This window comes from Oncorhynchus keta, chromosome 28, assembly GCF_023373465.1.
Source record: "Oncorhynchus keta strain PuntledgeMale-10-30-2019 chromosome 28, Oket_V2, whole genome shotgun sequence".
Classification (NCBI taxonomy): Eukaryota; Metazoa; Chordata; class Actinopteri; order Salmoniformes; family Salmonidae; genus Oncorhynchus; species Oncorhynchus keta.
The window spans coordinates 40,837,292-40,905,084 of NC_068448.1; the positions used below are offsets into that span (position 1 = coordinate 40,837,292).

Here is a 67,793-nt window from a genome sequence, read left to right on the forward strand (position 1 = left end):
GAATGGTAAGATAACACCAGCCTCTATCAGCTCACGAAGCCACTAACAACAGACTACTCAGAGATGCTGGCGGAACACCGCCCAAAATAGAGGCCTGAAGAAGTTTGTTTAAGCATTTCAATACACGGAGAGTATGATGAACGTATTACTTACTCATTCAATGAACATTTGATGAGGGTGGATGTTGCTTTGCTTTTTTCTGATACGACTAAACTTGATCTTCTGTCTGAAATATTTGTGTTGTTCAACAGAGAACGAACATTGGGAAAATGTTCTCTACCATTTGGGCATTGTACGGTAGGGCCACATTTTGTTGACTTTTTTAAAGCAGACTTTGGTGGTGTTTCTAATGCAGGTGTTGTTCATCAGATTGTCTTGTGTTCTGTCCCCAGGTTCAGTTTGGTGGATGCAGGGAACACTTTGCGTCTCTTAGCCCCTGATCTGGGGCTCTTCCTGTCTGGGCTCTTCATACTCTGCCTGGTCAGGAGGCTGCTGTGCCCCGCGCCACAACTTAATGTCCACGAGAACTGCATCAAACCTTCTGACCCTGAGGTATCCACATGGCCAATTTCATCTGCCACTTTTGTTCAATTCACAGCATAGTTTTACCATTATTGTTTTACCTGAGAGCTTTAGAAAAGTACATCATACATGGTGATATGTTGTAAAGGATTTCAAGAATGTGAAGGTAGGGTGCCTCACCTTCTCACGCAGTATGTCAGCACCTCTACTCTAGTGGTTTGAGCATGGTCCTCCTTCAGCTTGAATCTGTTAGAAAGTCAAATCGTGTTATGAAACAACACCAACTTCCTGTCCACCAAACTTTCTTTGACAAAGCAGGATGTGGAGATGTCCGACTCAGAGTCTGAAGTCGAAAGTGATGTCACAGATGGCTCGTCCTGTGACAGCTCAGATGAAATCACAGCGGCGCCGGTAACCCCTCCTCAGTTTGTCCAGAAGTTCATTGCATTTGCCCTTGGACTACGCCTCTTGCTGTCCGCCATCATGAACACAGCAGGGAAAGTAGTGGTCACCATACTACTGGGGCTGGCAGGTACATCTCAAATGGCTGCCACTTTGGACTCTTATGTATTTGTCTTGCATGCCAGACTTAAAGTCTTGCATTGGCTCAGCATTCTCTGCTGTCCAGCTCAGACAAAATAAGACACATTTACTATCTGCTCCCACACGGTACTATAATCTTCTCTTTTCTCTCCTTGACTGGTCCTCTTCCCCCTGTACCAGGCATCGCCCTACCCTCCCTGACTTCGGCAGTGTATTTCGGGACATTCCTGGGCCTGGTGTGGTGGTGGGTGTTTCTACGCTCCCTCAGCCTGCTGTTTTTCAGTACCCTCTGCGTGATGATGGCTATATTCAGCGCTGGTCATCTGCTGTGCCTCTACCTGTACCAGCTTCCCCTGGCCCAACATATCGTACCCCCGCAGGACATTTACGCCAGGTAGGGTCACGGGACCAGAATGTAGCAACGCTGGACACTGGCAGGATGCTGACTGTGCAGATACACACTGTCCTTTTAACCATATTGGTTTGCTGGCTGAAAAACAGATTGTATTTATTCCCACTTGTCGAAATACCAAATAATTACACACTCTATTACACTGGACACAGGCATATACAAATCATTGTTAATTAAATGTCATAAACTAATACATGCCCATCTTCCAATTTCAGTATATACTTGATCTATCTACTGTGAATGTTGTTTGTATACCAATCTGGTCTATCCAGAACTAAAGTCTTGCGTAATTAGTCAGATGCTCGATTAAGTTCTGAGTCTATATGTCGTAAGAGAAGAGATCGGAACCGGAACAAAGAGCAAACGAGTCTATGGGCCAAATGTCCCCTCCCCTTCCAAAATTTGAAAGATGCTAACGCCTGGGAAATCGTGATTTGTCCGATGCACCGGAACTAATACTGCTCGTTATCTCACGCATTCCGTTGTATCGTGAGAAATCTACGGTCCCATTTTTGTTTACGTGGTCTGTCCCAAGAGATTAATCGCCCTCTGGTTTTGTTCAGGCTGTTTGGTATGACAGCGTTCATCCGGACCAATGAGACTGAGCCATACAGTCTGGGTCTGCAGGCAGATGTCAGCTGGCCTGTCTTCATCAACCCCATGGTGCTGCTCCTCCTCTATTACACAATGGTGGCTTTGCTGCACAAGTGGGTCTACATCCCTGAAGAAGAGGTACTTTACCTAGACTGAGACTCTAATGCAACTAAGACCCTCATAGTGAATAGCTGCATCTGAAATTGAACCCTGTACCCTATATAGTGCACTACTGTAAATGGGGGCAGGGCTCTATATAGTGAATAGGGTGCCATGTCAGACGCTGTCAATGTCTTGTGGATTAAACAAAACTTTGCTGGTTTATCCTTTGTTGGAAGTGTTAAGTGTGTCAGCCATTTCATGGTGCTGCCTGTGTATTTCTGCTAGGATACTCTGGTGAAGTCTGAGAGTCCAGTAGAAATCCCTGAGGATCCCCCCAGCTTCTCCAAGATCTTATTCATCTCAGGAGACAGATTGGAGGTCTTGAAATCTACTACAGTTCTATTTTTCTTCTACATTCTCCTGTAGTTTTACCATCATGATTTTCTACAGATTTCTGGAACAATTGTATTTTTTATTTTGCAGCTACTGACCAGTACGGATGAGGAAACTTACATGCCAGATGAGGAGGTGCAGGAGGTACATTCTGCTCTCCCAATGTGTTGTCATAACTACCTTAACGGGACGTTACATGTCTGGTTAGACACCGTACATTCGGTGCGCGTCACTTTTCTTCAAAGCCAAAATTCCTAAGCACACTGTTTTTCCTCTGCAGCCAATGGTCTTACTGATGAGCAGCTCATGTCATGATCTGAGAGGTCAGGAGATGGGGTTACTGCTGGGAGGGCCAGGGGCAGGGTATGCAAACTGCCACCCTCCACCACAATATGAAGGAATAGACTTGTCACCCTCACAAGGTATGTACCTGCCAGCCAACCTTGCCAATGTCCAAGTCAAATCTACTCCAGGGTCCATTATTTGGTAGAATTACCACAATGTTCGGTTATAGACGAAAGGTTTGACTTATGGGAAGTCTTTTTTTTAATCCACCTGGATATTTTGATGTTACCCAGTCATGAATATATATTAGGTATGAATTGAATATTGAATACATTTTCTTCACTAGTGTAGAAACTGATACAACATATCCTTAAAATATGACAATTATATGGTATAACAACTTTCTTAAACTCCATCTTCTGCTGTTTTCCTCTCTCAGAGTCGGAGGAGGTTGAAGAGAAGGAGAGGAGGAGTGAGGTGTCTATGAGGGAGGGATGGAGTGAGGTGTCTATGAGGGAGGAGAGGAGTGAGGTGTCTATGAGGGAGGGGAGGAGTGAGGTGTCTATGAGGGAGGGACGGAGTGAGGTGTCTATGAGGGAGGAGAGGAGTGAGGTGTCTATGAGGGAGGGGAGGAGTGAGGTGTCTATGAGGGAGGGACGGAGTGAGGTGTCTATGAGGGAGGGGAGGAGTGAGGTGTCTATGAGGGAGGGGAGGAGTGAGGTGTCTATGAGGGAGGGGAGGAGTGAGGTGTCTATGAGGGAGGTGAAGAGTGAGGTGTCTATGAGGGAGGGGATGAGTGAGGTGTCTATGAGGGAGGCGATGAGTGAGGTGTCTATGAGGGAGGGGATGAGTGAGGTGTCTATGAGCGAGGAAGAGAATGGCCCCAGTGGACTGGCTGTGTTTGGCCTGTTCATCATGAAGCACAGCTACATCAGCGCACTCATCATCATGATGGTAAACCACTTCCTTTCCACAACGCTATTAAAGTTTTGGTGTAGACATTAGTCATTCAACAATTAACTCTGAAAACAATTCCTTCAAAAGTCTAACTGAATAGAGCTACGTTACCTTCACATTACCTTGCAATCTTTAAACATGAACATGGGTATGACTATAAGATGTGTGGCATGCCTCCTGTGTTCCTTCAACCACTCAGGTGTGGAGCATCACCTATAACAGCTGGCTGACGTTCGTCCTGCTGGTGTGGTCGTGTGTGATCTGGATGATGCGTGACCGCCGGCGCTACGCCATGATGAGCGCTCCCTTCCTGGCGGTGTACGGCACCTTGCTGTTGCTGCTCGCCTTCCTGAGCGGCCTGAGGCTGCGGCGGGATGAGCTGTACCCTGGCCTGCCACATGCCATGCTGGTGGACTTTGACATGGCTATCTACCCAGCACCCTGCATCCACCTGGGAGGCAAAGTGTTGTACACCTTCAGCTTTTGGCTGCTGTTCCGGCAACAACAGAAGGAGAAACAGGAAGAGCAGGATCTCAAGGAGTCTGACGAGTCTCTGGAAGAAGTGAAAGTACTCCCACGTATGGACTCCTCTCTTTATATGCACCCTTTATGGCTTTACATTGATAACGTCACGTTCTCGAATTCAGTTACGATGCATTAGAAATGGATGTGATATTATTCCTAGGTGTTTATAACAAGCTTCACTTAACAGTGCTCTCTAACTCATAGGTGTTTGAACCTTGGCCCAGGTACGGTGACATGTTCTACATTGTGCTCCTCCTCTCCCTCAGCGGATGAAGGTGAAACCTCTCCCATAATGGAGATGCTGGGTTCAGCGGTCAAAGGAAACCTGGTGAAGTACTGGATCCTGTTCTGCTGCTCCATGTTCTTTGTGGTCAGCTTCTCCGGGAAGGTGATGGTCTACAAGATCCTCTACATCGTGCTGTTCCTCTTCTGTGTCGTCCTCTACCAGGTGGGCCTCATATATATGACTCCTAGAGAGCGTTGTGGTGTATGTCAGTGGTGATGTGTATGCTGCACATGATATACAATGTACAGTACAACTTTACTGTCCATGTTCCAGGGAACAACGGATATTACTGAACTCCTCCAGATTGCACACATCTCAGGGTGGCCGGTAGGCTAGCAGTTAAGAGCGTTGGGCCCGTAACCGAAAGGTCGAATCCCCGAGCCGACAGGTGATACATCCGTCGTTGTGCCCTTGAGCAAGGAACTTAACCCCAGTTGCTCCTGTATGTCGCTCTGGATAAAAGTGTGCGCGGTAAATCACATGGTAAATCACATGGTAAATCACATGGTAAATCACACATACGAGACGCTATAAACAGTCGGATGTTTTTCAGAAGGGAAGGGAGCGAGAAACAAATGTACTCTGTGAAAGATACGATTGTGTCAAACAAACAATCATAGTGGCTGTGGAATAGTTTCGTTCGATAGCTATATTAGTGGGTTTACCCCGAAAGATTAATCCGACTCTGACTATGCAACTATCTTATCACTGACCTCACTATCGGTATGACACATTTACCGCCCGGCCTTACGGCCAAGACCTCAACAACAGCCAAAGGCTCTAAACTCTTATCAATAGAGCTTCCGTTATGAATATTGATCCGACCTCGTGAACACAGACACAAAACATTTCCGCGGCCATTTTCCTGGTTTCCCTCCCCGTCTGGTATTTCCGCTGACCTTTCAGCGCTGACCACTTACCTAATGGCCGAGCTACGACCTCACAGCACGCACACTGTCAGAAAGCCAATATGAACCTGACGTTTATCAGTGCCAGCAGCACCGCTGTTTCACACACTGTCTGACTGAGGGGAAATAAACAGCAATTGAGTAAAAGACGTAGGTGTTCTTACGTAAACAAATGTTGAATTTGAAATGAACATTTCAAGACACTGATGATAGATGGGCTCCCGAGTGGCGCAGCGGTCTAAGGCACTGCATCTCAGTGCTTGAGGCGTCACCACAGAGACCCTGGTTCGAATCCAGGCTGTGTCACGACCGGCTGTGGTTGGGCGGCGCACAATTGTGTCCGGGTTCGGCCGGTGTAGGCTGTCATTGTAAATCAGAATTGGTTCTTAACTGACCTAAATAAAGGTTAAATAAAAATAGATGGTTGTGAAAAGGCAACTTGTTTTGTGGTCGCCTGTTGTCATATGAAATTTGTAACATATTTTACTGTTAATATTGCTCGCTATGGCCACCTTTGATTACAAAACATCCTGGGGAGCAATATTAACAGTAAAATAAGTTATTTTATAAAGATCAATCTAACCCTGTGATTTCCCTCGGTAACTAGACAAATTTCATAGTGATTTGACCTGATTAGCATCATGGGATCTATGTTACCATTCCTCAGATCCGTTGTGACGTGTGGAGGCGAGTGCTGAAGTACTTCTGGGCGGTGGTGGTGGGCTACTCTATGGTGGTCCTGATTGCCATCTACATGTACCAGTTCAAGACTGTCTCTGGCCTGTTCAGACAGATCATGGGCATGTCTGAGGAAGGGTGAGTGGGCATAGTGGCACTGTGGCAACCCTGTACATTCACAACACTGCTTATACCTCCATATTGTTGTAGTCATCCCAAGACTTTGATGTACTACATTGTTAATTGATTGATTGATTCATTCATTGGCGCAGAATTACTCATATATTGTACCCTATGTCTAGAATTCTCCCTGATGGTCCATGGCTAAGGAACATTTGCGATTCACAGTGTCTTTGCATTCTGTGACTGAGTTATTTTTATACAGATGTAGTAGGATCTTAATTTTATCACTATTTTGTTGCTGCGATTTTTCCTGCACGGCAGGAAATGCAAACTTGTGGTGTATTTCAGTTTTAAAAAGGATTCTTTTAAGTTTGTCAGACTTGACTTTGAAGAAAAATGTATCAACCCCTACCAAAAAGTGTCCACATAATCCACATAATAATTCATATTTGCTGCTGTAGCAAACTGGCTCAAAATGAAGATCCTACATCTGTTCGCTCAGTGCTGTCCCTGTCCCGCTCTGTCCTCTAGTCTGCGTGATCTCGGGTTGGAGCAATATGATACTGTGGAGCTGTCTGCTCGGATCCTCCTCCCTGCAGCCTTCCTATTGGCCTGCATCCTGCAGCTACACTACTTCAACCAGGACTTCCTGGATCTCACCAACCTGGACAACGTACCTGTCCACCACGGACCAACCAGGTGGGACAGCTTACCTGATCGCAACCACTGGGATAATGTGCTTTATATCAGGGAGGAGGGAAATATTAGTCAATTGAAGTGTTTCTCTTGTGTCAACTGGTATTTTTAGAGACATACATTTTCTTAATAAAAAAAAATATGTACAATGGAGGTGGAGGCTGCTGAGGGGAGGACTGCTCATAGTAATGTCTGGAACGGTATCAAACCGCTCCAGCCATTAACACGAGCCCGTCCTCCCCAATTAAGTCGCCACCAACCTCCTGTGCTGCAGAGAGATATTGAACATATTGATCTGATTGGTCCCAAAAAAATGGTGTAATACTTGCTGGGGTGTTCTTTCCTTTTTGGGGGGGGGGAAACAAGCTGTCTGTCATTCTCCACCCATCTCCTCTATGTTGTTGTGTCTCATCTGTTCTGTCCATCTCTTCACCCAGAGAGGAGGAGCTGAGGAACTCCGTCAATGTGATAGCTGACATGTAAGAGCTGTATTTTTGTCTCTGTGGGCGGCATGCTTCACACAGTGGATTGCTCAGAGTTTGAGTCATCTTTTAAACAACCGTAGTTAGGCAAAAGCAAGGAGTGTAAAAATAGGTTCCTCTCATGGTATGATAGATAACACGTCGGCGCCGTTATACGGCGAAAGCGGCACCCTTTGAGCGTGCACATATATCATTTCATTCCATCCGTCCGTCATGAATTCGGAGTCATTTAAAATACGTCTTTTTCAGATCATTTCATGGAATGGATTTCTACCACTGTAAGTGCAGTGTTTAATTGGTGTTTGTTTTTCCTCAGAATGAAAGAAAACGTTGAAAAGTTACAGAAACGGTACGTTCTTCAAACACTTTCTTCCTCTACGTGGATGAAAACAGACCATGTATTGCATCACATATATATATCATGTTGTCATACCGTATAATGTATTAAAATGATTACATCCACGATGGACTTGCCTACCCTCTCTCTGCTAGGATGGCGAAGGAGCAGAGCGAGCAGACGAGTGGGGAGTCGGAACGTGTGGGGAGTCAGGACACGTTGGAGAATGATGGACTGTCTGCCTCATCAGAGAAACCCGAGGAGGAGCAGGGGGGAACAGGTGTGTGCCAAATAGACGCTGAGATTCCGATTCTAATTTACTGTACGAACAGTACATTTTAACAGCACAACGACAGTACAAGCAAACACGCCACATAAACAAAAGTCTGGGAAATCTAGCACAGCATTTCAGATCTCATATCTGACCTTATATCTGACCTTGAGTCTGATGTCCTTTTTGTGTCTGTCAGTTCCCCCAGAGGAGCGTCTGACCCAGTGGGGGTTGATCGTGGACCGGGCCAGCCTACTGCTGTTCCAGGCTCTGGCTCTCTTCCAGCGGGCTCAGGAGATGGGCTGGAGGCTGCTGGAGGTTCACAGCCTCAAGATTGTTTCCACTGGCATCATCTGGGTGTCCCTACAAGAGGTCAGATGTCTTTATGTGACCCTTGAACTCCACATTCTCATTGTACCGTGACCCCATTTATAGTACCTTCTATATTGTATTTACTGCATTTACACTGCCCTGATTTTCACCACCTAATATGTTATGCAGTGTAGGGCGTCTGCACAAAACATTTGTTTTCTTTCTTTTTTCTTTGTGCCCAAGGTGTCCCTGATGAACTTCATGTTCCTGGTTCTGTGGACCTTCGCCCTGCCCTTCCCCCGGCTCCGCCCCATCGCCTCCAGTGTGTCCTCGGTCTGGGCCTGTGTCATGGTGGTGTGTAAGATGCTGTACCAGCTCAAGGTCATCAAACCTCTGGAGTACTCCTCCAACTGCACCGCTGTGAGTTCACTTACCACTAGCATGCGAAACACTGACCAAATATTCACTAATTATTCCACAGGCACAGCAATATATACTCAGTCATGGTTGGCTCCCAAGGGGATTATGTCGTCGTGTAGATACAATGGACTGTGTGTGCGTGTGCAATGCTTGCGTACGTGTGACTATCTACGTTTACAGTAGTATGTGTCTCTGTGTGTCAGAGCCTGGTGTCAGCTAACGGGACAGGGCTGGAGGGGAACATGGCAGAGCTGCTGAGGAGGTCTGTGCTGTATGTGAAGCCTGTTGACCCAGCCATATGGTGTGGAGCCCTGCGCAAGTGTGAAGACAGGATCCTGCCCTGTCTCAGCGTAAGACCAGCTTCTTACTCTGTGTCCGTGGTTATTCAGTAATATCGACGTAATTTGTCAATCCTGCCATGCACTGTATAACCATGAAATGAATTGAAAGAGAGATTTTGAGATATATGCATATTAATAACAGATTAATGCATATCGGTAAATACGGCACATGTAAATGAATATCCTCTCTATTATTAGCAAGGTAGCTTCATTGATCTGTGGTTCTATAGTTCTGTGGTCTGAGTGTTCTTCGGTTGTGTTTTTCTTTGATGTCAGAACCACCTGACGGTGCTGGGGCTGCTGGTGTTTGAGGTGACGGTCTCTCGACACCAGCTCTACTACCGCCTTCACAACAACCTCAAGGTCCCCACCTTCAGCATTATCTTCCAGGGCATCACACGCCAGCACCTGGACCATGGCATCCTGCCCTGCATCAAGTACTTTGTCAACTACTTCTTCTACAAGTTTGGCCTGGAGGTAGAGTAGCTCCAACCGATTCTTGGGGCCTCAATAGCCTCTTTTAAGGTTGACTTCCATTTGAGATTTGTATGACCTTTGCAGTGTTTTAATTTGAAATGCGGCTTCTGAAGTTATCTATAGTCGTCTTTGCTGTTAATCTATATGTTTTAATTTTTGTAGTGTCATCACGGTGGTTGTATAGCTCTTTGAGATGGTCCTCCTGTCCCCCAGGTGTGCTTTGTGGTGGCGGTGAATGTGATTGGCCAGCGGATGGATTTCTACTCGCTGCTGCACGCCTGTGCCCTGATGGCCGTTCTGTCACGACGACGCAGGAAGGCCATGGGGGAGGTGTGGCCTAAGTACTGCTGCTTCACTGCAGGACTCATGGTGCTGCAGTACCTGCTCTGTATCGGCATCCCTCCCGCTCTCTGTGTCGGTAAGGAGAGACATGCTAAATGACGCTGGCAAAATGACGCTGACATCACATGCATTTCAGATGTTGAAGGAAGGTTAGAACATGTATTTTTCCGGACGTTGAAAATATGTACATCGAAAATACGTATTTTCAGGACATCGAAAATAAGTATTTTACGGATGTCAAAGAGACATCTAATGGGGACGTTGAAAATATAAATTACAGACGTTGAAAATATAAATTACAGACGTTGAAAATCTGTATTTCCGGTCATTGATTCTATGGACAAATTTCAACTGCACATACATTCTCAAAGACGTACGCATTATATCACAATTACAGTGGGGCAAAAAAGTATTTAGTCAGCCACCAATTCTGCATGTTCACCCACTTAAAAAGATGAGAGAGGCCTGTAATTTTCATCATAGGTACACTTCAACTATGACAGACAAAATGAGAAAAAAAATCCAGAAAATCACATTGTAGGATTTTTAATGAATTTATTTGAAAATTATGGTGACAAAATAAGTATTTGGTCAATAACAAAAGTTGATCTCAATACTTTGTTATATACCCTGTTGGCAATGACAGAGGTCAAACGTTTTCTGTAAGTCTTCACAAGGTTTTCACACACTATACTTTACTGTGCTATACTGTATTGTACTCTACTTTTCTTTACTGGGCTGTGTACTGTAATGTACTCTGCTGTGCTCTACCATACTGTCCTGTCCTAACTTCTGAAACATAGATGTCTGTGATTGGTTCAGATTTGGTCTGGTCCAGACGTATGCGGACGTTGAAATCAAGGCCGGTCCAGACCGGACCAAATCTGAACCAAACCTAGACGTCTATATTTGTGCCAAATAAAGGTCAGTCCAGACATGACCAAAAAGAAAGACGTTAGACGTTAGTAATTAGCGTTGGTAATTGCTTAATGGAAAGTGTAGGCCTATACCCGTTCACTACAGTACTTAATAGCAAGATCAATGGAATTCTGGCCTAGTTGAAGGAGATTCCACTATAATGCTTAGGCTACCAGGCATGATGTTTCACGGTCATGGCTGCCATCCCATTTCTGACACCAATGTAGCGAATAACAAACCCTGGTCATGGAGTAAAGAGCACGCACCCTAGTGGATCAATCAAAAATGTCTATATTTGGGCCAAATCAAGGCCAGTCTGGACCAAATCGGTACCAAATATAGACATTCATGATTGGTTCAGATTTGATCCGGTCCGGACTGGACCAAAAATCAACGTCAGTAGACGTTTAAATCAAGGCCGGTCCAGGCCGCACCAAAAAAATACCTAAAAAAGACCAACTGGTCCAAATAGGAGCAAAAAAAGACATCCAAATGACATCACCTGACGGTAAACGCTTAGTGGGAACCATCTTCTTCACCATAGTTAAAGTGTGATTAGGATTTGAGTGACACGTGTGGTGGAATTATTGTAATCAAAAGGAGAGACTTTTAGATTTTTTTTCCAAAACAATCTTACTTTATTATTTAATTACTGCAGTAATGGAGCTGGTTGGTAATCACCCCTGGAGGTGATCACTGAGAACTCAACGAGCGGATTTGAGCCACAGCATTTTATAGCAAAGTCCATCCTCCTGGATGTTCATGACAAACAACAGATGTATGGAATGTGTCACAGGGTTAAGATTTGTGTGAAAGATACTAATCATTCACAGCAGACAGTATCTCATTGTGTAGAGGCCAAGGTCTGGCCCAGGGGTCATCTCTCCCTGGTACCATATAGAACAGAAACATTAACTCATGCTCTGGAATGCGGTATCCCCAAATACATCGTAAATCTCCTGTCAGTGTTATCTCACGGAGGTCCACTTTCAGTTCACACAGTCACAATAGAGTAATAAGAACCCTCTATTCTGTTGCATAAAACAACCATTTGATGCAATAAAGTATTATAACATAATCTTGCAATTTTTCTCTCACACATGATTGCATATTACATAGGCCTTAAACCAGAGTAACTTTTGTGGCCAGTATCTACAAAGTGACTTAGGGTAGGAGTGTTGATCTAGGATCTGTGCATACAATATTATTAATTATGATCTAAAATACTAAACTTATCCTAGATCAGCATTCCTACTCTGAAACTCCTAATGGAACATAAATATTAACGCAAAATGCAACAATTTCAAAGATTTTAATAAGTTATAGTTCATATAACGAAATTAGTCAATTTAAATAAATTCATTAGGCCCTAATCTATGGATTTCACATGACTGGCAATACATACATGCATCTGTCGGTCACAGATACCTTCAAAAAAAGGTAGGGGTGTGAATCAGAAAACCAGTCAGTATCTGGTGTGACCACCATTTGCCTCATCTCCTTCACATTGAGTTGATCAGGCTGTTGACTGTGGCCTGTGGAATGTTGTACCACTCTTCTTCCATGGCTGTGCGAAGTTGCTGGATATTGGCTTGAACTGAAACATGCTGTTGTACACATCGATCCAGAGCATCCCAAACATGATCAATGGGTGACATGTCAGGTGAGTATGCAGGCCATGATAGAACTGGGACATTTTCAGCTTCCAGGAATTGTGTATAGGTCACATGGGGCCATAAATTATTATGTTGAAACACGAGGTGATGGCGGTGGATGAATGGCCCAACAATGAGCCTCAGGAACTCGTCACCATGGGGCATTCAAATTGCCATCGATAAAATGCAATTGTGTTTGTTGTCCGAAGTTTATGCCTGCCCGTATCATAATCCCACAGTCACCATGGGGCACTCTGTTCACAAAGTTGACATCAGCAAACTGCTTGCCCACACAATGCCATACACGACGCTGTCTGTGGTTGTGAGGCCGACTACCAAATTCTGTAAAACGACATTGGAGGCGGCTAATTATCTGTCAACAGCTCTGGTGGACATTCCTGCAGTCAGCATGCCAATTGCCCGCACCCTCAAAGCTTGAGACATTTGTGGCATTGTGTCGTATGACAAAACTGCACATTTTAGTGGCCTTTTATTTTCCCAAGTACAAAGTGAACCTGTGTAATGATCCTGCCGTTTAATCAGCATCTTGATATGCCACATCTGTCAGGTGGATGGATTATCTTGGCAAAAGAGAAATGCTCACTAACAGGGATGCAAATAAATGTGTGCCCAACATTTTAGAGAAATAAGCTTTTTGTGCTTATGGAACATTTCTGTGATCTTTTATTTCATCTCATGAAACATTGGACCAACACTTTACATGTTGCGTTTATATTTTTGTCCAGCGTAACTTCTCAATCTTCTCTTCTCTCTGTCAGATTATCCATGGAGGACCTCCAGTCAGGCTTTGACCTCCAACCTCATCAAGTGGCTTTACCTGCCTGACTTTGCCATGCGTCCCTCCCCTTCCTTCATCCTCTGTGAGTCTCTTGATGTTCATCCCAGCCATTTCCAAATTCACAAATTGTGGGGAAATCTCACATTGGCATTCATTCTTGACTTACGTGGAAGTATGAGTTACATGCATATCTCAAGGATTCAGGCCATTGTCTACTATATATAGTGTATACTGTAAATCCCTTCATACACCATCAATCTGTATCTCCTGCATAAGTGAACAAGGCAGCCATTTTGTTTTGCTGTGTGTCCAGACGACCACCTCCTGCTGCTGTGCTCCACGCTGCAGTGGCAGGTGTTTGAGGAGGAGAACCGGGCTGCTGTGCGCCTCATGGCAGGGGAGAACGTGGAGATCAGCCGCAGCCTGGACCCGCGTTCCTTCAACCAGTACATTCCCGTCAACAACTTCCTCCAATGCAGGTCAGAGGGATCTCTTCGCTAGCGTGCGCTTTAGACAACTGCTTTGTCGTTTTCGTGAAACGTGGCCTGATTAGGAAAACTTTGAATTTTCAACTAGGGTTTTTTTCCCATGGTCTGGAAAAAAAATCTTGGACCTACTCATATGGTTATATGGATATGTATGTGTCTCTCCTTACCTCAGGTCCTACCTGGACATCGCCAAAGTGTTTGTGTTCAGCTACTTCTTCTGGCTAGTGCTGTGCCTCATCTTCATCACGGGCACCACCCGCATCAACATCTTCTGCCTAGGCTACCTGGTAGCCTGCTTCTACTTCATGCTGTTTGGAGGAAGCCTGCTAATGAAGCCCGTACGATACATCCTCAGGCTCTGGGACTGCCTCATCGGATACACTTGCTTCGTCATTGGCATGAAGAACCTGCTATCGGTACGTTAGCTAACTAATTATTAATTGCCTAGGATAGCCTATGCTAATAACCCAGTCGATTTTAATCACTCGTCAGTGCTAACTGCCTGTTCTGTGTTAGTGCTTCACAAACTTCACAAACTCACTGTCTCAAGTCCAGTCTTCTCTCTCCTCTGTGCTATCTGTCTTGCTGTATGTGTGTCCACAGCTTGGCTCGTGTGCTTATCTGGACAGCCTGTTGAAGAATGGCTGCTGGCTCATTCAGGCCTTCAGCATGGTCTGTACAGTCAAAGGCTATGATGTCTGTAAGTGTGACTGATAATACCGATCAACACACTCTGTGTGTGTGTGTGTGTGTGTGTGTGTGTGTGTGTGTGTGTGTGTGTGTGTGTGTGTGCGTGCGTGCGCGTGCGCGCGCATCTTCTCAGTTGTGTATATATATGTGTGTGTGTTCCCAGCTGCTCCTGATGATGAGTGTGAGCTGCCGGAGGGGGAGGCGGGCATTGTGTGGGATGCAATCTGCTTCACCGTGCTCTTGGCTCAGAGAAGGGTTTTCCTCAGCTACTATTTCCTGTATGTGGTGTCTGACCTCAGGGCATCCAAGATACTGGCCTCCAGGTTAATAATAACAATCATCATCATTTAGTTACTGACCACTTCCCGATCAATGATTTTAGATGTTTTTAGAATACTTTGGTACTATTGGAAATAGTCATGTTTATCTATGGAATGGTACCAACTGAAAGTAGGACTTCATAGGTTGTTTGTCTCTCATATTTCAAGGGGTGCTGAGCTCTTTGAAGCCAAGGTGAAGAAACTGGTTGCTGCCAGATTGGAGATGGAGAGGAAGTCTGTGGCGACGCTGAAGAAGCAGTAAGACTTATTCCACAGCAGTTTGTTTGTTCTCATTTAGTTTTCAGTCTAATGGGTTTGCTATTGTTGCATTGTTTGAATTCACTGTGTTGATTCCTTCCTCTAGGATGGAGAAGATCAAATCCAAACATAAGAGTAAGCCTAACCAGGGAGACGCAGCAACGCCCCCTGCTGATATAGTGCCAAAGGGTGAGCCTCATGGGGCTAGCTAGTGGAAGTTGTCCTTAACCACTGACGGAGGGTCAGTTCTTAAACATATACTCTTTGACCGGATCTTTGTATTTCCCCCTACTAGAGTTGGTGCTTTACATCCATTTTAAGGTGGTGGGAGACTCAACTCGTCATGATCATTATTCTTGTCATTCTCACTGAACGAATGGATACATTTATGATGTCAGGATGAATGGGTGAACATGTTTTCCAGGTGAGAGTGAGAAGGCTGGGAACGATCAGGGGAAATGGTGGAAACCATGGGTCTCTCGGCCTGGCGGTAAGTGTTCCATAAATCGAACTAACATGAATCCGATTTTGTCAGTTGCAGAAAAAAACCTTGAATGGGGAAATGGGATGGATATGGCTTGAAAAGATAAACAACGTGCTTGATTCCACCTTATTAGATCGGGTGCTGAATCCTCGTGTGTGTATATAATGGGATATGGTTTCATTTCATCTCATTATAAATACTCACTTTTTGATTCAAGTAAATCAAAACCATTTATATACTGCAACAGTATAAAGTAGGATGTATATGTAGGAGTTTGTCTTTGTCGTCTGCCACTTCTGTCGTTTCCCCTCAGTTGAGAACAACTGTGGCTACCATCTTTTTGAGAGTGACAGTGAAGAGGAAGAGGAGGAAGTCCAGGAAAAGAAAGAGGAAGAGGCTCCACTAAAGAAGAAATCTTCTTTTCAGGCGAGGGCCATAAAAGACAAACTATAAAGACTAGTAAAAATAGTATGTGTGGATGTTTTTGAATGTGATGTCAAACTGTGTGCCTCCTTTCTCCACAGATAGCCTATGAGGCATGGGCCACAAGCTCCAAAGCAGCCCTGGATTTGCACAAAAAAGAAGAAAACAAGATGAAAAATGAGGAGAAGAGGAGGGCAAAGAGAGAGCTGCAAAGACAGCAAGGTAAAGAGGGGCTCGTTTGCATGGGGCTGTTTGCATAATGTTGTCATAGAGACAAAATAATAGTGTATTATTTTGTGTCGTTGTCTGATCCAAGGCATTGAGAGAGCCGAGTCTCACGAGTTGGACGAGTTGGAGGTGGAAGAGAGCGATGAAGAGGAGGAGAAAGGTAAACATTCCACCTCCAGACCCTTCATGGATATACAGTAGACTAACTAAGTCCTTGCAATGCTTCTAACTTGATAGGTTTCTAACGACTCCCTCCTCTCTCACAGATAACCTATTTCAGAGGATCATCTACTCACTCAAGTTTCTATGGGTGTTTATCCTGTCCCTTTTGGATGACGTCACTGAGGGCCTTAACTCTTTCTGCAAAGATAACCAGGACATCACCAAAGTGCTACGCTTTGAGAGGGCTCTTCTCGGCCAGCAACAGAAAAAGGTGTGTGAAACATTCATCCACTCTAACTCTCCAAGATGCTTTTTGTGTATTGCAGGGGATACTTCCATTTGACTTCACTCAATTGAACTCTGTTTTAATGATGTCCTGCCTGCAGTGATGATAGTCTTTTACTTGTATCTTTTCCCCCTGTGCCTTCGACAGGGGAAAGAAGTGTCACAGGAGAGCGTGACGCGCTTCTATGAGAACTGGATTTCTAGGCAGAGCACTCTGGCCTCGCTGGAAGACCAAGATGACATAGTTCTCCCCATCTCCTCCCCACCACCTGTACCCTCATCACCGCGAGGTTACTCAAAGCTGAAACACACCCATTCCAAAATCTCCTGGGGTAGCAGCTTGTCCAGGTCTGCATTGATGTAACACCTATCGTCATGATTAGTGAATTCATTTCTATTCCGTACGTAGACGTCATGTGTTATACAGAACGGATTACTTTTGAATGAATGATGGAGTAGTATTTTCTATTACTATGTTATTCTGCATTATAACCTCCTATATGGAGGATTTATAAATGGCCTCGTAAGACCAGGGTGGTCACCATGTTTCCCTGTCGTCATGTCTTAGCTGCGTGACGGACGAGACCCTGCTGGGGTCTCGACAGCCCACTCTGGATGAGCTGGATAACCCTCCTCTACTCCAGCCAACCGCCGAGCAACTCAGACGGAAACTACTGAAAACTGCCAACCTGGACCTTGGCTCATTTGACAGCGAAGTCCCTCCACCAAGGTGATGTTTTTGTTGTTGTTTTATTTATTAAGATCCCCATTAGCCGGCGCCAATGGTCGACGGCTAGTCTTACTGTGGTCCGACACATAACGGAAAAAATCATTACAGACTAAATCATTTACAATTGATCTACATTTAAAAGCATTAACATGTCGTGTGTGTGTGTGTGTGTGTGTGTGTGTGTGTGTGTGTGTGTGTGTGTGTGTGTGTGTGTGTGTGTGTGTGTGTGTGTGTGTGTGTGTGTGTGTGTGTGTGTGTGTGTGTGCATCTATCAGTTACACATACATGTCAGTACATACACACAACAAGTAGGTCACATGGGGGAGAGGCGATGTGCCGTGAGGTGTTGTTTTATTTGTTAAAAAAAAAAAACAGGTTTGCTGTTCACTTGCGCTATATTAGATGGAAGGGAGTTACATGCACTCATGGCTCTGTATAATACTGTATGTTTCCTTGAATTTGTTCTGGACCCGGGGGACTGTGAAAAGACCCCTGGTGGCATGTCTGGTGGGGTAAGTGTATGTGTCAGTGCTGTGTGTAAGTTAACTATGCAAACAACTAGCAATTTCCAACACATGAATGTTTCTTATAAAAACAAGAAGTGACATAGTTAGTTTTACTCAACTCTTAGCCAAGAGAGACTGGCATGCATAGTTTTAATACAATGAAGAGAGCCAGGAGAGACTGGCATGCATAGTTTTAATACAATGAAGAGAGCCAAGAGAGACTGGCATGCATAGTTTTAATACAATGAAGAGAGCCAAGAGAGACTAGCATGCATAGTTGTAATACAATGAAGAGAGCCAAGAGAGACTGGCATGCATAGTTTTAATACAATGAAGAGAGACTGGCATGCATAGTTTTAATACAATGAAGAGAGACTGGCATGCATAGTTTTAATACAATGAAGAGAGCCAAGAGAGACTGGCATGCATAGTTTTAATACAATGAAGAGAGCCAAGAGAGAATGGCATGCATAGTTTTAATACAATGAAGAGAGCCAAGAGAGACTGGCATGCATAGTTTTAATACAATGAAGAGAGCCAAGAGAGACTGGCGTGCATAGTTTTAATACAATGAAGAGAGCCAAGAGAGACTGGCATGCATAGTTTTAATACAATGAAGAGAGCCAAGAGAGACTGGCGTGCATAGTTTTAATACAATGAAGAGAGCCAAGAGAGACTGGCATGCATAGTTTTAATACAATGAAGAGAGCCAAGAGAGACTGGCATGCATAGTTGTAATACAATGAAGAGAGCCAAGAGAGACTGGCATGCATAGTTTTAATACAATGAAGAGAGCCAAGAGAGACTGGCATGCATAGTTTTAATACAATGAAGAGAGCCAAGAGAGAATGGCATGCATAGTTTTAATACAATGAAGAGAGCCAAGAGAGACTGGCATGCATAGTTTTAATACAATGAAGAGAGCCAAGAGAGACTGGCATGCATAGTTTTAATACAATGAAGAGAGCCAAGAGAGACTGGCATGCATAGTTTTAATACAATGAAGAGAGCCAAGAGAGACTAGCATGCATAGTTTTAATACAATGAAGAGAGCCAAGAGAGACTGGCATGCATAGTTTTAATACAATGAAGAGAGCCAAGAGAGACTAGCATGCATAGTTTTAATACAATGAAGAGAGCCAAGAGAGAATGGCATGCATAGTTTTAATACAATGAAGAGAGCCAAGAGAGACTGGCATGCATAGTTTTAATACAATGAAGAGTAAAAGGTGCCACTCTGTTCTGGGCCAACTGCAGCTTTTCTAGATCTTTCTTTACAGCACTTGACCATATGACTGGACAATAATCAAGATAAGATACAACTAGAGCCTGCAGGACTTGATTTGTGGAGTGGGGTGCCAAAAGAGCAGAGCATCTCTTTATTACAGACAGACCTCCCCATCTTTACAACCATCTCTTTATTATGGACAGACCTCCCCATCTTTACAACCATCTCTTTATTACAGACAGACCTCCCCATCTTTACAACCATCTCTTTATTACAGACAGACCTCCCCATCTTTACAACCATCTCTTTATTACAGACAGACCTCCCCATCTTTACAACCATCTCTTTATTACGGACAGACCTCCCCATCTTTACAACCATCTCTTTATTATGGACAGACCTCCCCATCTTTACAACCATCTCTTTATTACAGACAGACCTCCCCATCTTTACAACCATCTCTTTATTATGGACAGACCTCCCCGTCTTTACAACCATCTCTTTATTATGGACAGACCTCCCCATCTTTACAACCATCTCTTTATTACAGACAGACCTCCCCGTCTTTACAACCATCTCTTTATTATGGACAGACCTCCCCATCTTTACAACCATCTCTTTATTAGACAGACCTCCCCATCTTTACAACCATCTCTTTATTACAGACAGACCTCCCCATCTTTACAACCATCTCTTTATTATGGACAGACCTCCCCATCTTTACAACAATCTCTTTATTACAGACAGACCTCCCCATCTTTACAACCATCTCTTTATTACAGACAGACCTCCCCATCTTTACAACCATCTCTTTATTACAGACAGACCTACCCATCTTTACAACCATCTCTTTATTATGGACAGACCTCCCCATCTTTACAACCATCTCTTTATTACAGACAGACCTCCCCATCTTTACAACCATCTCTTTATTACAGACAGACCTCCCCATCTTTACAACCATCTCTTTATTACAGACAGACCTCCCCATCTTTACAACCATCTCTTTATTACAGACAGACCTCCCCATCTTTACAACCATCTCTTTATTACAGACAGACCTCCCCATCTTTACAACCATCTCTTTATTACAGACAGACCTCCCCATCTTTACAACCATCTCTTTATTACAGACAGACCTCCCCATCTTTACAACCATCTCTTTATTACAGACAGACCTCCCCATCTTTACAACCATCTCTTTATTACAGACAGACCTCCCCATCTTTACAACCATCTCTTTATTATGGACAGACCTCCCCGTCTTTACAACCATTGAATCTATATGTTTTGACCATGACAGTTTACAATCTAAGGTAACACCATGTCATTTCGTCTCAACTTATTCAACAGCCACACCATTCATTACCAGATTCAGCTGAGGTCTAGAACTTAGGGAATGATTTGTACCAAATACAATGCTGTAAGTTTTAGAGATGTTCTGGACCAGTTTATTACTGGCCACACATTTCAAAACAGACTGCAATTCTTTAAGGGTTTCAGGGACTTCATTAGTGTCATGTCTACTCCTGCTCCTCCTCTCTGGCGCTTTGTCGCCAGTTGTCTAATCATTACGCACACCTGCCACCATCGTCCTTCGCGGCGTAGTGTGTTACCAATTGTTTTCTTGGTGACTACGGTCCCAGCTGCCTTGAGATCATTGACAAGATCCTCCCGTGTAGTTCTGGGCTGATTCCTCACCGTTCTCATGATCATTGCAACTCCACGAGGTGAGATCTTGCATGGAGCCCCAGGCCGAGGGAGATTGACAGTTCTTTTGTGTTTCTTCCATTTGCGAATAATTGCACCAACTGTTATCACCTTCTCACCAAGCTGCTTGGCAATGGTCTTGTAGCCCATTCCAGCCCTATGGGACTCCCAATCACGGTCGGTTGTGATACAGCCTGGAATCGAACCAGGGTCTGTAGTGGCACCTCTAGCACTGAGATGCAGTGCCTTAGACCGCTGTGCCTCTTGGGTGCCAGTTAAATAATCATTCAAATAATTGGCAACATCAAATGGTTTTGTGACGAATAAGCCATCTTTCTGCCCATAATTTCAGTTAAAGTACTCCAGTTTGTTCCCCCATCATTATTTAGCATTGATCTTGGCTTCATAATACAGTTTCTTCTTCTTTTTTTGTTGAGTTTAGTCACATAATTACTCAACTTGCTGTAAGTCAGCCAGTCAGATGTGCTGCCAGACTTATTAGCCACTCCTTTTGCCCCATCTCTTTCAACCATACAGTTGTTTAATTCCTCATCAACCCATGGAGCCTTAACAGTTCTAACAGGATTTAGCCACTATATTGTGATCACTGCATCCAATGAGTACGGATACAGCTTCAGAACAAAGTTCTACAGTATTAGCAAAACTGGGATCAATACATGTGGATGATCCTGTTCCTGTAGTGTTTGTAAACACTGATTAATAACCTAAACCAGATTACAGGCACTGGTTACAGTGATAAGCTTCCTCTTGAGCAGACAGCTGGATGAAAACCAGTCAATATTCAGGTTCCCAAGAAAGTAGACCTCTCTGTTTACATCACATACACTATGAAGCATTTCACACATATTATTTCAATACTGATTGTTAGCACTTGGTGGCCTATAGCAACACCCCAAAAGAATAGGCTCCAGATGTGCCAAGTGAACCTGCAACCACAACACCTCAATAACACTTGACATAAGATCTTCTCTAAGCATTACAGGGATATGGTTCTGAATATATACAGCAACAACTCCCCCAAAAGTATTCCTGTCTTTCTATAGATCCTGCCTTTCAATATCCTTGTATTGCTACGACTGTGGCATCAAATGAATTATCTAAGTGGTGACTTCACTTAGGCACTTATGGTTTTTCTCTACTCTGTATACCAGACTTACTGTATATATTGTTTCATATTTACTCACTCTCTATACACCTCTATAAACTCTATCTTAATAGTGTCTTTGACTCCGTCTTATTACTTTCTATAATTACATTTTTCAGCAGCCATGATGATACTGTTCCTGATAAGGAGGGCCGTGAAGGAGAGGATGCATGTAAAAAGGAGGGGGAGTCTACAGCGGAGGAGGAGTATAGAATGGAGAAGGAGGAATGGAGGGAGGAAGAAGAGGAAGAGAGGGAAAAGGCTGTGATGTTTTCAGGATTTATCTCCCTGGACTATCTGGAGTGTGATGAGAAGTGCGACGATTTCCCAGACTCCCCCCGGCCTCTGAGTGAGACCAGGAACCTCACGGCTAGTGAGCTGCTGCTCAACAAGTCAGTCATGGGAGATTGGGACTTTGTGGTTTTTCTGGGTTACAATTGTGGTATAGTCAAGTGGACCCATTCAGTTGTGTCACATTACCTCGTAGTAAATTAAAGTTGAGTATCACATATTCAATTTACACTTCAGGATACTCACATACTGCTTTTGCCCTCTATTGCAGCATGTTTGATGACGATGAAATTGAAGAGTCTGATAAGTTTTTCCAGTCTCTCCCGAGGCACCTGAGACTGGTGTTTGCCCTGTACAACACCATGGTGTCGAAGTCAGAGATGCTGTGCTACTTTGTGATCATCCTGAACCACATGGTGTCTGCCTCCCTGCTCAGCCTGATCCTGCCTATCCTCATCTTCCTCTGGGCCATGCTGTCTGTGCCTCGCCCAACCAAGCGCTTCTGGATGACTGCCATCATCTACACAGAGGTACGCACAGCAGGCACCCCCAACAGATTGATATGTTGATTGGCTGGTTGGTTGATTGGTTAGATGGAGGGTTGATTGATGATTCCTATCTCTTCCAGCTGATTGTGGTGGTCAAGTATTTTTTCCAGTTTGGCTTTTTCCCCTGGACCACCTCGGTCTACCGAGGCATCAATGCAGACCGGCCCTTTGCTCTGCCCAACATCATTGGGGTAGAGAAGAAATATGGCTATGTTCTCTTTGACTTGATACAAATTCTGGCTCTGTTCTTCCATCGCTCCATTCTGAAGGTACTGGCGGGAATGGTGGTTTCTGTGTTACATCATACAGGGTATACTAAAGCACAACTTCTCAAAACGTTCTTCTTCTCTCCATAGTGCCACGGTCTTTGGGATAACAAAGAGGTGGAGATGCCGGACTTCTTCAAGAAGTTAAAGAAGAAGACGGAGAAGATTAAGATGAGTGGAGGAGAAAAAAAGGGGGATGAGCCGAAGCGAAGACTGCCCTGCCTCCCTCTCCAGGCCTCGACTGCGTCCTTGTTTTGCAGATGTGGAAAAGCCAACTCCATTGAGACAAACGGTACATACATTCAGCAGCATAAGCATAGTGCTGAAAACATCTCATTTGTTTGAAAGCGTACTGAAGTTGAAATGGTGACAGATGTGAAACGTTACCCAACCTGAAACTACGACCGTCTCTTGATGTGGATGGGATATTCTTACAGGTGATATGCGGCTCACAAAGCGCCACTCCAAGAAGAAGAGGCACCACAATAAAGTTCCCCTGACCAGGAAGGAGAGCATCAAAAAGCTGATTAGAGAAAGGATGCTGGAGGCTAAAGCTGCGATCATTGAAGTGTGAGCATTTAGTGCACTATCATGTACTGAAATGTGTTGTCGGTGTGTTCTGTACTGAGATGTGATTACTTTATCCTATCCAAGGAATACCTAGGATAGGTGTGATTTTGCACTGATACTGTTAATTACAGTCGCTCATCTCCATGTAAATGTATAAATGGCAGTTTAAAAACAAGTTCAGGCAGCAGCACTTTTGACTGGACATGAATGCATCTTTAAGTGCCGATTTTTGGTTAAAAACTGAAAGAATATTTTCAGCCATGGTCGTCTTTTGTCTTCGCAGTGCCCTGCATATATACCTACCCATCAGGCAGTTCTTCTATGACATAATTCACCCAGAGTGCAGCCCAGTGTGTGACGTCTACGCTCTCATGTTTCTGATTGACGTGGTCAACTTCATTGTCATCATATTTGGATACTGGGCGTTTGGGGTAAGTGCCTGTTTGAGTCAAATATTGTATTTGGAAAGTTATTAGGCCTATTTGTTTCCAGTGGATTTCTTTCACTGTTTTCTTTTTTTGTGTGTCGGAACAGAAACACAGTGCTGGTGCTGACATCACAGATGCTCTTGGGGAGGACCAGGTCCCATCGGCCTTCCTGGTCATGCTGCTCATCCAGTTTGGCACCATGATAGTGGACCGCGCTCTGTACCTCCGCAAAACCCTAATGGGAAAATGTGTCTTCCAAGTGGTGCTGGTGTTTGGTATCCACTTTTGGATGTTTTTCATACTCCCTGGGGTGACTGAGAGGTCAGAGTTCATGTTTACTACTGTGTAAATAAACATGCAATAATAAAACATTTAAAAAAGGAGCTGCTTATTTACCTTTTTCATTGTCATTCTCTTGTGTTCTAGGAGGTTCAACATGAACCAGGTGGCACAGTTGTGGTACTTTGTGAAGTGCATCTACTTTGGCCTCTCCGCCTACCAGATCAAGTGTGGCTACCCAAATTGTGTGCTGGGAAACTTCCTGACCAAGAACTACAACTACCTCAACCTATTCCTTTTTCAAGGGTACAGTCGATGCTCTATGTTAGATAAGCAAAGGCAAGTTGAAAAGCCTTCCACTTCCTTGTAAGGGTCTTAGATAATCCCATAATACCAGTGCATTGGGTTGTCCATGTCTCCTCCTCAGGTTTCGCTTGGTTCCGTTCCTCATAGAGCTGCGTGCCGTGATGGACTGGGTCTGGACCGACACCACCCTCAGCCTGGGCAGCTGGATCTGTGTCGAGGACATTTATGCCAACATCTTCATACTCAAGTGCTGGAGGGAGTCGGAGAAGGTAGCTGGGATGCCGAACTGCCAATAGGCTGGTAGCAGTTGACAGTTCAACTCATCTCTGTAGAGTATATCTGATTGATAGTCGATGGTGAATCACTATAGAATTGAAGGGGTTTGTCTGTCTTCGTTTGATGTCTATGAACAATAGAGTATACTAAGTATTCTTGTATCAAGAATAATTGTGTTCAACTTGAACTGATTTGAAATTGTGTTGAATTATGAATTTGTACAGAAATACCCACACATCCCAGGGCAGAAGAAGAAAATGGTGGTGAAGTATGGAATGGGTGGCTTCATCATATTCTTCCTCATCGGTGTTATCTGGTTCCCCCTCCTCTTCATGTCATTGGTCAAGTCAGTGGCTGGAGTGACCAATCAGCCTCTAGATCTCTCTATTCAGCTCAGCATCGCAGGATATGAGGTTTGCGATGGCCCCATCAGCTCACAATCGCTCTGTTTTCTGTGATGTTTTTTCTTCTTCTGTGAAACTGTTAATGCTGCTGTGGTTTTCTGTGTGTGTTTCTCACAGCCAATGTTCACAATGAGCGCCCAGGAGCAGAACCTGGTGCCATACTCAGTTGCAGGCCTCAACCGGCTCAACAACCTCTATGCCACTCACCCAGTAAGTGTTCTCCATCTCGCTACAACAAGTTGCAAGTTTGAGGACCTCTGACGTACTCCTCTCTCTCTCTACCTCTCATTCTCTCCTAGTCAGCTATGCAGTTCCTTGGGAACTACATGGCTGAGGACATTGTCATTGCAAAGATCAAGAGTGATGCCAGTCTGCTGTGGAGCATCAGCCCTGCCAGCCGTGACGCTATGATCCATGAACTCAGCAACTCCACCCATATCTACATCACCCTGCGATGGGTACTACTCAGGTACATGCAGTGTAGCAGGACCAGCTACGAACAGGCGTTGGATAGGGCTCTGGGTTGGTTATACGTGAATAGGGTCTAACACCGTTGAGGCTCAAGGACTGTCTTTTTTTGACTTTGTCTAACTGCCAAGACCGTATGATTGGTGAAATAAACATACACCATATGATACAGCCATAAACAACTAGACGTAACCAGTGAGTGAGTGGTTGTGATATCACTCTGAGTTTGCACATGTGCCCCTCCTCCCAAGGAATGCGTCTCTGTCGATGAACGTGGAGACCATGGGGGAACACACTGTGAAGTATGAGGACCGGACCCTGAGGGATCAGATAGTTCAGATGCTCAAAGGGACACGCAGTGACTCTGTGTGAGTCTCATCACAGCACTCTCACTATATCATCAAATGTTATTGGAATTCACAGCCACAGTCAACATTACATCAATAAAATAACTAGATAGCTAGATGCTAGCTAGATGTAAAGGAACTTATTACATTCAGAATAACCCCAACTATAAAATAGACGATCACAACGGTTATTATATATTGGTGTTGATATGCTCAACAAGTCTCATTCATTCTCTCTGATAGGATAATTGAGTCTCTCCTGCCCAAGTTCCTCAGAGGTTCCGGAGGACCTGTGTCCAATATGGCCACCCGTCTGAAAGTAGGTTAGTGACACTATTCAACCATCATACTATATAGAACCCTCAAACTCAACTTTGGACCTCTTATGGTAAGAGTTCAATACCCCTGGTATAGAACATCAACATAACAAATGCAGATGTGTGTATTACTATGGGATCTTTAAAATGTCATGGTCTCTGCTTCTCGTTTGATTCAAATCTTCCCTGTCCCATCTAACACCGCAGAACACTCGGATCGGCCTGAGGACCTGCAGACTTTTGCCTTCTTCTTGCCCCTGTCCATCAAACTACAACGCGCAGAAGACAACGGAAGTGCAGAGGGGGGTCAGTGGTGGATAGTGCAGGAATGCACTCCTGGACAGGGGCACATCCAGAGCAGCTGCCACAAGATTGAGATAGTGGTGTTCAACGACAAAGTCAGTCCCCCCAGCCTGGATGCTCTTGCAGGACAGGGGTAGGTTAAAAAACAAAACCTGTGCAATGCTTCCCCAGGAGCCATTTACATTTTGAGAGGACTATCCCTTTAACTTGTTTTGTTCTCACTGCTAAATAAAGTCTCTTTCTGCCCTTTTCCAAACCTTCAACCTGATTCCACCTTGCTACGGCAGAATCGTGGGCCTGTACATGTCTGTGGTGCTGGTCGTCGGGAAGTTTGTCAGGGAATTCTTCAATGGGATATCCCGCTCAATTATGTTTGAGGAGCTGCCGTGTGTGGATCGGGTGTTGAAGCTCTGCACGGACATCTTTGTTGTGCGAGAGACTGGCGAGATGGAGCTGGAGGAAACACTGTTTGAGAAGCTCATCTTCCTGTATCGCTCACCGGAGACCATGATCAAGATTACCAGAGAGAAGAGCGACTAGAGAGCATGATGACATTTGTTATGAAGAGGACGAGTTGGCTTTTGGTTCTTATCTGGGGTGTATTCATCATGCCGATTTTGCAACAGAAACCGTTCAGTCAAATTTTGTAACAAACTAGTTTCTATTGGACAAATTCAGGTAGGTCCTTCCCTGTTTCATTTAATAACCAAACAGCTTCCATTGCAAGATGTAATGAATACACCCCTGGAGTTGCACTTTGATTGTACTCCTGCACAATGCATGCATTTTTCAGTGACTTATGATTTTACAACGGAAGACCATAGGCCAATCAGAAGTGTTCCAAATGTTAAACAATTTAATTTAAGTTTAGTTGCAACATCATAGATGTTTTGTATAAAGCTGATAGAAATACATGATGTAGAACAGACCTGCTCCTCTCTCAACATTCTGTAACTTTACACACTGAACACGACCCCGTTTCAATCCACTGAAAAGCTTATCTAAAAGTATTCATTCTCATTTCACACTGTAGTTCATGTTCAGTATTTAATTCAATGAATAAAATATTTGAACTACAAGGCCAAGTTCAGAGCTTTTAGCCTACTTTTACACATGTTCACAGTTAATATTGGCAGATAAGGCATGAGTTAATCTAGCAGACAATTCTTTTTTAGATGGGAGTTTTATTTAATTTTCTTAATTACAAATTAAAGGGGAAAAATCAATTCTGTTAAGTTTTCCATCTCTCGACAAATCTAGATGTAACCCTTGCGTTGTCATCCATCACAAAGATATGTTGGCCGGGACAATGACAAATCCTCTTGGTCCCGAAGAACTTCCATTACATGATGACGTACTCAGATCCTGCAAGATAAAGTGTGTCAAGTTAAACTGATCTTAGAAACTAGTAGCTAGCTATTTGTTGAGAACTACAGATTATCAGAGTAATGACCATAGACAATCTGATATAGAGCTGATATTGTCCTGCTATGGGCATTAAGGTGTGTTGATAATCTGCAGTTCTGTAGTGATCTACGTCTATGGTAAAGACAAATACTTGACATGCTTACTTGGCAGCTGCAGTAAGTACAAAAAAAATAGCAGGTGTGATAGCAAGAGCAGATGAGACAATATGGTGTGATGGTTAGTGGGTGGTATATGAATTGAGGTCCAGCATCCCCACATTCTATCCCCAATACTGTAGTGATTTCTGATTTGTCTATTCAACACTTACATGCTACAGCCTTTGGTACGTAGACTTTGACGCTGGACTCGGCAACCTTCAGTGCCTCGACTTTGAACTGGGGTTTCAGTGCCGCACGCACTGCACTTGCGCAGATCGCAGAGAAGCGAATGTAGCTGCAGAGGACACAGATAATCACACTTTATCCAACATGCCGAGGCTAGCATCTGAATGATACTTAATTCATTGTCATGTGTTCTTAAACCACGATGATACGTATAACAAAAAGAGTGGTACCACACCAATTAAGACAATCGATATAACTCACGGGAAACACGTTAGCTAGCTTGTCAAGTTCATTGAACGTGTTAGCATTCCGGCTAGCTGGATAGTCATATCCATCACACCAGAGCTCTCAAGCAAATATGCAATTTAGTAACTACATAATTTAAGTGCATCACCTTACAATCAGAATACAAGCAAACTGTAATATTGTGTTAAATATACAATACATTTACCTAAGGCCAGCTTGTCTCCAGTATGCAACCATTTTGCCAGCGATGTTTCGTTCAAGGACAACTCGGAAATGTGCGCGATGACGTCATTAGCGTGGACTCGTCTTCTTTTTGGGGATTTGGTTGGCGGATCGCATACAAATTTTAAGTGCATATACCGCCACCTACTGTACTGGTGTGTGATTCCATTCACGGCCTACCTACATTAAATGATTGTCCTTTTTTATTGAAACTTTATTTAACTAGGCAAGTCAGTTAAAAACAAACTTACTACAAACTTCCGACTTCAACTGTATGTATTACAATTATACACTTCAACAGTGTTTACCACTCCTACCCCATCAATGGTGGAAGGTAGCCTAGTGGTTAGTGTTGGACTTGTAACTGAAAGGTCACAAGATCAAATCCCTGAGCTGACAAGGTAAGAAGCAGTCGTTCTACCCCTGAACAAGGCAGTTAACCCGCTGTTACTGAAAATAACATTTTTTTCTTAACTGACTTGTCTAGTTAAATTTTTAAAATGATTACACATTGTAACTATGCAATAGATGAGAAACATGATTTAAGTAAAGGCTGATTTGTAATTAATATATACAGAATAAAAAAACAGTACATCCTGCCAGCATGCCCTACAAGTGTACTGAATGATGTGTGGAAGAGAGTGAGGAACAAGATGGGAGTAACAATCCAGGCTATTTGCTCTGAGACAGGCATAATAATGTAACAAAACAAGCAGCGAGCAGTTTTCTAGCATGAAGTCCAGCACGCTATTGACTGTCCCCAAATGTATTAATTGGGGTTGGGGCCGATTGTGGCGAAAAACACTTAATCAACTGGAATCTTTAACATGTGGAAAGGGGAAGTATTATTATTAGTTTTTCACAAGCGTAGCAGGATGGGCTATTAGCTGAACAGTAGACTATTCAGCCTTTACTATAGAATCTTCTAATATCTGTGCTTGGTGTGAACTCTCCCCCCCAACTTGCAGCAAATAATGTATCTATCTTTCCACATCTACCTACACACGGTTAATGTTCTGAGAAAAATATGTATATATACAGTTGAAGTCGGAAGTTTACATACACTTAGGTTGCAGTCATTAAAACTTGTTTTTCAACCAATCCACAAATGTCTTGTTAACAAACTATAGTTTTGGCAAGTTGGTTAGGACATCTACTTTGTGCACGACACAAGTAATTTCTCCAACAATTGTTTACAGACAGATTATTTCACTTATAATTCACTGTATCACAATTCCAGTGGGTCAGAAGTTTACATACACTAAGTTTACATACACTAAGTTTACATACACTAAGTTGACTGTGCCTTTAAACAGCTTGGAAAATTCCAGAACATTACGTCATAGCTTTAGAAGCTTCTGAGAGGCTAATTGACATCATTTGAGTCAATTGGAGGTGTACCTGTGGACGTATTTCAAGGCCTACCTTCAAACTCAGTGCTTCTTTGCATGACCTCATGGGAAAATCAAAATAAATCAGCCAAGACCACAGAAAAAAAATTGTAGACCTCCACAAGTCTAGTTTATCCTTGGGAGCAATTTTCAAACACCTGAAGGTACCACGTTCAGCTGTACAAACAATAATACGCAAGTATAAACACCTTGGGTCAGGCCTCATAGCCTACCTCAGGCAGTTAAGTGATTCTGTATAGGTCTAGGCTCCATCTCCATCTGTTGGTGTGCAACACTTGCATAACAAGTTAGCTATATTTTCAGCACCAGCCACTATTCACCTGATTACGCTGCGGTTGCCACCAGTAGATTTTTTTTTTTGAACCAGGCAAGTCTGATAATAACAAATTCTTATTTACAATGAAGGCCTACCCCTACCAAACCCGGATGACGCTAAAACAATTGTGCGTCGCCCTATGGCACTCCCAACCACCGTAGGATGCAGCCTGATTTCAAACTAGGGACTGTAGTAAAAGCGTCTTGCACAGAGAAGCAGTGCCTTAAACCGACCGCTGCGCCACTCGGGAGCCATGACCAATATATACAGTTGAAGTCGGAAGTTTACATACACCTTAGCCAAATAGATTTAAACTGAGTTTCACAATTTCTGACATTCAAGCCAAGTAAAAATTCCCTGTCTTGGGGCAGTTAGGATAAACACTTTATTTTAAGAATGTGAAATGTCAGAATATAGAGGATTTATTTAAACTTTTATTTATTTCATCACATTCCCAGTGGGTCAGACGTTTACATACACTCAATTTGTATTTGGTAGCATCTCCTTTAAATTGTTTAAATTGGGTCAAACGTTTTAGGTAGCCTTCCACAAGCTTCCCACAATAAATTGGGTGAATTTTGTCCCATTCCTCCTGACAGAGCTGGTGTAACCGAGTCAGGTTTTTAGGCTTAACAGCCTAATATAAGTAGATTTTTAAATTTTTATTAGGCCTACTTACAATTGCAACTGGTCAAATATTTAGCATCCAACTTTAAAACAATAATTTAAATAAAAAAGTATGTTTTAGTTCGAACGTGCAATGTAACTAATAATTAAAAGCGCACATTTGTAAATCCCAACCTCTAAAAGTAATTGGAAAGGTAGATACAAATTATGTGTGACATTGTGGTTACAAAGAATGTAGCCCATCTTGCAAATGTTTCCTATTAGCAGGACAATATACTTTTTATAGCCCGGCTACTGTTGTGAAAACCCCTCAACTTGCAATGTATTCGATACTTTATTTTATTTAACCTTTATTTAACTAGGCAAGTCAGTTAAGAACAAATTCTTATTTACAATGACAGCCTAGGAACAGTGGGTTCCCCTTTCCCATTTTGTATCACAACGTGTAATGGATCTAAATTGGGGGCGGTAATGCAACATATTGGATGCCAACCGCAGTTCAACATCAACGAATACGAATATTTTCGTCAACAATAAGTACAATATTACTACACATCCCTTTCAGAGACGTCAGATAATTAGCTTGTTTTCTGTAATATCATATAGCTTTGAAATCGCGATATTATGTACTTTCGAAGAAAATAGGCAGGTTTCTCGATTTACACCCTGCCTTTGAGAAGACATTTCGTGAGGATTAGTTTAGCAACCGCGTCACGCAGCATGACAACGTGAACGCGATTGGTCGACAGTCTGCTGGATGGGGTGCTATACATTCCTCCATTCATTGACCAATGGGATCCCTATCTCCTCCTTTCTTTAATATCTCTTAACCAATTTTAAAATATATATATAACTAACCCATTGTTCTATCTGTGTCTCAACATTCTCCAAAGATTTGTATTTGATTGACAACCCGTTAAATTTGGTAGGCACGGCCTTTCAAGTTATGTAAGGAGATATGTACGAGACATTCTTACTCAAAAATACGCGTCAGAAAAATTCCAGAAATTACAGTGCAGTGTGTACTCTGTTATGTTTTTCTCTGATTGGTTGATCTTTTTTTTTTATAGAAGTGGGTGGAGGGGGACGGACCATAATTTTTCCACTAGTGGGCAACGTCGTTTCCTTCACAGCTGAGGTCAAGCTGTCGTAAGTGGCCGTCTCGCAAGCCCTGACAAAACGGTGTAAAACATGAAGATCTGGACCTCCGAACACATATTCAAGTGAGTAAATTATTAATAAGCATTTATAAAGTGCTTATTTTAAATACGCTTGATATGACGTTATCTTGCTAGCTTATTTAATTTTGTAGCATGCTAGCGGTGGTAGTGGTAGCTAGGTTCCCAACCGGCCAACGTTAGCTCTTTGACTTTAGCCAGCTAACGCTAGCCTGCTGCCATTACAAATTAGTGAGTGTTTAGTTAGAGCATCTAACGTTGTAGCTAGCTAGCTAAACAAGCTACTTGGCTAGCCAACACGTCAAACTCTGTCCATTGTTATTGCTAGCTATTGTTCGACGAATGGCTATCGAGAACAGGCAGCCATAATTATATTAACGTTACTAAACAGTATTTTTAACTAACCAAATAATACTAGCTAGTTAGCTAACGCTGCTAGTTAGCCACATTTACAAGTAGCTAATTAACTATGTCAATGCATTCCAGTCGAAGTATCCAGCAGTGGTCGAACTTGCGAATTCATTATGTTCTCGTAACCTGCCATGGAAAAAGTCACTTCCGGTCGTAGCTGTATAGAAATGGCGTTAAAGGTGTTTCTCTCATTACGTAACGGTCACTGAGGTATAATAAAAAGGGCAACAGTCCAAGTCAACAAGCTCAAATTTGGCTACATGGTGTAACCCGCGGACGATGCAGCGCAACCCCTCGGGCCAATTGAGATAGTCACACTAACACATTTAAGTTAATTACTAGCTCCCACCTTGGGCCAATCGGTGTAATTTTGTTCACACAAGTTTCCTCAATCGTTCCAGTGCTGTCTGAGAACGCGTGATTAACGGACGGATCCACTGTCGCTTCCCCGATTTCATCGTAACGGGGTAGTTAAAGGCCATAACATTTCACTTTGGCTGCTGTTAAATGTTTTTTTTTTAAACAGGCATTCACTCTGAGACTCGAATAGGGCGTTCTATTCCAGCTAGCTACCTATCTAATGTACTGGAGGCACAATGGTGGGATCATGGTTCTTATGTCCCAATAACCAGGGTTTAATACTCTGGGGATTTTATACCTCTAACCAGGTTTCCATCCTACCATTTTATGCGAGTCAAGTACATGTCTTTTTTATTACTGGACTGATTGTAACATTTTGTCTGTAAACTTTCTAAATGTTGACAAAATACAAAGAGATCCCACCTTGTCTACCGCATCTTTAAAATTAATTGTGAGAAATATTGATATAATATCAAAGAACTTAGAGTCACGCGACAATGTGTGGTCCTCCCACAACGAGTCGGGAAAGCATGCAGTTAAAATAAGTTAGGAAGAACATCACAGGTTTGAAAAAGTGCCAGATGTTGAGCTCAATTGATGCTCCTTTCCAATAAATATTGTTGGTCTTATTCTGGTGACATGATCATCGATGCTTGGCTTCCTGTTCGACAAATAAAAAATAATCTTTCTCTTTTGTCCATTATAATCTCATAATAGAGTGCGGATCGGCCAGCCTACATCTGCAACCTGTTGGCTAGAGTGCACCTGCTAATACCAACACTCGCTATGTAACACCATTATTTTGTTGTGAGAACCATCAATAGAGTTGAAAATGCAAAGCCCATTTAACTTTTTTATTCTGTACATGGGACTGCAAAACGCATGTGTATTTGCACTATGTCATCACGCACAGCTTTTTATCTGCATCAATTCAATTTGATGGACACTCATCTGGTGGGAAAATGCACATTTTAGAATATTTGCGTAAATTAGATGGAAACCAAGCATGCGATTTGTAAAGAAGGCTGCTATTGCACATTAAAAAGGATACATGGTCAAGGTCAAATCAAGTACATTTACTTGTATTACTGAACCCATAATGAATATTTCAAAATCCATGTCGCACAGTATAATGTCTAGCTGGCTAAACTACTCCATTGTGATGGAAGTTTCTGATTAATTCCACCAATGGAGTGGAGCAGACACCAGGCTTTGTGGAATTCAGCTCCAACTACATCGATTCACCCAAGGTCAATACTTAAATTAAAAAGCTCATTCTGAAACGCTTACCTTGTACGTACGCATGTTTGTCCTCTGTAGTTCCGTGTCTGTTTGATTGCTGAAATCCTTACTTTTTAAATAAACATTAAACAAATACAACCATTGGCGGTTTGCTCATTGCTTTTGCTCTAAGATGACTGCTCAGGGAAAATGCACATGTCACTTGAATCTCAACAAGGAAACAGTCGATGGTTGTATTTGATTAACGTTTATGGATAAAGTATGGATTATAGCAAACAAAGGCATGCAACTACAGAGAACAAACATGGGTACAAGGTAAATGTTTCATAATATGTTTTTAATATGTAAGTATTGACCTTGGGCTAATCACTAGTCAGAGCTGAATTCCCCTAAGCCTGGTCGTTGGAGTTCATCCGAAACGTCCTTCACCGTGAAGTTTAGTCAGATAAATGTCAGGACAGGTTTTCAAATGAATTCATTTTGTCGCATGCCATGATGTCCACGTGATAAGATTATGAAATGCACACATTATGATAGTATTACAGTCATATTGATTTCCTGTCTTGTCTCCCCCCACACACACACAGCCACCCATGGGAGACTGTGACCAAGGCAGCAATGCAGAAGTATCCCAACCCAATGAACCCTGGCGTGGTAGGGGTGGATGTGTTGAACAGACATGTGGACACACAGGGCCGGCTATACAGCAACAGACTGCTCAGCACAGAATGGGGACTGCCCTCCTTGGCCAAGACTGTAAGTCCTCAGCACACTGGATGTCTGTCTCAAATATTGCCGCTGATATGATTATCCTGATGAGTGCATTGCAGGTCACCAGTCCCAATGAGGATACCTTTTCTTCTCACTGCTGTAGATATTGATATACTTTTCTGCACACGCAACAATCCAAATCCATTGCTTTTATCAGAAGTTGAGTGTACTAATGTTGACAAATTCAATCGGAGCAGTCAGGTTTATTTCAGGGGCTTAGTCAGTATGTGTAAGCTTGCTGTTAGACTAGGCAAAATATTGAATGATGCTCATTCCAGTGAAGTGGGTAATGCTCAGAACAGTTGGCTGTCTGTACAGCTCTGTGGTAGTTACATGATTGCACACTGCCATGACCTCAGCTCTGCTCGACCTTTTACTGAAGGTTGTCTCAGCTTGAAGGTTCAGACTGGTGTTGTGTAATCAAGACCGCATGAAGTTATTGGGTCAATGTTTCTTAAACATTAACTTGTGAATCAACAGATCTGAGGATGTATTGTTTTGTCATTGATGTCAAACATGTCACTGACAGTGATATTAATGTTTATGTTTATTTTTATCCCAGCTCATTGGTATAACACGAACCAACACGTACATCCAGGAACATTCGGTGGTGGACCCCAAGGAAAAGACTTTTGAGCTGCAATCTTCAAATGTGAGTTCAAACCTATTGTTGGATGTATACTGAACAAAAATATAAACACAACATGCAACAAGTTCAAAGATTTTACAGAGGTACAGTTTATATAAGGAAATCATTAAATTGAAATTAAATGGTTAGGCCCTAATCTATGGATTTCACATGACTGGGAATACACATATGCATCTGTTGGTCACATCTTAAAGGTAGTGGCGTGGATCAGAAAACCAGTCTATCTGGTGTGACCCGTTTACCTCATGCAGCGCAACACATCTCCTTTGAATAAAGTTGATTAGGCTGTTGATTGTGGCCAGTATAATCTTGTCCCGCTCTTCAATGGCCAAGTTGCTGGATATTGGCAGGAACTTGAACACGCTGTTGTACATGTCGATCCAGAGCATCCCAAATATGCTCAATGGTTGACATGTCTGGTGAGTATGCAGGCCATGGAAGAACTGGGACATTTACAACTTCCAGGAATTGTGTACAGATCCTTGCGATATGGGGCTGTGCATTATCAGACTGAAACATGAGGTGGTGGATGAATGCAATGACAATGGGCCTCAGGATCTCGTCACGCTATCTCTGTGCATTCAAATTACCATCGATAAAAGGCAATTGTTTGCATAGCTTATACCTGCCCATACCATAACCCCTCCGCCACCATGGGGCACTCTGTTCACAATGTTGATATCTGCAAACCACTCGCCCACACAACGCCATACACGCCATCTGCCCGGCGCAGTTGAAATTGGTATTCAAGAGGTGAGAAGCACACTTCTCCAGCATATCAGTGGCCATCGAAGGTGAGCATTTGCCCACTGAGGTCGGTTACGATGCCGAACTTCAGTCAGGTCAAGACCCTGGTGAGGACGACATTCACACAGATGAGATTCCCTGAGACAGTTTCTGACAGTTTGTGCTGAAATTCTTGGGTTGAGCAAACCCAGTTTCATCAGCTGTCCGCGTGACTAGTCTCAAGATGTTCCCGCAGTTGAAGAAGCCGGATGTGGAGGTCCTGGGCTGGCGTGGTTACACATGGTCTGCAGTTGAGGCTAGTTGGACGTACTACCAAATTCTCTAAAATGATGTTGATGGCTTATGGTAGATAAATTAACGTTACATTCTCTGGCAATAGCTCTCGTGGACATTCCTGCAGTCAGCATGCCGATTGCACACCCCCTGAACTTGAAACGTCTGTGGCATTCTGTCCCCAGCACAAGGTGCACCTGTGTAATGATAATGCTGTTTAAACAGTTTCATAATATGCCACACCTGTCAGGTGGATGGATGATTTTGGCAAATGAGAAATACTCACTAACAGGGATGTAAAAAATATGCACACCACATTTGAGGGATATTCGTTTTTGTGCTTGTGGAACAGCTTGTGGATCTTTTATTTCAGCAAATGAAAAATGGGACCAGCACTTTACTTTACCTGTTGCATTTGTTTGTTCAGTGTACATTTATGGATATTGTAGCTAACTCCAGCTGTAGCCCTGTAAACTGACATTGATGCACTTCCCTCTGCTTTCAGATTTCATGTACTAACATAGTATCTGTGGACGAGAAGTTAACATACAGGCCGCATCCGCAGGATCCTGAAAAGTAAGATATATAGATATATATATATATATACCTTTTTTTTAATGGGTTGATTTTAAAGGTTAATTACAGCAAAATTGATAAATAGGTTCGAGTTTCACATCTAAACTTGTTATTTCTTCTGTTTGTCCTTATGTTTAGGACCATACTGACACAAGAGGCACTTATCTCTGTGAAAGGAATTAGTCTGAGCAGTTACCTGGAAGGGCTCATGGCCAAAACCATCTCGGCAAACGCAGGCAAAGTAAGTCCTCTCACTTTACACCTGCATCCTGGATGGAATATTTGAATGGAAATAGTATGAGATAAAACAATCTCATCCATGTATGGCCTTGTTTCAGCCCTTAACTTCCCCATGTGTGTTTGGTATTTTGTTCAGGGACGAGAGGCGATGGAGTGGGTCATCAGGCGGTTAAACACAGAGATCGAGGAGCTGGCAGCGACGGCACAGGCCACAATCCGCATCCCCATGGCAGCTGCAGTCGCAGAGAAATGATCAGCCGCCATCTCAATGGAACTCAGACATTTTCCCTGAAAAGGGAGACCTCTCCCTAATCTGCCAGCACAGCCACCTCCTGTATTGGCCCACTCATTTTCTGTCACAAGAACACATCCTTCCCTCAGCGGACTGACCATACAAGCAGGGTTACACACTGTTGGGTACACAGTGAAGCTGATGATGGCATGCTGCGTTCGTAACCAAATGGGAGGTGGGAATTTACCAGTTGTGAGGTCTTAAATACTAGTTGGATGCATTCACATGCTTTGAATTTGAGAAAAGCCTATTGGCTAATGGCAAAAAAGCTGCATAAACCTTAAATTAAAAGTAAAACTATCATGTTTGCATACAAATTATAGTATTCAAAAACCATATTAATAGATTCATTTATATAAATGTTGCATTTAATTGTCAATGTGGATTGTTTTCCCACTAGTAATTACTAGCCTTTCAGGTGGCTTTTGCCAAGTCGTATGTGGCATATTCTGACTTCCCACTTGGTTATGAACGCAGCAGTAAACAGGGTTGAACCGGGTTGCATTCGAGGCTCATGGGATTTCTGGTCTTCTAACATTTTGAATCACACCGTGCCTACAGGTCATCAGGTTTATTTATTCTCCTCCTGTCCTCTTATTGTTATTCTACACTGATCTGGTTTCCTCTCTGGCACTTGACGTTTCAATTGAACATCATTCTATGTTGCCTATGCCAGCCATGCACTTACAACCATGAATAGGCTAGTAGTCATTTTCAGGGAACAATTAACTTACTGAGAAGAGAAACTAATTATGTTTGTGGGTCTGTTTGGTGGGGTGTTGTAAAGTTACTATTATATATTCAGTAATGAAAACGTGAATTTTAATTACTTTAACTCATTGTTATTGCACGTATTATTACCAAGTAACAAGAGTACCACCATTGTATTCACTATGTTCAGAAGTGTGGATATATTTGCTAAATTCTCCCAAATGGTTATCAACAGTTACAACAGTATGTGATTTCCACAACCTTATGAATATTGGCCCTGTAGTGTTGGGTGTAGTCAGTGAATGTTAACGGTGGCCACTACGACGGGGTATGTTCGGGATCATTGGATTGATTGTTGGTTTTTAACTCTGCAGTCTTTAACAACCCATTTTGTAAAATGTCATCATAGTCTGAGTAAAACAAACAAATCACATTTGTGATCCTGAACCTACCAGGATTGTTTCTTCCCCCTCATTTGGCGGCATATGATAGTATTTGTGTTTTTATAAGCTCTTAGTGGTGTAACCTACTGCAGTGGTAATTTCCTTAGTAGGCCATGTCAGAGGTCAGCATTTGGGAGAAGGTGCTCGAGGATGACAGTTCCCCACTAGTAATTACCAGTTGTGGCAGTTTCAAGTGGATTTTTCCCAGTCGTATCTGGTAAATACCACCTTCCCACTTGGTTATGAATGCAGCGTTATTACGTCATAGAATCAGTTCTACATATGCCTATTCAGATACACTCCCCTTTAACATCCCAAACTCCCTTTTAAAAGCTATTGTTACTGTTGTCCCACTTGTGTCAGGGTTGCATTGATCTTGGGTGAAGTCTGAGTGGCACTCCAGATATCAGTCACTTGTTTCAGGAATGAAGTGTCATGCGCGGAACATTTGAAAACAATGGCTATATGAGTAGACATTCCGAGAATGTCAAACAGAAGTACTTAACACTGAAATGATCTCAATAAAATGTTATTGTTTCATGAACAGGGTGTCTTAGATGTGGTCATGTGGGCATGTACTAAAAGTTTAAACTGTGTATTTATAGATATACTGCTAATTTTTACTCATACATGGCCATAGCTAAAGGCTGGAATTTCTTAGGCCAATCAGTGGTCTACTCACATGAACATTTTTTTAGGATTGTAAACGCCCATATCATTCTGTTGGTACGCCCACACAATTCCACTCTCCTTAACATATTTTAACATTTAAGGAAAACTATTTCGCTCATATTGTAAGTAATTATAGGTTAAGTCATTCATCAATCTGGAAACACTAGACAGGTACTTTAAACAATTACACATTTCCCAGCCTACAGTCTATCAAACTACAATCAAATATAGAATTGTTTAATAATATACACTAATAGATAAGACAGATACAGACCTGCTGGACCTTCAGCATAGGGTTAAACATGTAATGCATGGTGGATAAAGCAATGTCCTCCAGTTTGCCTGCCACAAACAAAAGCCAGTGGTTCAGGGTAACTATTTCAGCAGGCCAGTTATTAGGCCTAGGCTTACACAATGGTTTTGTAGGGTAAAGTAATTTCATGATGATGTGATTTGACGATGTACAGTATTTAGTCAGCCACCAATTGTGCAAGTTCTCCCACTTAAAAAGATGAGAGGCCTGTAATTTTCATCATAGGTACACTTCAACTATGACAGACAAAATTAGAAAAAACAGTCCAGAAAATCACATTGTAGGATTTTTAATGAATTTATTTGCAAATTATGGTGGAAAATAAGTATTTGTTCAATAACAAACGTTTATCTCAATACTTTTATATACCTTTTGCTGGCAATGACAGATGTCAAATGTTTTCTGTAAGTCTTCAAAAGGTTTTCACACACTGTTGCTGGTATTTTGGCCCATTCCTCCATGCAGATCTCTAGAGCAGTGATGTTTTGGGGCTGTTGCCGGGCAACACAGACTTTCAACTCCCTCCAAAGATTTTCTATGGGGTTGAGATCTGGAGACTGGCTAGGCCACTCCAGGACCTTAAAATGCTTATTACGAAGCCACTCCTTCGTTGCCCGGGCGGTGTGTTTGGGATCATTGTCATGCTGAAAGACCCAGCCACGTTTCATCTTCAATGCCCTTGCTGATGGTAGGCTTTGTTACTTTGGTCCCAGCTCTCTGCAGGCCCCCCCCGTGTGGTTCTGGGATTTTTGCTCACCGTTCTTGTGATCATTTTGACCCCACGGGGTGATATGTTGCGTGGAGTCTTCCATTTCCTAATAATTGCTCCCACAGTTGATTTCTTCAAACCAACCTGCTTACCTATTGAAGATTCAGTCTTCCCAGCCTGGAGCAGGTCTACAATTTTGTTTCTGGTGGCCTTTGACAGCTCTTTGGTCTTGGCCATAGTGGAGTTTGGAATGGAGTTAGTGGAGTTATACTGATAACAAGTTCAAACAGGTGCCATTAATACAGGTAACGAGTGGAGGACACAGGAGCCTCTTAAAGAAGAAGTTACAGGTCTGTGAGAGACAGAAATCTTGCTTGTTTGTAGGTGACCAAATGCTTTTTTTCCAACATAATTTGCAAATAAATTCATTAAAAATCCTACAATGTGATTTTCTGGATTTTCTTTCTCATTTTGTCTGTCATAGTTGAAGTGTACCTATGACAAATTACAGGCCTCTCATCTTTTTAAGTGGGAGAACCTTCACAATTGGTGGCTGACTAAATACTTTTTTGCCCCAATTTATATGGTCAATATGAACATGAATAGGCCTACTGTAGTGGACTAGGGTTGTGCTTATATTCCTGCACACATTACAGAACTTCCCACTGACATCAAAACATTTTCCAGGTCTGCAAAAGAGTGATGTCAACATTTAGCATCTCTTTATTTATCCATGCAGGGCCAGTTTCCCAGATACAGATTAAGCCTAGTCCTGGACTAACAACCATTGACTGTATGTAACAGTGTAGCTTCCGTCCCTCTCCTCGCCCCTACCTGGGCTCGAACCAGCGACCCTTTGCACACGTCGACAACAGTCATCCTCAATCACAAGAATTGTTTGTCGGTAGCTTCATGAAATAGATTTCCATGGCCGAGCAGCCGGACAGAAGCCTAAGATCACAATGTGCAATGCCAAGCGTCGGCTGGAGTGGTGGAAAGCCATCAGATTCTGGAGCAGTGGAAACGCGTTCTCTGGAGTGATGAATCACGCTTCACCATCTGTCAGTCCGACGGACAAATCTGGGTTTGCGTATGCCAGGAGAACACTAGCTGCCCCAATGCATAGTGCCAACTGTAAAGTTAGGAGGAGTAATAATGGTCTGGGACTCTTTTTCATGGTTTGGGCTAGGCCCCTTAGTTCCAGTGAAGGGAAATCTTAACATTACAGCATAAAATGACATTCTAGACAATTCTGTGCTTCCAACAATGTGGCAACAGTTTGGGGAAGGCCCTTTCCTGTTTCAGCATGACAATGCCCCCGTGCACAAAGCTAGATACACACAGAAATGGTTTGTCGAGATTGGTGTGGAAGAACTTGACTGGCCTGCACAGAGCCCTGACCTCAACCCCATCGAACACCTTTGGGATTAATTGGAACGCCGACTTCTAACCAAGACTAATTGCCCAACATCAGTGCCGGACCTCACTAATTCTCTTGTGGATGAATGGAAGCAAATCCCCGCAGCAATGTTCCAATGTCTAGTGGATAGCCTTCCCACGAAAGTGTTATAGCAGCAAAGGTGGACCAACTCCATATTAATGACCATGAGTTTGGAATGAGAATGAAATGTTTGACGAGCAGGTGTCCACATATTTTTGGTCATGTATTGTATGTCCTTGAACCGATTACTTTAAAATCACACACATACAAAGTTATAAGGACAATTTAGTTGCTGATGGCAGCCTGCAGTACTTTGGTTGGCCTTCAATTTGAGATACTCCTTGAGAGGGGGCAGCACTGGGCTAGCATGCAACATCACTTCCTAGAGTCGCTCAAACTGCGCATGCAATGTTTCCAAAAACTCCTCCATGTAGCAAGATGGCGACACGCTGAAATTACATTTCCTAATCATCAAACGCGCCACTGAGCATTTTCATAGGAAACAACAGGGTGATGTCAACGATGGCTTCGTCCATATCCAATAGGCATCTAAGTGTTGTTGGATGGATGCTTGGAAAGTCACTGTCATAGTTGAAAACCCTTTATTTCAGATGCAGCAGGTGTAGCTATTTACCTAGGCCTACTGCTTCATGTTGTTTGGACTGTTGTTTGTAAGACAGTTGCTAAGATGAAACTTGGCTGTTATTGTTGCAAATACTATTATTTCGGATTTAGCAGTCAGGATACCTAGCATGCTAACTGGCTAGATACGGTAACTCTGTGTTATGGTTAGTGTAATTACAATCTTAGTATCTATCTTCAAATTATTTTCGGAGTGTATTACAGTTAATTGGTGACAATGATATTAACATATATTTAGCATGACATTCATGCATTATTTATAATATATTTACAACCCAAAAGTAATGTGAAATGCACTCATAACTTATGACATTAGCTTCATTTGGGCTAAGCTTCATTTGGGCTTGATAACCAGCTAGCTAAGCTAATTGCAGGCATTATATATAATTATATATTATATATTGCATTATATGCACCCTTGGAATCGTAATATGCTGTAGACAAGGGCAATAAAGAAGCTTCAAAATAACAAAAACAAGGAATTGTGCAGTATGAATAACAAAACATAAAAATGTATCAAATCTTATACTAAAAACATAATAACCCAGTTATAAAGTGTCAGAATTATCCTTTAAATAGAACCATGAGGAAACCTGCAGGAAATGTAATGCTGAAGAACTGAAATTTCCACGGAAGAATATTGTTTCTTAACGTTTTTGGAACCATTTCAGAACATGACTCTAAATAGAACCATAAGGAAACGTTATGCTGAAGTACTGCAATTCCCACTGAAGAATGTTGTTACTTAACCTTATCTTGAAATTTTTTACAGCATTCCTAATGTCAAACCAGTTGGAGAACGTTCTTAGAGCATTGCCAAAATTGAAATGAAATGTAACCATGTTTGAACATTTAGGAAACATTCTGTTAAAGTAATGAAATGCCAAGAAAATAATGTATTTTTGTTAAGTTCCTTAAATGTGCTGATAATGTTTCACAGACAAACAACTATCTTGCACCATTCCGAGAAAGTTGTGGGAAGGTTGTATGCAAAAATAACCATAGGACAACCACGTTCTCACCAAGCTCTAAGAAACATATGGTTCTCAGAACGTTATGTGCCAGCTGGGTTGTCCCTCTGAAATAGCACTGCTTTCCTATAATGCCATGAACAACATTTTAGTTACAATAAAACTATATTCAGCAGATCGCAAATAAAAAAGAATGTTGTTATCAGTGCTTTGCATAAGAGATATGCTGTTTCCAGTGCATTTGGAAAGTATGCACACCCCTTGACTTATTCCACATTTTGTTGTGTTCCAGCCTGAATTCAAAACGGATTAAATTAAAATAAAAAAGCCCACCCATCACACAATATCCCATAATGACAAAGTGAAAACATGTTTTTAGAAATTTTAGCAAATGTATTGTTAATGAAATACAGAAATATCTCATTTACATAAGAGTCAATACTTTATAGAACCACCTTTGGCAGCAATTACTGCTGGGAGTCTTGGAACAAAAGCTTTCCACATCTGGAGAAGAATGTAATTGCTTTGCTCCGTTTTTGCAGTATTACTTGTGTCTTGTTGCAAACAGGATGCATATTTTGGAACATTTGATTCTGTACAGGCTTCCTTCTTTAAGGTATTTTGGAGTAATTACAAGGTTGTTGATCCATCCTCAGTTTTCTCCTATCACAGCCATTAAATGTTGTAACTGTTTTAAAGTCAACATTGGCCCTAATGGTGAAGTCCCTGAGCAGTTTCGTTCCTCTCCGGCAACTGAGTTAGGAAGGACGCCTTTATCTTTGTTGTGACTGGGTGTATTGATACACCACCCAATGTGTAATTAATAACTTCAACATGCTCGAAGGGATATTCAATGTTTTATTTTTTACCTATCTTGGAATAGGTGCCCTTCTCTGTGAGGCACTGAATAACCTCCCTGGTCTTTGTGGTTTAATCTGTGTTTGAAATTCACTGCTCGACTGAGGGACCTTACAGTATGTGTGGGGTACAGAAATGAGGTAGTCATTCAAAAATCATGTTAAACACTATTATTGCACACAGAGTGAGTCCATACAACTTATTATGTGACTTGTTAAGCACATGTTTACTCCTGAACTTATTTTGGCATGTCTCAACAAAGGGGTTGAATACTTATTGACTCAAGACATTAAAGCTTTTATTTTAAAAAATGATTGAAAAACATAATTCCACTTTGACATTATGGGGTATTGTGTGTAAGCCAGTGCCAAAAAAACGATTTAATCCATGTTAAATTCAGGCTGTAACACAACAGAATGTGGCAAAAGTCAAGTGGTGTGAATACTTTTGGAAGGCATGTAAAATGCAATGAAGAATTTACCTAAGTTGATTCCTAGTTCTCGTCTAGATGGTTGTAGGACTCAATTGCGATCAAATCATGTGATATTTATACAATGAACACCTTCCTTATATTGAGTTGCACACCTTTTGGCACACAGAACAGCCTCAATTCGTCAGGGCATGGACTCTACAAGGTGTTGAAAGTGTTCCACGGGGATATTGGCCCATTTTGACTCCAATGCTTCCCACATTTGTGTTAAGTTGGCTGGATGTCCTTTTGGTGGTATACCATTCATGATACATATGGGAAACTTTTGAGCGTGAATAGCCCATCAGCGCTGCAGTTCTTAACACACTAATACCGGTGCGCCTGGCACCTACTACCATACCCTGTTCGAAGGCACTTAAATCTTTTGTTATGCCCATTCACCCTCTCCCACAATCCATGTTTCCATTGTCTCAAGGCTTATAAATCCTTGTTTAACCTGTCTAATCCCCTTCATCTACACTGATTGAAGTGGATTTAACAGGTGACATCAATACGGAATCATAGCTTCCTTTTCATTGTAAAGTGAAACTGTTGAACACCTATCCTCTTTGGTGAGTGGTCAGGTACAGTGAGGCTTGAGAGAAATGTTTACAGTTGTAAAGCTAATTTCCTGCAATTCTACACATTTTGCTATCATATGCTATCTGGGGGTATGTCTTTTAATTTTTGGTCCACTGAGGTCCCCAAAGTTTCCAATGCTGACCCCTAGTTATAAGAGCATCAGAACTTTCACAAGCATCATGTGGGACCCATACCAGAACATCCTCATTATGAGAATAATTGTTACTATTGTTACTATTGCAAATCAGGAAATTAAAGATGTGGTGCTTTTTACAGTGCAGAATAATGTCATTTCAAATCATATTTGTTATGCTTAAAATATGGGATCCGGAGTGGCGCAGCGGTCTAAGGCACTGCATCTCAGTGCTAAAGGCGTCACTACAGACCCTATTTCGATTCTAGGCTGTATCACAACCGGCCGTGATTGGGAGTCCCACGGGGCGGCGCACATGGTATGTTACGGCTACAACATGATTCAAGTACATTTTGAACATTTGAATGCATGTTGAGTCTAAGCATACAGGCAGACAATGCACATGTGCATGTGAGGTGAGTGAGCCTGTGATAATTAGCAGAATCCTCCTCCACACAACACCATACTGCCTTCCTAATCCACAGACTCTGCTTCCATTTGACCGTTTTACAGAAAGCCCTCCAAACTTTCTATATTCATCCATAAAAACATTGATTTTATTCACCCATATATTGTTTTTTTCCCCCCACAAACATGAGCGTGCACAAATTATAGACATATAACGAATCCAAAGATATGAACATAACGCATAAAATATTCGATTAATTTCTCTGCTAATTCAACACACACTCTTGTCTTACACGTCATGATAAATTCAATGAAAGCACAATTCACGTTCAACAGATAGGTCGACTACAGAAGGACAGATGGTTTCATATAAACAGTTAGAGCCACTGGTTTGCACTGCAATAATTCACTTCATCCATAATGACACTTGAAACACCAAAAACCAAGTACAGTTGAAAACGAATCGAAATATTTTGATTTAACCGACTCCATTTATCCTATAGATCCATCCCACGTGGGTGCCCCGAGCGTGTTTTATCTTTAAATCGACTGGATCTGGCATGAGATTATTATCTAATTATTTAGCAGCTAGAAACCAAAAATAAAACGCTAATAAACTCATTCTCAATGCAGATATCAACACACCCACACATACAGTGAGGCCTATGCACAGCTCATTTTCACATGGGCTGTGCTAACCTTGCCTGATCGAACCTTGCATGATATTCACTGCTTCAGAGATGATCCATTCTCCAAGGACACTGCATTACCCCCTTCCTAGTTAACACAACATTTCAGCACTGAATACTCTACACTATGATTATAAATTTGATTATTGCACATTGTCATCAAGAAGGCAAAACAAAAAAAAACTAAGTAAAACAGTTACACAGTATCCCTTATGCGCTGTCAATCAGTCTGTCATTACACGCCTATGATTGATGAGAGTATGACCAAATGTAAGGTATGGGCTACAGAGGTAGAACGTTCTTATTCTTCGACTCCATATTTGAATGCCTCGATGAGCCCTTCTACTGAGTGAATACAACCAGAAATGCTGCATATCCCCCCTATGACAAATATGGCGACGTCAAAGAACACGTGGTGCCATAAAAGTTTCCTCCACATCAGCTTTAGATGAAAGAGAGCTGGGAGAAGGAAGCACAACCCGGCGCCGGTAAGACTCCCGGTGAGGCCCATGAGGAGTGCGAAGTGAGGGACAAAGATGGCCATGATCAACGTGAACACCACCAGGAGGCACCGGAGGCCCAGTCCCCAGGACTTAATCCTCCCTCCCGGGCCATAACAGTCAGGGAATATTGCGCGCCCCCCATCCTGGAAAAAAGACTTCTCCAAGACCTCTACAGCAGCGAAGAATGGCAGCGGATATGACAGCAAGGCCTTAGACACAAGGAATAGGTTGACCACCGCTCTGATGGTGGACGGCAGGTTGTCCGTGATGACCTCTTTGGTGGCATCTGCCCAAGTCAAGTAGGCCACCAGAGCGAACAGGCCCTTCAGGACGCAGGCTCCAATGTGGGTCCAGTCCATCATGCAGTGGAACTCGCTTGGCCTCTGCATGTTCCCCTCCAGCGAGGGCAGGAAGATCTGGGACGTGTAGCTGAAGACGATGATGCCAATGGAGATGGGGAACTTCTTGACATCAATATAGAATTTGACTTTGTCCCAGGCCCAATCGCGGGCTCTGGAGAGGCAATAGGCTATTACCAGGATGTTGATGACGAAGTGCGCGATAGTGCAAAGCAAGCTGAACTTGGACACCGCCTTGAGGCTCTTGAGGAACGCGCAAGGCAAGAGGGCGGCCGTGGCGACTACAGACCAGGCCTTCTGCGAGACAGGCAGATTGGGGAAGCTGTTGACCATCAGGTTGCCGCTGACCACCACGTACAGGATACAGGTCATGACCAACTCAATGATCTGAGCAACGTTAACTATATGTCCGCCCAGAGACGGGAACCGTGGCTGACAGCATGCGTTGGCGATGTCCACGTAGGAGTCCCTCACGCGCACCAGAATTCCATCCTCGTTCTCCTCATACAGACACGCAATAAGAATCTTTCCGGTGTAACAACATACAACAGCCGCAAATATGATTAGAAAGAGTCCGAGGTATCCTCCGTGAAGAATGGCATAGGGTAACCCAAGGACGAACATCCCCTGCGGATACACAAGCACAGTTGAGTCGTAATGGTCATGGTCTTATCGAAGTGACAGGCTCCCCGCCCCACATATACAAGAAATGAATGACATTCAAAGTTGCATAATTATAACAAACAGCATTTATTTGCATAATCATATGTGTGAAAACCTAAATGTAACGATTGGAGTTGAGAGAAAAAAGTATAGATATGTCGGGCCACTAAGCGTGCAGGCTCAGAATTGGAATTTGATTTGAAACGATGCTTATTTTTTGTTGATATTAATTTAAAATGTAAAAACTAAGATATTTCCTCACCAAGATCGGATTTATTTTATATAATCCACTGTGATATGTTATCAAGAATAATGAAATGGTCCTTATTGTGCCTGAGGCTAATCCAAATAATTGTATTCATTCCAGATGGAGTTGGGTCTGTTTTTTACTGATAGGAAATAGGCAATCTAGAATAGATCCCTATTTTCATTTAAAATCTCAAAATGCTTCGTATTTATTTGACATCCTAGTCTGATGAAATTAAGGCAAATGCCATTGTTTATGTTTAAATATATATATAGGAATCACTCGTTTTAAATGAGGGATTTTGAAATAAGAAGCAATAAAATAGGACAATTCATTTATCTGAAAGAAATAAATTAAAGTCTATTTTTACATGTGAATGTGAAAAATTGTAGTCGTTTTAAAGGTCTGTTTCGGGTTTTTGTAGAATGGAGATTGGCGTCTTCTGAATGATATAGCGTAATGCATTGTGCTCTGAAATGATATGTATGGCGTATATTCCAAGGCGATTGTTGACAAAAGGCCTACATTGACGTAGTGATAATATGTTCATGTCATTCTTCAAATCATTTCTACCTGAATGGCATTGGTGACGTTCCACCCCGCTTCCCAAGACGTAATTTTGGGTTTGACCTCTGATGCCAACTCGTTACACGCCCCAGTGTTCTTGATGGAGGAGGGTGATGGGCCGGTGCCATCTCTCTGGTAGTGGCTGTCTCCCTCCATCAAATCGTCTCCTCCGTCCATCTCTCCCCCTTCCTCGTCGCCCTGCATGATGTCCATCTGCATCCCCTGCCTGTAGTCATAGTCCAAGTCATCGCAGTCCGCGAACCCCAGACCCTCTTCATCTGTAGCGGCCTGGAAACCCAGTCTGGCGAACACTCCGCTGACCTTGGCCTGAGACTTATTGGACACTGTGTTGGCTGCATTGGTCAGCTTGTTGCCGATCTTGTGTCGAATTAAGTGAGCCATTGTTGTGAGATAAAATGTGAATCTTCAGATATTCATTGGATCAAATTTGAAAATTGTTGAATAAATACATGCAGTGTGCTTATGAGCTATTTTGGCTGCTGCTGCTGTGAGAGAAATATAATCATGCCTGTTGCCAAGACGTATCGACGTTGCTCTTAACGGCTGCCCAACCGTTACATCCACACAGGCTGTCGTTTAAAATCCCGTCTGTTGGTCTTGATTATCCATGTCACTCTCAAATCCCTCCTGTCACTTTCTTGGCATCAGAAGAAACGAAGTAAAACAATTCCTCCTCATTCAAATTGATCATGTTGCTTAATGTGATCGAATGTCCCTGTTTGTGACCTCTCCATGCAGTTGTCGGTGTTGGTCTTGACGTTGCGCTCAGTTTTGCTATAGCCGTGACAAGTGCAAACCACAAGCCGTAGAATCTTAGAGGGGGACTAGGCACGTGTCCTCATAGACTGCCAATGCAATGACTTGCTCAGCATGCACAAACCCCTCATGGTTCTGAAGCGTTGTGTGTGTATGTGAGAGAGTGAGAGAGTGCGTGAGTGAGTGACAGAGAGAGAGAGATTACTTTGAGATTTTGGAAGGAGAAAAGGGTGTTTGTTACCAGAGGCATGGATGCTAGCTCCTACGCTTAATTTATACCAAATATTTTACTTATTCGAATAAGCTAATTTTGCATATTTGATTAGGCTTAATTATTTTGTTTGTTTTTTTCATTTTTTTTTTCAATTTGAATCAGTATTTGTTCCAATATTTTTCGTTATGATTGTATTGATCCGGCAGAGGTAATATACGTTTCATATGAATCTAGTTTCTAATTGCAGACACGTATGTTCGTTTCAAAATCAGACATTAGGGAGTTACACTGCGAACCATTCATAGGCCTCTATATCTCACACACACACGGTCTTAGTCTTTTTATTCCTAATGCAAAAACAAATATCAGAGGTGTAAAATCACTTTAATGTTTATGGAGTAAATATAACATATTTAAATATCAAAGCCTAGTATATTCGTTAGATTATTTATTTTTGTGTTTTAGTTTAATCGCTATACGAATTTGGATCCAAAGTTGTGTTTCATGCCCCTTTGACCCAAGTAGCCAATGCACTTAAACATTTTTTTTTTAAATGTAGCCTAATTTATAGCAAAACAAAACTTGTTTTAATATGGTCTCTTATTTGTTGTCCGAGCATTTTAATCGATAATAGGCAATTTACTACCCGCTACACCTGCGTAGCCTAAGTACAGTTTTGTTCATGGAGTCAGATACTTAAAAATGTAATAAATGTCATGTTTTTTCAGCTGCTAATTTAGAGAGAATGGCCCGCGTGCATCGGCATGAGAAAATTCAACTCGTTTCCGCATTGCAGAACCTTGGACAGGCCTTGCTAGTTCCATTCTTTTTAGATAACGTTTCACTGACTCCTTCGGTGTCATATGCCAAAGAGTAGGTTACAAGGAGTGGAATGTTAGCTAAAAAGACTGGTAAAACCTACCCAGACTAGAGTTTTGCGTTTGCGCATGTGTGCTATAATCTGTCTGTAATAGCCTAGTACATTTTAAATGTCCCCAGTAGTTTTACATTATATTTCCAATGTAGCCTACTCAGAATGACTCAATTCCTCATGGTTAGGTGGCCTGGAAACCAAATGGCTCATATATTATGTCGGGTGTCTGGAATACGCATGGCATGTTAGTTTGATTCAAAGCATTTTAGTTTGATTCAAAGCAGACGCACATGTCATGTACGATATGACATTAAAATGCATAAATATTTAAGAAAATGAAGAAGAATAGGCTAAATCTCTGAAACATTTGATGCCTCCAACAGTAATCCCCCAGATGATAAGAGGCACCTAATTTTTCCCTCGTAATCGGTTCCGACACCTCACAGCGCATTGCAGTATTACTGTCGTCAGGTTTTGGTGCCTGCGTATGCAAACTGTGCTCGAGCACATTGTTGAAGAAGAGGACTTCAAAGCATTTCTAATGTTTCCTTCTGTTGGAATATATTATGAAAATTAATGAAAGACGCAACTGCCATTTTGCTCGTGTTGAATTGTGCATTGGTAAGAGACAAAACGTGAAAGACAATGAAAGCTCTAAATTTAGTATCAACCCAGAGGACAGAGAAAGTTCCACATATTTTTATGCTTGGCATAGGCTGCTTTGCCATGCTACCATTTGTGTTCAGGCATGCACAGTGTGTGTATGTGTACGTGTATGTATATGTGTGTGTGTGTGTGTGTGTGTGTGTGTGTGTGTGTGTGTGTGTGTGTGTGTGTGTGTGTGTGCATGTGGCTCACCCACCCTTGTGAGATAGGGCTAATCTCTATATGTGTGTGGAGGCACATGTGTGTGTGTGTGTGTGTGTGTTTAGTGGAGGATAGTGAGGAAAGAATATTCCCGGGAGAGTCCTTGGGGCATCTCAGTGACTAAGTTTCCCTCCCCCATCATGTGCAAAACACTGGGCTAATACTGGGACAGAGGATAGGCTGCAAATGTCACACACACACACACACACACACACACACACACACACACACACACACACACACACACACACACACACACACACACACACACACACACACACACACACACACACACACACAACCAACTGGATTCACATTGACAGAAACTGCACCTTCATAATGGAACATGGGTTTGAATTCAGTGAAATGTGCAAACAAATCTGAAAACAAAAACATTTTGTTCTCTATCTGTATTTGCACATTTGGAACTTCAGTAAAAAATTGATCTTCAGACATTATTATTGAGATGGCATCAAATTGGTTGTTGCGATGACCAATTTAGCTTCGGGTTACAGAGGCGAGGATTAATTCAGCAAAGATGAGAGGGATATGTGAAGGGGGAAAGATACTGTTGGCGTATAGCCTGCTAACAACCAACTGGGGGGAAAAGTCTCAGATAGTTGCCATGGCCACAATAATTGGGTGGCAAGACTCAAAAGGAACTCAGGTTGTCTGTCTGAAAATCCCACTGGATGAAAAGGGAAGCCACTTGAACCAATCTAGCGCCCTAACAACAGGAAGGGATCTAAGAGAAAAATATAGTGTCCTGGATTGAGAAAAAAACAGAGCATTTTTGTTAAGAATTGAAAACTGCAATCTGCTGCTTATACAAAATGGTTGACAATGACATGCAATTCACATAGGAAAAAATAAACACACAGACACACACACACACATATATCATTTTTAATTCTTGACTTGGATCCACTATGAAACATGAACACAACTTACACGTGCGCACACAGACTCGACACAGCCAGGGACGCATGCAAAGTGACACGTGCATAAACACAGTAATCACTCTATGGCCTAAAAATATCTGTTACGCTTACAGGGCCTCAGACTGAGAAGAGAGGTAGTGGCAGTCTCTGTGTGTGAGGAGGCGCGGGGATGGAGGAGTATTTAGGTTTGCTGCTGTGGCTCTGATATCAGAGGCAGCAATAGGAATCTCCATGCATGCCTCACCCTATTATGTAAACCGCGTTCCCGTCGTCTACCTCATTCATTAATGTCACAGATACTTGGAGGTTCTCTCGTTTTATCTCACCAGTCCTGCGTGCACAAAGATTCAAAAGGACATTTCACCATTTCATCTCATGATCTGAGCAAAAAGAGTTGCAGCAGAAAACAAGTATTTTAGCTATTTGCTGCTCTTGCGATTCCACTACCACAACTATATTTAATACTGATAATATTATTCACATTGTAGTAGCATGACAATAACCCAATAAATGTCATTAATGAGTCTTGCTGGAACACTTGAATATGACCGCCGATGACAAGCTAATTAGGATCTCTCTACCCTGTGCTGCCACTGAAAGCTAGTCTTCTGCTCCGTCAAAATGGAGGAGCTGCATCATGGCAGTCCCAAAGCGGATGTAAGCATATTAATTTGTCTGTTGTTCATCACGGTATGACATGCACAACAAGCAAGAGCTCTCCGTGTTAGGGACAGCGGTACAATGTCACGTCTTGCCTTCTGGGAGCATGTGTGGGAGATGACCTAGATCTGCTCAGTAGCATCAGAGGATACTGCTGGTCTTAGAGCTTTGTGCCTGAGCAGTGAACTGTGCCCCTGATTCAGTGGCACAACATCAAGCTACAGCCTTCCCTCCTCCCAAATCTGTGGTATCCCACCAATCAAGTCCCTGTCCTGAAATAAATATAAAATGTATCAACCATTTGTTTGATTACACAGAAAATATGCCTGTTGTCTCTAAATTAAACGATATTATGGTGCATGCATGCTCTGATAGGTAAGACCCTTGAGCATAATTCTGTGGTTTTAGAACAATGGTGGCATGAAAAATGCATAGGTGAATGTGAAGTACTCTTATTGACTGGCTCATGGTACGGTATTGCTGAAAGGATGCAGCATAGTACATGGGCTGATGCTGATTCAGAAGGGCAGAACGATAGAGGATCTTCATGTGACCCCTTACCATTGGAGTGATAGGGGCCAGAGCCTTTGGTGGTGGAGTGTCTACTTTCAGTGCCAAGGGTGCCCCATATCACCAGCTGAGGCTCCACTTTGTCTAGTCAATTGACAGTAATACTGCCAGTGCCAGACCAGACTAAATCAAGGACTTTTCAGAAATGGGGTTGATAGGGATAGTATATCACATCAACCTAAGAATAAATTGATAGAAGGAGCTCATGTCTTCTTGGACTTAATTCTGAATGTCCAAAGGACAAATTCATACTTTGTTCGATGCTTATTCATTTAGACACTCTAATGCAGCAGACCATCTTTCATTGCCCCCTCTGGTGGTAGACACTCATTCACAGAGTCCTTATTGCAGAAGGCCTACTGTAAAAATGAAATGTTATGGGTCATACAGTAATTATCACCAATGATTTGTAAACACTAGATGACTTGTAGGAAGCACTGTGTTGAACCCTGCCTCCATCTTGGTACTCCTCCAAGTTTGTTTTATTCACTGCCTTAGCACACTCTTCCAACCCAGATGTCCTAGCCGTGTCTGAATCCTGGTTTAGGAAGACCACTAAAACCCCAGAAATTTCCATCCATAACTATAAAATCTCCTGACAAGATAGAACTGCCAAAGGAGGAGGAGTGACAATCTACTGCAGAGATAGCCTACGGAGTTCTGTTATACTATCCAGGTCTGTGCCCATACAATTTCGAGCTTCTACTTCTAAAAATCCACCTTTCCAGAAACAAGTTTCTCACCGTTGACGCTTGCTATAGACCACCCACTGCCCCCAGCTGTGCCCTGGACAACATATGTGAATTGATTACCCTGTCTATCTTCAGAGCTTGTGCTGCTAGGTGAGCTAAACTGGGACATGCTTAACACCCCGGCCATCCTACAATCTAAGCTTGATGCCCTCAATCTCACACAAATGATCAATGAACCTACCAGGTACAACCCCAAATCCGTAAACACGGGCACCCTCATAGATATCATCCTAACCAACTTGCCCTCGAAATACACCTCTGCTGTCTTCAACCAAGATCTCATCAATCACTGCCTCATTGCCTGCATCCGCTATGGGTCTGAGGTCAAACGACCACCCCTCATCACTATCAAATGCTCCCTAAAACACTTCAGCGAGAAGGCCTTACTAATTGACCTGGCCCGGGTATCCTGGAAGGATATTGACCTCATCCCGTCAGTAGAGGATGCCTGGTTATTCTTTAAAAATGCCTTCCTCACCATCTTAAATAAGCATGCCCCATTCAAAAAAATTAGAACTAAGAACAGATATAGCCCTTGGTTCACTCCAGACCTGACTGCCCTTGACCAGCACAAAAACATCCTGTGGCATACTGCATTAGCATCAAATAGACCCTGTGATATGCAACTTTTCAGGGAAGTTAGGAACCAATATTCACAAGCAGTTAGGAAAGCTAAGGCTAGCTTTTTCAAACAGAAATTTGCATCCTGTAGCACAAACTCAAAAAACTTCTGGGGCACTGTAAAGTCCATGAAGAATAAGAGCACCTCCTCCCAGCTGCCCACTGCACTGAGGCTTGGAAACACTATCATCACTGATAAATCCACGATAATTGAGTATTTCAAGAAGCATTTATCTACGGCTGGCCATGCTTTCCACCTGGCTACCCCTACCCCGGTCAACTGCCCTGCACCCCCCACAGCAACTCGCCAAGCCTCCCCTATTTCTCCCTCACCCAAATCCAGAGAGCTGATGTTCTTAGAGAGCTGCAAAATCTGGACCCCTACAAAACAGCTGGACTAGACAATCTGGACCCTCTCTTTCTAAAATTATCTGCCAAAATTGTTGCAACCCCTATTACTAGCCTGTTCAACCTCTCTTTCGTATCGTCTGAGATCCCCAAAGATTGGAAAGCTCCCGCGGTCATCCCCCTCTTCAAAGGGGGAGACGCTCTAGACCCAAACTGCTACAGACCTCTATCTATCCTACCCTGCCTTTCTAAGGTCTTCGAAAGCCAAGTTAACAAACAGATCACTGACCATTTTGAATCCCACCGTACCTTCTCCGATATGCAATCTGGCTTCCGAGCTGGTTATGGGTGCACCTCAGCCACGCTCAAGGTCCTAAACGATATCATAACTGCCATCGATAAGAGACCATACTGTGCAGCCGTATTCAGCGACCTGGCCAAGGCTTTCGACTCTGTCAATCACCACATTCTTATTTGCAGACTCAACATCCTTGGTGTCTCAAATGACTGCCTCGCCTGGTTCACCAACTACTTCTCAGATAGAGTTCAGTGTGTCAAATCGGAGGGCCTGTTGTCCGGACCTCTGGCAGTCTCTTTGGGGGTGCCAAAGGGTTCAATTCTCGGGCCGACCTGCTTCTCTGTATAAACCAATGATGTCGCTCTTGCTGCTGGTGATTCTCTGATCCACCTCGACGCAGACGACACCATTCTGTATACATCTGGCCCTTCTTTAGACACTGTGCTAACTAACCTCCAGACGAGCTTCAATGCCATACAACTCTCCTTCCGTGGCCTCCAACTGCTCTTAAATGCAAGTAAAACTATACGCATGCTCTTCAACCGATCGCTGCCCGCACCTGCCCGCCCGTCCAGCATCACTACTCTGGATGGTTCTGACCGAGAATATGTGGACAACTACAAATACCTAGGTGTCTGGCTAGACTGTAAACTCTCCTTCCAGACCCACATTGAGCATCTCCAATCCAAAATTACATCTAGAATCGGCTTCCTATTTCGCAACAAAGCATCCTTCACTCATGCCGCCAAACATACCCTCGTAAAACTGACTATCCTACCAATACTCGATTTTGGCGATGTCATTTACAAAATAGCCTCCAACACTCTACTCAAGAAATTGAATGCAGTCGATAACAGTGCCATCCGTTTTGTCATCAAAGCCCCATATACTACCCACCACTGGAACACTGCACATCTATCACTCCAGTGTGTAATTGTTATATCGTAATTACCTCTCCACCATAGCCTATTTTATTGCCCTACCTCCCTTATCTTACCTCACTTGCACACACTGTATATACAGTGCCATGCGAAAGTATTCGGCCCCCTTGAACTTTGCGACCTTTTGCCACATTTCAGGCTTCAAACATAAAGATATAAAACTGTATTTTTTTGTGAAGAATCAACAACAAGTGGGACACAATCATGAAGTGGAACGACATTTATTGGATATTTCAAACTTTTTTAACAAATCAAAAACTGAAAAATTGGGCGTGCAAAATTATTCAGCCCCTTTACTTTCAGTGCAGCAAACTCTCTCCAGAAGTTCAGTGAGGATCTCTGAATGATCCAATGTTGACCTAAATGACTAATGATGATAAATACAATCCATCTGTGTGTAATCAAGTCTCTGTATAAATGCACCTGCACTGTGATAGTCTCAGAGGTCTGTTAAAAGCGCAGAGAGCATCATGAAGAACAAGGAACACACCAGGCAGGTCCGAGATACTGTTGTGAAGAAGCTTAAAGCCGGATTTGGATACAAAAAATATTTCCCAAGCTTTAAACATCCCAAGGAGCACTGTGCAAACGATAATATTGAAATGGAAGGAGTATCAGACCACTGCAAATCTACCAAGACCTGGCCGTCCCTCTAAACTTTCAGCTCATACAAGGAGAAGACTGATCAGAGATGCAGCCAAGAGTCCCATGATCACTCTGGATGAACTGCAGAGATCTACAGCTGAGGTGGGAGACTCTGTCCATAGGACAACAATCAGTCGTATATTGCACAAATCTTGCCTTTATGTAAGCGTCGCAAGAAGAAAGCCATTTCTTAAAGATATCAATAAAAAGTGTTGTTTAAAGTTTGCCACAAGCCACCTGGGAGACACACCAAACATGTGGAAGAAGGTGCTCTGGTCAGATGAAACCAAAATTGAACTTTTTGGCAACAATGCAAAACGTTATGTTTGGCGTAAAAGCAACACAGCCCATCACCCTGAACACACCATCCCCACTGTCAAACATGGTGGTGGCAGCATCATGGTTTGGGCCTGCTTTTCTTCAGCAGGGACAGGGAAGATGGTTAAAATTGATGGGAAGATGGATGGAGCCAAATACAGGACCATTCTGGAAGAAAACCTGATGGAGTCTGCAAAAGACCTGAGACTGGGATGGAGATTTGTCTTCCAACAAGTCATTGATCCAAAACATAAAGCAAAATCTACAATGGAATGGTTCAAAAATAAACATATCCAGGTGTTAGAATGGCCAAGTCAAAGTCCAGACCTGAATCCAATCGAGAATCTGTGGAAAGAACTGAAAACTGCTGTTCACAAATGCTCTCCATCCAACCTCACTGAGCTCGAGCTGTTTTGCAAGAGGGAATGGGAAAAAATTTAAGTCTCTCGATGTGCAAAACTGATAGAGACATACCCCAAGCGACTTACAGCTGTAATCTCACCAAAAGGTGGCGCTACAAAGTATTAACTTAAGGGGGCTGAATAATTTTGCACGCCCAATTTTTCAGTTTTTGATTTGTTAAAAAAGTTTGAAATATCCAATAAATGTCGTTCCACTTCATGACTGTGTCCCACTTGTTGTTGATTCTTCACAAAAAAATACAGTTTTATATCTTTATGTTTGAAGCCTGAAATGTGGCAAAAGGTCGCAAAGTTCAAGGGGGCCGAATACTTTCGCAAGGCACTGTATACTTTTTTTCCTACTGTATTATTGACTGTATGTTTGTTTATTCCATGTGTAACTCTGTGTTGTATATATCTATATAATAACATAATATATATCTATATAATAACATTTTCCTTAAAGTATAATTGATTCTTATTTTATTTACCTCATTGGTAGTTACAGTCTTGTCTCGTCGCTGCAACTCTTGTCACTGCAACTCATTGACACAATGCCCGCTTAACCCGGAAGCCAGCCGGACCAATGTGTGGGATGAAACACCGTACACCTGGCGACGGTGTCAGTGTGCATTGCGCCCGGCCGCAACAGGAGTCGATAGTGCGCGATGGGACACGGGCATCTCTGCCAGCCAGACCCTCCCCTAACCCGAACGACGTTGGGCCAATTGTTCACCGCCCCATGCGTCTCGCGGTCGCGGCTGTCTGCGACAGAGCCTGGACTTGAACCAGGATCTCAGCTTAGACCACTGTGCCATTCGGGAGGCCAAAGTATATTTTTTTGAAATTGCTAATGTTACTGTTCCCAACAACAAAGATACTTAAATACATGTATTGAACCATTTAATTTAAATACTGTAGAATTCCATTCATTCCTTTGGAGGACTGCACCGACTGGGGCCGACTGTTGGTTTCAAAGCCTCTCAATGGCTAATAGATAGCATCAGTAATCCAAGGTTTATATACATAATTGGTTATCACACACATGCTGTACTCACATTAACCTGTTCTGGAGATAGAGGCAACAAATAAAGGTCTGCTGTAGATAAATTAAGCCACCCATCTAAAAATAGTTGTTAGGGGATCTACTATAATAGAGGATGTAATATATACATATTTTAACATTGAAGGGCCAATCAGCAGTTTAAACAATAACAACAGGAACCCCGCCACTGTTTCAGTAGAAAGCTGAGGGATGGGGCTGGAGAAATAATAATAATATAATAATAATGTAATCACTTTCAAATTCATAGACAGGGCTATGGATGCATGGACTGACCATCCATGATATCAAAAGTATAGTTTAACCATGTTTTGTTTACAAACATTGGAGTAAAACAAGCTTATATTTTGGGTTCTGATGGGGTATAGCAGTTAAACTAAGTTCATGAGGCGTGTATAAGTTATATTCTTTAAGAATATATTGGTACAATTAATTTATAAGTCAAAAAATGGATGTACCAACTTCTGACTGACCCTTTAATAATTGTTACGTTGTCAAAACGTAACGAGAGCTATGCGGAACTCTTGGTTTCTGGTACAAGCTTTCGAATCGGACGTATTTTGTAGTAACACCCTTTCAAAATGACTTCCAAAACAGACACAACATGCAAAATATTTTCTTTTCAAGACTACAAATCCTCTCCCGATCCGATTTTCGAGATTTCTGCCGAATGCTTACAACCATCACCAGTTCCGATAATAATAGATAACGGCTCTTTTCAAACAAGGGCCGGTTGGGCATGCAAAGGGGACGAACTAGGCGCACCGCGGCTTCTGTTCAAGTCCGTGGCGGCGAGGAGCAGAGGGGCAGCGCGAAGTGAAACCCAAATCGGCAATGACATTTCTAACCTCGAGCCGGTGCGATGGCTCCTGAAAAGCCAGTTTGACCGAAATGTGGTTGTAAACTTCGAGATACAGGAACTGATGTTCGATTACATATTCAGCCACCTCGGAGTTGTGACTGAGGTAAAGGTGTTCAAGTTATGTTGCACAATTTCCTATGTTGCTTGTCCTGTTTAGACCGTTCTGCCTTCTCAGTCTTGAATATAACTTACTGACAACGGTAGCTAACTAGATAGTTGCTCCTTCAAGCACATCTGATGTGGTTTCTCTCCTTTCTCTCCCCTCTTTAGGGCAGTGTTGAACATCCTATAGTGCTCACAGAGGCGCCCTGCAACCCGCTGCACAGTCGGCAGATGATGTCAGAGCTGCTCTTTGAGTGCTACAGAGTTCCTCATGTGTCCTATGGCATAGACTGCCTGTACAGCCTCTACTACAACAATGCTCTCAGCAACCTCACACACCAAAACACAGGCATTGTCCTCTCCTCTGGCTACCACTGCTCTCACATCCTACCCGTTATCAATGGAAGGTAAAACCACTATACAGCAAATCACATGTTATTGGTCACATACACATGGTTAGCAGATGTTATTGATAGTGTAGCGAAATGCTTGTGCTTCTAGTTCCGACAGTGCAGCAAAATATAACAAGTAATCTAACAATTCCACAACAACTACCTAATACACACAAATCTAAGTAAAGGAATGGAATAAGAATATATACATATAAATATATGGATGAGCAATGACCAAGCTCCATAGGCAAGATGGTGTAAAATACAGCATGAACATATGAGATGAGTAATTGTAAGTCGCTCTGGATAAGAGCGTCTGCTAAATGACTTAAATGTAATGTAATGTAATGCAAGATATGTAAACATTATTCAAGTGGCATTATTAAAGTGGCCAATGATTTCAAGTCTGTATGTAGGCAGCATCCTCACTGATGGCTGTTTAACAGTCTGATGGCCTTGAGATATAAACTATTTTTCAGTTTCTCTAGGTCAGCATTCAACACCATAGTACCCCAATAGGCAGTGCCTCGGTGGTTGTTGTCCTTGAAGATCTTTTTGGCCTTCCTGTGCCGCGGGTGCTGTAGGTGTCCTGACCTGACCACCCTCTGGAGTGCCCTGCGGTTATGGGCGGTGCAGTTGCACAATTGAGAGCATCCTGTCGGCCTGCATCACCGCCTGGTATAGCATCTGTAAAAGTTTGTGAGGGTTTTAGGTGACAAGCCACATTTCTTCAGGCTCCTGAGGTTGAGGAGGCGCTGTTTCGCTTTCACCACACTTTATATGTGGGTGGACCATTTCAGTTTGTCCGTGATGTGTACGCCGAGGAACTTAAAACTTTCCACCTTCTCCACTGCTGTCCCATCGATGTGGATAGGAGGTGCTCCCTCTGCTGTTTCCTGAAGTCCACAATCATCTCCTTTTGTTTTGTTGACAGCGCACTCCGAGTGCCCTCACCTCCCAATAGGCTGTCTCGTCGTTGTTGGTAATCAAGCCTACTACTGTTGTGTGGTCTGCAAACTTGATGATTGAGTTGGAGGCGTGCATGGCCACGCAGTCATGGGTGAACAGGGAGTACAGGAGGGGGCAGAGCACGCACCCTTGTGGGGCCCAAGTGTTGATCAGGATCAGCAAAATGGAGATGTTGTTTCCTACCTTCACCACCTGGGGGCGGCCCGTCAGGAAGTCCAGGACCCAGTTGCACAGGGCGGGGTTGAGACCCAGGGCCTCAAGCTTAATAATGAGCTTGGAAGGTACTATGGTGTTGAATGCTGAGCTGTAGTCAATGAACAGCATTCTTACATAGGTATTCCTCCTCTCTAGGTGGGATAGGGCAGTGTGCAGTGTGATGGAGATTACATCATCTGTGGGCCTATGGGGCGGTACGCAAATTCAAGTGGGTCTAGGGTGACAGGTAAGGTGGAGGGGATATGATCCTTGACTAGTCTATCAAAGCACGTCATGCTGACAGAAGTGAGTGCTACGGGGTGATATTAATTTAGTTCAGTTACCTTTGCCTTCTTGGGTACAGGAACAAGGATGGCCAACTTGAAGCATGTGGGGACAGCAGACTGGGATAGGGAAAGATTTAATATGTCTGTTAACACATCAGCCTGGTCTGCGCATGCTCTGAGGTTGCAGCTAGGGATGCCGTCTGGCCCGGCAGCCCTGCGGGGGTTAACACGTTTAAATGTCTTACTCACGTCAGCCACGGAGAAGGAGAGCCCACAGTCCTTGGTAGCACTGTATTATCCTCAAAGCGGGCGAAGAAGGTGTTTAGTTTGTTTGGAAGCAAGACGTCGGTGTCCGTTACGTCACTGGTTTTCTTTTTGTGGTCCGTGATTGTCTGTAGACCCTGCCACATACGTCTCGTGTCTGAGCCATTGAATTGTGATTCCACTTTGTCTCGATACTGACATTTCTCTTGTTTCATTGCCTTGCGGAGGGAATAACTACACTGTTTGTATTAGGCCATATTCCCAGTCAACTTTCCATGGTTGAATGTGGTGGTTCGTGCTTTCGGTTTTGTGCAGATGCCGCCATTTATCCACAGTTTCTTGTTAGGGTAGGTTTTAATAGTCACACTGGGTACAACATCTCCTATGCACTTCCTTATAAACTCACTCACCGAATCAGCGTATAAATCGATATTATTCAATGAGGCTACCCAGAACATATCCCAGTCCGCGTGATCAAAACAATCTTGAAGTGTGGATTCCGATTGGTCAGACCAGCCAACGTTGAATAGTCCTTGTCACATGTATATCCTGTTTGAGTTTCTGGCTATAGGAAGGGAGGAGCAAAATGGAGTCGTGGTCAGATTTTCTGAGGGAGGGCCTTGTATGCATCGCCGAAGTTAGAGTAGCAGTGGTCCAGAGTTTTTCCAGCGAGAGTACTGCAATCAATATGCTGGTAGAATTTAGGTAGCCTTGTTCTTAAGTTTGCTTTGTTAAAATCCCCAGCTACAATAAATGCATCCTCAGGATATATGGTTTCCAGTTTGTATAATGTCTAGTGAAGTTCTTTTAGGGCCGTCGTGGTATCGGCATGAGGGGGGAAATACACGGCTGTGACTATAACCGAAGGATAATACGGTCGGCATTTCATTGTGAGGAATTCTAGGTCAGGTGAACAAAAGGACTTGAGTTTCTGTATGTTGTTACAATTACACCATGAGTCGTTAATCATGAAACATACACCGCCGCCCTACTTCTTCCCGGAGAGATGTCTATTTATGTCGACTCGGCGCACAAAGAATCCCGGTGGCTGTACCGACTCCAATAGCATGTCCCGAGAGAGCCATATTTCCGTGAAACAGAGTATATTACCAGTCGATATTACTTACCAAGCCAAGCAGACAGACTCAGCGCCAGGATAAAGTGATTAAGGGTGCAGTTGAAATCGGTGAGAGGGGAAATGTTTTTTTGGGTTCTTGCATTGGAATTATATTGAATTCTGCTTATATCACGCTATACCACAATAAACACCAAGTTCAAATTCCCAGAACATTGTGAGCTTTTGAAGTGACAGGTTGCTGCCAAATCTGTAGCCCATCTCCCCTACGCTGTATCAGCACAATGGACAGTGCCCTACACACTAAAGAAAGGTCATTTTGGAAATGAATGTAGGCTACCAGACAGACAGGGTAATTCACCTATTACAAACAGCCTATGTGAATGCAGCCAAACACAGCTGTCTCACCAAAATAATGCAAACTAAATGCTGAAAGTAGAAACCTAGTAACTCATGCAAAACAAAAAAACTGAATAGCAGTTTGGCTTAGAATACCGACACAACTGCAAATGCAAACAAATGAATGTGAACAGAACAGGGGTAGGCCTATAAACAAAATATCAGATCGATAAAGGCATAATACAATCTATATTTAGACTAGTTACATTAACAGTAAACAAACAAACGCAGTAAACTAAAGGCGGAAGCAAATAACCAAAACATAGCCTACAGCCTACGACAGTGAGACGCAGTCATGCACAGCTGTCTTGCCAAATAAATAGACCCGTAGGTCTATTTCAAACATGGATGCAGCTCATGAGTTCAGCAACATGTTGCGATACTGCACAATACACTTCTGTGGATCAAATTCGACCCACCCACTCATCAAATAAGCAATGCTGGCCTACCACAAACACATTTCCAATACGCACAGTTCCATTTACAACCACGAAAAGCAATAGGCTACCAAGAATGCGTACATTCTATTTCTATAGTCATCTATTTCTATAATGAAACATGCCTATGCATTGTAATTATATTGAATTCTGCTTAGATCAATCACCCTATACCACAATAAACAGAAAAGTTCAAATGCCGAGAACATTGAGTGCTTTTGACCAAGAAGTGACAGGTTGGCACTCTATCGGCACCACGACAGCGCCCCTACACACGAAGCAAGGTTGGTTTTGGCAATGAAAATAAAGGCTGTCTAAATTAGTCATTTTGCCATTTCTTACCCTAGGGTTTTGCTGAGAATGACACCACTTTATACCACCAAGATGTTGATCAAAATCTACCAGCTAAATCGTTTCTTACCCATTTCCGAAGAGTTGCAGCCTCCTTGACGATCTGTTGAACGTCCTGAGTAATTGATCATTCAATACTTCCCCAAAAATCTTCTTGTAAGATCCCCCTCTAATGCCAGTTGGATTAGTTGAGCCTTTCTTGGGTGTAGCATGTGTCGTAGGGGGCTGACTGAACACATTTGCCGAAGTGGAAAAGGAATTCTTAACAGCTGCCTGTCATTAACAAGTGTTGACACCTCAGCTTCCATTAGGGCTGTCCATGAGCTAGAGCCAATTTATCTGACCATTTCTACCGGTGTACATGCCAGTTCTGATTTTTACATGCACATTTTCGTGGAAGATTTTCATTTAATTTATAATAAAGTCTTTGTATCTCAAAATCATTGCATGTGGTTAATCAAAATTCTAAAAGTAACTTCTATTGCCAATGACAACTATGTAAAAAATAGCCTACGTTAAGCTAACCAATAAAAACAGCCTGCAGGTAGAAAAAAAGTCCTGATTTAAAAATAAATATCCTATAAATCACATTGGCTATGCATGGCCTGTCTGCAAGGAACTTGAAACATTGTATTCACTTGGTTCCAGCCTGAAGCTCATGCTAGCAAACTTGCAACATTGTATAAAATATTCTGTTTTCTGCTCCAGTGAGCTCAGGATAGAAGACACAGTTGTAAGTTATTTGGGCAAGGGATAAGAAGTAACCAGGTAGGCCTATTTTATGACGTTTCCACTAGATAGATCAGAGCATCACAATATTTTCCTAAAATGGGTTATTAACTAAAATGGGTTTATTAATTCCACTACATGACCAAATGTATGTGGACACCTGTTAGTTGAACATCTCATTCCAAAATCATGGGCATTAATATGTAGTTGGTCCCTCCGTTGCTGCAATAACAGCCTCCACTCTTTTGGGAAGGCTTTCCGCTAGACGTTGGAACATTGCTGCGGGGACTTGCTCCTATTCAGCCATAAGAGCACTAGTGAGGTCGGGCACTGATGTTGGGTCGATTAGGCCTGGCTCGTAGACGGCGTTCGATGAGGTTGAGGTCAGGGCTCTGTGCAGGCCAGTCAAGTTCTTCCATACCAATCTCGACAAACCATTTCTGTGTGGACCTCGCTTTGTGCACAGGGGTATTGTCATGCTGAAACAGGAAAGGGCCTTCTCCATACTGTTGCCACAAAGTTTGAAGCACATAATTGGCTAGAATGTCATTGTATGCTGTAGCGTTATGATTTCCCTTCACTGGTACTAAGGGGCCTAGCCTGAACCATGAAAAACAGCCCCAGACCATTATTCCTCCTCCACCAAACTTTACAGTTGGCACTATGCATTGGGGCAGGTAGTGTTCTCCTGCCATTCACCAAACTCAGATTCGTCCATCGGACTGCCAGATGGTGAAGCGTTCTCTGGAGTGATGAAACACGCATTTCCACTGCCCCAGAGTTCATTGGCGGGGAGCTTAACACCACTCCAGCCGACGCTTGGCATTGCACATGGTAATCTTAGGCTTGTGTGCGGCTGCTCGGCCATGGTAACCCATTTCACGGAGCTCCCAACGAACAGTTCTTGTGCTGACGTCGCTTCCAGAGGCCGTTTGAAATTCGGTAGTGAGTGTTGCAACCAAGGACAGACGATCTTTACCCACTACGTGCTTCAGCACTCAGCGGTCTCGTTCTGTAAGCTTTGTGTGGCCTACCTATTCGCAACTGAGCCGTTGTTGCTTCTAGACGTTTCCATTTCACAATAACAGCACTTACAGTGGACTGGGGCAGCTCTAGCAAGGGAGAAATTATACAAACGGACTTGTTGGAAAGGTGGCATCCTATGACGGTGCCATGTTGAAAGTCACTGGGCTATTCAGGAAGGCAGTTCTACTGCCAATGTTTGTGTATGGAGATTACATGGCTGTGTGCTCGATTTTATACACCTGCCACTAATTTGAAGGAGTTGTCCACATACCTTTGTATATATAGTGTATTTAATCACAGTGTGCTTAAAGCATCAGACAAGCTCAGTAGCCTACATATAGTTGATTTTATTAAAACACATACAGTTGGGTGTTTATATAGTGAAAAATACACAAAAAATGTTGGTCGAAAGAACCAACGATTCTAGGTCGACCAAATTTTTTTTTTTTGTCGGGGACAGCCTTACACTCAATCATTAGGACCTTTTTGCTATTTTGATTTAGGGACACAAAACTTAAACTGAGATGGCACAAGTTTCAACAGAAGGGGCTAAGCCTCCTTTTGCCCCCTTGTGTAGCTCACCTACAGAGCTGTTTTTATCAAGATACAAATATCCTGTGCTTTTTCATTTGGTGCATACAGACACAGCTTGGCTACACTTTAACCGCGAAGCGTCCACGGTGTGCTCTCATATGGAACTCAGCGAGGACTCTTACTTTTGTAACTAATTTGTAAACATTTTAACAATGTGATTTAACCGATTTGAAGTTGTGAAAATAGATGGTGAAAATGCAGAATGGTGTTAAATGCCTGCAAACAGCTTGGGGAGTTAAATTATTTCACAGATTTAATCATGTAATATTA

At 42.7% G+C, this 67,793-nt stretch overlaps 5 protein-coding genes across 6 annotated transcripts in view; 3 read left to right on the top strand and 2 right to left on the bottom strand.

Moving 5' to 3' along the window:
• Positions 1-3,577: 3,577 nt before the first annotated feature.
• On the top strand, positions 3,578-28,164 carry LOC118361114 (piezo-type mechanosensitive ion channel component 2-like). Its single transcript, XM_052484227.1, has 43 exons — positions 3,578-3,805; positions 4,008-4,386; positions 4,600-4,781; positions 6,195-6,343; positions 6,860-7,027; positions 7,462-7,503; positions 7,823-7,855; positions 7,999-8,123; positions 8,314-8,486; positions 8,670-8,846; positions 9,050-9,196; positions 9,464-9,664; positions 9,878-10,082; positions 13,359-13,460; positions 13,692-13,857; positions 14,039-14,282; positions 14,470-14,566; positions 14,720-14,879; positions 15,045-15,134; positions 15,241-15,323; positions 15,559-15,624; positions 15,932-16,044; positions 16,143-16,263; positions 16,358-16,429; positions 16,536-16,702; positions 16,865-17,064; positions 17,285-17,446; positions 22,175-22,447; positions 22,618-22,876; positions 22,975-23,163; positions 23,251-23,452; positions 23,598-23,730; positions 24,014-24,161; positions 24,265-24,479; positions 24,585-24,743; positions 24,865-25,012; positions 25,244-25,432; positions 25,541-25,633; positions 25,723-25,892; positions 26,143-26,259; positions 26,482-26,561; positions 26,763-26,991; positions 27,146-28,164. The coding sequence occupies exons 1-43, from the start codon at positions 3,578-3,580 to the stop codon at positions 27,396-27,398; spliced, it is 6,909 nt and encodes a 2,302-aa protein (XP_052340187.1). The 3' UTR covers positions 27,399-28,164.
• Positions 28,023-29,229, bottom strand: atp5f1e (ATP synthase F1 subunit epsilon). The gene is made up of 3 exons (XM_035741210.2): positions 29,061-29,229; positions 28,594-28,718; positions 28,023-28,223 (listed from the first exon to the last, which is right to left on the bottom strand). Coding segments are annotated over exons 1-3 (159 nt in total). The 5' UTR covers positions 29,093-29,229; the 3' UTR covers positions 28,023-28,221.
• Positions 29,230-30,479: 1,250 nt separating this feature from the next.
• LOC118361345 (PRELI domain containing protein 3B-like) lies at positions 30,480-39,869 on the top strand. 2 transcript variants are annotated; one of them, XM_035741211.2, is made up of 7 exons: positions 30,480-30,632; positions 32,503-32,655; positions 35,211-35,379; positions 35,957-36,046; positions 37,569-37,639; positions 37,778-37,880; positions 38,016-39,869. In XM_035741211.2, the coding sequence occupies exons 2-7, from the start codon at positions 32,624-32,626 to the stop codon at positions 38,130-38,132; spliced, it is 582 nt and encodes a 193-aa protein (XP_035597104.1). In that variant the 5' UTR covers positions 30,480-30,632; positions 32,503-32,623; the 3' UTR covers positions 38,133-39,869. The 2 variants fall into 2 exon arrangements, with proteins under 2 accessions (XP_035597104.1, XP_052339041.1); XM_052483081.1 differs by having other exon boundaries at positions 30,542-30,856.
• A 6,505-nt stretch (positions 39,870-46,374) lies between these two features.
• LOC118361346 (vesicular inhibitory amino acid transporter-like) lies at positions 46,375-50,408 on the bottom strand. The gene is made up of 2 exons (XM_035741212.2): positions 49,558-50,408; positions 46,375-48,701 (listed from the first exon to the last, which is right to left on the bottom strand). Exons 1-2 carry the CDS (start codon positions 49,951-49,953, stop codon positions 47,514-47,516), a joined length of 1,584 nt encoding a protein of 527 aa, XP_035597105.1. The 5' UTR covers positions 49,954-50,408; the 3' UTR covers positions 46,375-47,513.
• Positions 50,409-60,374: 9,966 nt separating this feature from the next.
• The window catches only part of actr5 (actin related protein 5), a 21,901-nt gene continuing 14,482 nt past the window's right edge, over positions 60,375-67,793 (top strand). Inside the window, exons 1-2 of the mRNA XM_035741213.2 lie at positions 60,375-60,806; positions 60,974-61,212. Of these exons, the coding sequence (XP_035597106.1) occupies positions 60,423-60,806; positions 60,974-61,212 (623 nt within the window). The 5' untranslated portion in view covers positions 60,375-60,422. The remainder of the gene's footprint in view (positions 60,807-60,973; positions 61,213-67,793) is intronic.

Excerpts from the sequence above, each read along its gene's own strand:
- LOC118361114 (XM_052484227.1), top strand. The coding sequence starts at position 3,578 with ATGAGGGAGGGGAGGAGTGAGGTGTCTATGAGGGAGGTGAAGAGTGAG. Across the intron at positions 15,135-15,240 it reads GTGGCGACGCTGAAGAAGCA|GATGGAGAAGATCAAATCCA; the intron begins GTAAGACTTATT and ends TCCTTCCTCTAG. Across the intron at positions 23,453-23,597 it reads CAACTCCATTGAGACAAACG|GTGATATGCGGCTCACAAAG; the intron begins GTACATACATTC and ends ATATTCTTACAG.
- atp5f1e (XM_035741210.2), bottom strand. The coding sequence starts at position 29,092 with ATGGTTGCATACTGGAGACAAGCTGGCCTTAG. Across the intron at positions 28,719-29,060 it reads TGGAGACAAGCTGGCCTTAG|CTACATTCGCTTCTCTGCGA; the intron begins GTAAATGTATTG and ends TGTCCTCTGCAG.
- LOC118361345 (XM_035741211.2), top strand. The coding sequence starts at position 32,624 with ATGAAGATCTGGACCTCCGAACACATATTCAA. Across the intron at positions 32,656-35,210 it reads ACCTCCGAACACATATTCAA|CCACCCATGGGAGACTGTGA; the intron begins GTGAGTAAATTA and ends ACACACACACAG. Across the intron at positions 35,380-35,956 it reads TGCCCTCCTTGGCCAAGACT|CTCATTGGTATAACACGAAC; the intron begins GTAAGTCCTCAG and ends TTTTTATCCCAG.
- LOC118361346 (XM_035741212.2), bottom strand. The coding sequence starts at position 49,953 with ATGGCTCACTTAATTCGACACAAGATCGGCAACAAGCTGACCAATGCA. Across the intron at positions 48,702-49,557 it reads ACGTCACCAATGCCATTCAG|GGGATGTTCGTCCTTGGGTT; the intron begins GTAGAAATGATT and ends GTGTATCCGCAG.